This window comes from Impatiens glandulifera, chromosome 8, assembly GCF_907164915.1.
Source record: "Impatiens glandulifera chromosome 8, dImpGla2.1, whole genome shotgun sequence".
In the NCBI taxonomy this organism is placed as follows: domain Eukaryota; kingdom Viridiplantae; phylum Streptophyta; class Magnoliopsida; order Ericales; family Balsaminaceae; genus Impatiens; species Impatiens glandulifera.
The window spans coordinates 30616028-30688116 of NC_061869.1; the positions used below are offsets into that span (position 1 = coordinate 30616028).

Genomic DNA, 72089 nt, shown 5'->3' on the forward strand with positions numbered 1-72089 from the left:
TACAGTTCAGCTCGAACTCATAGGCCTTGAGGTCAGCAAATAGATCAAAGAGAGAGATTTTGTTAAGATCTTTGGATTCTCTCATCGCCATAGTCTTTATGTCCCATTCCCTTGGAAGAGCACGTATGACCTTGATAGCAAGCTCCCAGTTGTTATAGGTCTTGCCTAGGATGGACAGAGAGGAGACGATCTTGCTGAATCTGGCGTCGAAATCGTTCATTGTTTCACCAAGACGCATTTTGAAGCTGTCGAACTGTTGAGTGGCAACCAGTATATTGTTTTCCTTGGTTTGCTCGTTTCCCTCGCACAGTTGAGTGAGTCTGTCCCAGACCTCTTTGGTAGTGTCACATTCGATAATGTAGTTGAACATGATGTCATCGAGAGATCTGTACAAAACATCAAGAGCCATGTTGTTGAGGTTGTTCTGCATGTTTTCATCAGCGTTCCAGTTGAGCTTCTCCTTATCAATCTTGATAGGACCTTCTGTGACAACGCTCCACATGTCATCATGAAGAGAAGAGAGATGAGTATGAACTCTTTTCTTCCAAACAATGTAGTTTTCTCAAGAGAAAGTTGGAATGGCTGTAGCACTGGCATCTTTGGTTATGGTCGACATATTTCAGGAAAGGCTTGAGAATAGAAATAGGGCTCTGATACCAATTGATAGGATCGGCTTTATCGATAGAGACTAGGGTCTGGCTAAGGATGAAGGCTTGTGAAAAACGGTTTGAAAGAAATCTTGTTAGGGATTTAATTCTCTTTCTATTCTACGCAAACACTTGTAAACACTTGAAACGGATTCAAAGAGGAATTGTTTACTTGGTTTTGAAGCACTGAATGAAATATGAAAACATGACAGAAATGAAGAATACAGCAGTTTGTTTATGGATGTTCGGAGAAACTCTTCTACGTCACCTCTTCTTCCAACTACCGGAAGGATTCACTATGATATGATTCGAATCAAATACAGTTTATACACACACTTAGCTAACTATTGAACAAAACACTTTCTGTTCAATTACAAGATGAAGAATATCACTCAGCTAAAGGTGTTTTGATTCTTGCTCTTTCTTGATTCACACACAATACAATCAAAAAGCAGCTTCACAGTATGAATTTAGTAAGCAAGATGATATAGTAGTTTCTCTCTCTGAAAATTCATATTGCTTGTTCGTTGTATGATGCTTGTTCGTTAAGCAGATTGTCCGTTGTCCTTTGGATTTGTTAAATACTGAGAAGGAGCTAACGGTCGAATCTTTAAGAATGATACGTGGCACTCTTCTATTGGAAAGCCTCCATTGTACACAGCAGGTTCTGAGCACAAGGATCGTGGCCGTACTTAACTGGTAGTGCGCCGAATATTCCATCAGGGATGTATCTGCAAAACAAGTAATGTGAGGAAAATTCTCTTACGTGGCATTCCTTGGTTGGTTGTATATAGCTGTTGTACTAATCTTCACTAGAAAGTGGAGTAAGAGTAGGGTACAGCTATAGCACGTGGGTAGGTGAAATGTTAGCTTCAAGCATACTACTTAAACTGAGCATTAGACGTATTCCAGTTAGACGAATTGTGAAAATCAGTCTAATGAAATAAAACATCTCCTTTTAATAACCGAGTGTATTAGACCGACTGGTCTAATAGAATTAGACTACACGTCTAATTACAATAACCATTAGACTACACGTCTAACTCCGCTGAGTTAGACTGCACGTCTAATTCCGGTTCTACCTCAGACTTGTCTGAAGGAGTTAGACTCACGTCTAACTTTCACTAATTAGACTACGCGTCTAATTATCCAACAACCATTAGACTGCACGTCTAACTCCACTGAGTTAGATTGCACGTCTAATTCCGGTTCTACCTCATACTTGTCTGAAGGAGTTAGACTCATGTCTAACTTTCACTAATTAGACTATGCGTCTAATTATCCAACAACCATTAGACTGCACGTCTAACTCCACTGAGTTAGAATGCACGTCTAATTCTCGTTCTACCTCAGACTTGTCTGAAGGAGTTAGACTCACGTCTAACTTTCACTTTCTATTAGACTGCACGTCTAACTCCATTGAGTTAGACTACACGTCTAATTCCGCATATCTTAGACCATCCTTCTAATTGCAAATATATTAGACTACACGTCTAACTCCGATGAGTTAGACTGTACGTCTAATTCCGAATATCTATTAGACCATCCGTCTAATTACAAGTCTATTAGACTACACGTCTAACTCCGATGAGTTAGACTGTACGTCTAATTCCGAATACATTAGACTTACGTCTAATTTCGTGTACATTATACTACACGTCTAATTCCGATGAGTTAGACTGTACGTCTAATTCTATGCATTCATTAGACTACACGTCTAACTCCGATGAGTTAGACTGTACGTCTAATTCTATGCATTCATTAGACTACACGTCTAACTTCAATTCCCAAAATCGGTCTAATGATCCTCATTAGAGCCAAGTCTAATGAAATATTGTTTCAATACATCTACATCAAAACTCATAAGTTATTTCATCATCAAAATCTCAATGGTTAAATTATTTCAGCACACAGTCAAAATAATTTGACCCCACACTATATTTATAGGGCAAGCTCATGGGTTAGAGAATAACGTGAAAAAGAAGGATAGAAAGTAAATAGATTTTTCTTCAAAACACTTTATTTTTTGATGGGTTCAAATTTAATGCGAAAGAGAAGAGGATAGATAATTAATTAAGTTTTTGTTTAAAACAAACTATTTTGTAAATTATTTTGAAATCAACTACTTAATGTTTTTTTATTCGAATTTATGTTTTAGAATGGTTAGCCTGTGCCGCCAGTAATAATCATTTTTAAGTAGAATGACTAGCCTATGCCGCAAGTAATAATCATTTTGATTTTATTTTTAAGTAAAAATATTCTATTAAATTTATTTAAAATTAGATATTTTACTATGTTTGATAAGAAAAATTAAATTTTATTAAGAGTACAATATTTATTTGAATTTATTTTAAGAGCCAACAAAATAAATATTTTTGGTTGTTTTATAATTAATATATAGTAAAATTGAATTAATAGATCAAGTGATAATAATCTTTTTTAAAATAATGAAGTTTATGAGTTCAATTTTTATTAATAAAAATATATTTAGTTGAATTAGTTTTCAAGATTAAAAATATATATATTAAAAATACTAAATTTAACTTTGAAACATTTTATCAATTTTTTATTTGAATAATTTAATATATTAATTGAACAATTTAATTATTGTCACATATAACCATGTTATGTTGAAGACTACTACTTATTTCTTCAAAAAAAAATTTAATAAATTATTTATTAGCAAAGGATTTTATACTCAACTTCACATCTCTATATATACATAATGATGCTTAATTTCAAAATATCTGGATTGCTGGGTCGAGACTTGTAGTTAATTTAGATATATATGTGAGAGTAAATGGATATCCGAGTCGGATTGTGGGTAGACCTGCCCATAAACTTAAAATGATTAAAAATACTATAGGTATGTTTCAAACTTGAAACCTAACAAAAACAAGTACAACTCTTTAACCAACTAGGCTAATTAAATTTGATGATCGCGGGACATTCTTAACGATATAAGTTCAATTTTTTATCTAATTAATATATATATATATATATATATATTGATGCTTAATTTTAATGTCTAGATTGATGGGTCGAGTGTTGTAGTTAATTTAGATATATATGTTAGAGTAAATTTATACTTGGGTCAGATTGTGGTTGACCCACCCATAAATTTAAAACGGTTAAAAATAAAATGAAAAATAATATATATATGTTTCGAACTTGCAACATAACAAAAACAAGTATAACACTTTAACTAAGTGTAATTGAGATGTGATTTGTCGATGAATAATAGGCTTGTAACAATTCAAAGTGGTTAAAAAAATATAAACAAATATTTGATTAACCAAATTGTGAGATTATGATGCTAAATGTTAAAAAATATGAATCAAATATTCGATTAATCAAAGTAAAAGTGTATGGTAAATATATAAGAGGTAATTCATTGAGAAAAATAACATGTGAGAAGATAAGTTGTTTTATCGAAATGAATAAAATGTGAAATAAAAGTGTTTTATTTTTATGTATTATTTGTGATTTATTAAAAAAAATATATATATATATATTATTATAATTTTTTTTAAAAAATTTTTTAGTTTATGTTTTTGTCTATGTATCGCACGGAAATGTTCGTTGGAATAATTTGCAAAGTTTAAAAGTTTAAAATTAATATTATTCATAATTAATGGGTGAAGATGTTAATTTAAATTTAACATATAATTATAAATTTTATGCATGAAGAATATGGTTTATAATGTTTTGATGTTTCTTTTCCTATTATTTTTTTAACTTATACATATATATACACACACTTAAATAATATTATTTGTAACTTAAACTCTTAAATAATTTTAAATTTTCTTTTGCAAATAACCCTAAACCATCAATATTATTATGTTTTTTTTATGAGAATTGACAAAATGATTATTTAGAAAGAATATTTTTAATTAATTTATAGGTGCAATTGTGTGTAAGTATAATTATCGATTGATTTTGAGAAATAAATACATTTATATTTTATATAAATGTGGAGATACAACGATAAAAAAAATATATATTTTGTAGAAATATTTTTATTTAAATTTGATTATCTTTCATTTATGTTACTTTAAGAACTTTAAGTATACTTTTTTAATACAAGCAAATCTAACACAATTTTAAATTTATGAATAACATATCAAGAAAATACTTAAAGTAGATTTATAGTGATGAAATTTAAGAGATAAAATAGATATTTAACGAGATGAGAAAGATATGAATAAGATGTTACATTTTAGTAAAGAGATAAGACTTCAATTGTCTAATATTAATACATGTATATATGATTCAAATTTTATGCATATTTTAATTTAAGGAATGACTTATTTAACTCATAAATGAAATAATTTGTAGAATGGCATGACTATTTTCTATTTATGTTCCTTAATAAACATTTTTTTAAAACAAATCAACAAAATCATTAATTTATGAGCAGCATATCTTATGCAAAAAAACTATTTTATGAGTTATAAATTTGTTGGGATAAGTTTAAGAGACAATAATAAATTAACGAGATAAAAAATATATTTAAAATCATATTTTAAATTATCATATTTACAATATATATATATATATAATATAAATTTAATGCATATTTTAAATTTAAGAAATGACTTTTAAATACAGAAATAAATTAAATTATTTTTTGTTTGTATAACTATAAATTAATCATTTAAATCAAAGACCAAATTTTAATTCAAAATAATTATAGAGAATAAAATATAATAAGATGTGCAATATATTAACCTAAATAGTATCAGACTAAACGAAGAGATTCATCAAAATAACAAATTTAAAGAGGTTTGAGTTATTTAAATAACTAAATTTAAAAATATATCTTATCTCGTAATATCACTCAATTTATTAACTAAAATATTAAAATATATTTATTTTTTATTATTATTTTTTATTTTGATATTATATATTAAAACCATTTAAGTTTTATACTAAAACAAATCTTCAAGTATTCAAAATTACCCGACCCTTGTAACCTTTTAAATAAACATGTTTAAAAAAAAAATAAATAAATCTACAAACTTTGGATTTAACTCTTCCAAACCAAAATAATTAACCAAACAAACAGACAAGAGGATTTGGATTATATTTTTGTATTTTATTTATGGAATGTGAAACAAAATGTAACTAACGTTACATAAACATTTAATTAAGATCTTATAAATTGATCATCACATTGCTTGAAGACAATACATCATGATAATGTAATTAATTTTATTTATTTAATTTGATGGAGAGGTCTTTGTTGAAGAAGAAGAAGCTGGTGGGATTCCAGGGAAATGAGGAATTGGGATTAGTGGAGGGAGAGGGAGAGGGAGAGGGAGAGGGAGGGGGAGAGGGAGAGGAATCGGGAAAGCAAGAGGAGGAGGGGGTGACGGGGATGGGAGCAGACCCGGAATCAAGGGCGCCGGAAGTACTGGGATGGGAGGAAAGAGCGTCGACGGTGGTGAGGGTGGCTTAAAAGGGTTTGGAGGAAGGAGAGAAGGCGGCGATGGTGGGTTGAAGAAGGGGTTTGGAGGAAGCTGGAAAGAAGGCGGCAATGGAAGAACGGGAGGAATGAGAGAAGGCGGCGAGGGCAGAACGGGAGGAATGAGAGAAGGCGGCGAGGGCAGAACAGGAGGAATTAGAGACGGCGCAGGCAAGAAAGGGATGGGAGGTATAGGGTCAAAGAAACCATTTGGAACCGTTTCTTTCTTCTCAACAACACCAATGGTCCTCTTCCCTTCAACAACATTAACATTAAACACTGTCAATGCAAAAGAGTGAATTATTATTAGGGCTACCACCGCCACGAACCACCTAGACATCCTCCTGCAAAAACCACCAGACATTACTACTACTATTCTTTTCTTCATAACCTTATCGATCGGATATATATATATATATACACACACAAAAGTTCCTTTTATTTTTACTTTTATCACCATAGATTAAAATATTAATATATTTTTAATTTAACTCATTAAAATAAGAGAAATGATATTCTCAACGACAAGATAGCGAAAGCAAGTACGTGGCCTTGCCAGCTAGGAGAGAGAAAAAAAATTAAAAAAAATTAAAATTTTCTATTTCCCCCCAAAACCAAAAATCCTATTATTTCTATATTTCTATTTCCCCCCAAAACCAAAATCTTATTCTTTCTCTCTCTTTTGTTTCATTCTCTCTCTTTCTCTTTTGTTTCATTTTTCCTAAACCCACTGGCGATTCTCTTCTTTCATTTTCACCGACTTCTCTTCCGATCGATCGAAATGGTAAGACTTCTTCTGTTAATGAAACGTTTTATTTTTTCCCAAACCAAAACCCCCACGACAATCACCATAGATTAAAATATTAATATATTTTTAATTTAACTCATTAAAATAATTACTTTTCTTACATCACCATCTTTACTGACTCATTTTTAATTTGTTGCTGCTGTAAATTTCTACTTTTCTTGAGTTAAAAATAATAAAAGAATATATATTTATATTATATATATATATATATAATATAAATATATATATATTTATATTATATATATATTGTATATTTATATTATATATATAAATATATATTTGGATTGGGACAGCCCGGCTCCACCCGTCGATGAGTAGAGTACGTATAGACTTGGACATTTATTAATATCATAAAATCTATAGTAACAATATAACTTGCACAACAAAAAATAACAAAATCTTTTGATATACAAAAGTTATATAAAAAAATGATAAAATTATAAATAAATGCAAAGAATGTATTAAACAAATTAATATGGGACAAGGGAACATGTGAAACCAATACCTATTGGTGATCATAAATGCTCCATGTTTGAGCTAAATATAGATTTATTTATACATTCATAATTAAGTGAATATCCCACCATACATTATCATTTACTTATGTACAATTAAGAGTGAACATTTGATTTATTTGAATCGATCAATTATATAATTTTTGATAAAATCAATAATATTAAGATCATGTATAAAATCTATCCAAATAACCGAATCAATTCGATCCACACTAAAAATATAGTAATTAATGTTATGATTAACAAAGAAATTTAATAAATATAATAACTTAATTTTTATATCACGATTTTGATCGTTATTTCAAATGTTTTAATTTGAAATGAAGTCCTTGACTTATACAACCATACCATAAACCATACCATAACCATGACCATGACGGTAGAAAGTGATATTAATTTTCTAAATTCAAAAAAAATAATATAATATAATATAATATAATATAATATAATATAATATAATATAATATAATATAATATAATATAATATAATATACCTTCCATAAACAAAATATATATTATATTTGTGTTTAATAATTAATCTATCACAATTGGCTATATAATTCTTTTATATATATATATATATATATATTAAAAAATTAGCTACCGTTAGTTTTATAAATAGAGATAAAAATATTATTATATAAATTTGACTAAAGAACTTTCTAAGTTTTATATAAATTTGACTAAAGAACTTTCTAAGTTTTATATATAAAATAAATGCAAGATCTAATTCAAATAAACTGTTTTTAAATCAAGCTAGTCCTTCCATGTTGGTAAATAATTAATCTATCACAATTGATATACTTTTTTTTAATTATACTGGTGTAAATTTCTAAATCATGACAATGAAGACTTGAATTAGTGTGCACCCAAAATTTAACTGAGTATATAAAGTGAGATGATTAAATGATACTTAAATGAGTCTCTTTTTTACATAATATATTTAAATTTATTGTTTTAAAAATTAATATGATATTTTCTTTAGTTTAAACATTTTATGTGAACTCTTTTTTATATATTTAATATGTAATAACACTTATTAATACATAAAAAAAATGTTTGTGATATTTAAATAGTAGTAAGCCATTTATGATTGATGTCATTATTCATTATTGCTGGACACTTCAATATTTGTTTTCTTAATAAATCATTCATAATTTTATTTCGGTAATTGACTATACTAACTACTTATAAAATTATTATTTATTAATAAAATCAAATAATATAAAATAAATGTCTTGAATCAATGATGACTAGTCTCATGATCATAAGACTACCCACAGCAGGGTGTCAAATTTTTTCATTTAACACCCTGCCACGTCAGCTTAACACCTCTTTTAACACCCACTTTTTAACATGTCATACAGCAGCGTGTTATTCAAGGTATCAAAATTACTTTTTCACTTTCTCTCACTTCCACATCATTTAAACATATACATAATTTTATTTTTTTTAACCACAAACAATATTATTCATCACTTGATAAATCAAACATACAAATATTATTTAAAACGAAGAAGAAAACAAACACTCTAAACATTGGTAATTTTTTAAATAGTGTTTTTAAAACTCTAATCGAGAGTTGTTCCAAATTTATTCCAAATGTGCATGACAAGATCTTTCTTCAATTGAATATGTTGTGCTTTGTCACGTAGATCGGCCCTAGTATGAATATTTGATTCAGATCGGCCTTCAACATGCACTTGAAATTGAGGTAGCACTTCTCTTTGGACATTACCTGAGGAACTAGACCCGGAATTATTCGAAAGTTCGAAGTCGATATTTTCCCAATTTCGTGAATACGAATCTCGTTCATCCTCCACAATCATATTATGTAAAATTATGCATGCCCTCATTATTTTACCTAGGACATCAATATTCCATATCCTAGCTGGTTGGCGAATAATAGCAAACCGTGCTTGGAGTACCCCAAATGCACGTTCTACATCTTTCCTGCATGCTTCTTGTTGTTTTGCAAACAACTGCGCTTTGTCTCCTTGGGGCATTTGAATTGATTGGACAAAGACGGGCCATTTAGGATAGATTCCATCAGCAAGATAGTAGGCAAGATTGTATTGTCGACCATTCACAGTGAAGTTCACAGTAGGAGCTTCACCAGACTCAATGTCGTCAAAAATTGGTGACCTGTCTAATACATTAATATCGTTCAATGTTCCGGGCATGCCAAAAAAAGCATGCCATATCCACAAATCATAAGATGCCACTGCCTCGAGGATAATTGTTGCTGTGCCCTTGTGTCCATTAGTAAACTGTCCTTGCCAAGCCTTAGGACAATTCTTCCACTCCCAGTGCATGCAATCAATACTTCCAATCATTCCAGGAAAACCGCGCTCTTGTCCAACTTGGAGTAACCTCTGCAAGTCTTCCTCATTTGGTCGTCTTAAGTATTCATCTTGAAACAAGACAATTATTGTTTCGCAAAAAATACGAGTGCACTCAAGTGTAGTGGTTTCTCCAATTTTCACATATTCATCACAGGCATCCGCGGCTACTCCATATGCAAGCATGCGCATGGCAACTGTACACTTCTGGATCGGTGTCAATCCAAGCTTTCCTGCATTATTCCGCCTTTGGGTGAAGTAATGGTTGTAATTTGTTACGGCTTCTACAATTCGGAGAAACAATTGCCTTCTCATTCGAAATCTACGTCTAAATTGCATTTCAGTATAAGTGCATGGCTCATCGAAATAGTCGGCCATGAGCCTCTGATGGGCAGCTCCATGGTCCCTATTTATAGAATTTCTTTTACGTGATCGATTGTTTCGCCTTTGAAGCTCTTCGAGAAGTTCTTTTTGCCTTTTGAGTAAAGATTCCTCCAACTCCCATTGTTGTTGAATCTCTTCGAGATTAAAAGGGTCTGGGGGAATATCCATATAATGATATGAAGAAGAAGATTAAAGTTGAAAAGTTTGAAGTGAGAAAGCATACGATGTGCATACCATTTTTATATTGAAAATCTCTCAATATAGGTGTTGTCATTATTGAGTCAGAAGGTAGTGGGGGTGGGGACGTTCTTATCAATTTGGAATCTCTATGTATGGGTGTTGTCATTATTGAGTCAGAAGGTAGTGGGGGTGGGGACGTTCTTATCAATTTGGAATCTCTATGTATGGGTGTTGTCATTATTGAGTCAGAAGGTAGTGGGGGTGGGGACGTTCTTATCAATTTGGAATCTCTATGTATGGGTGTTGTCATTATTGAGTCAGAAGGTAGTGGGGGTGGGGACGTTCTTATCAATTTGGAATCTCTATGTATGGGTGTTGTCATTATTGAGTCAGAAGGTAGTGGGGGTGGGGACGTTCTTATCAATTTGGAATCTCTATGTATGGGTGTTGTCATTATTGAGTCAGAAGGTAGTGAGGGTGGGGACGTTCTTATCAATTTGGAATCTCTATGTATGGGTGTTGTCATTATTGAGTCAGAAGGTAGTGGGGGTGGGGACGTTCTTATCAATTTGGAATCTCTATGTATGGGTGTTGTCATTATTGAGTCAGAAGGTAGTGAGGGTGGGGACGTTCTTATCAATTTGGACATAATTTGAAGAACACACATTTGACACATAATTTGAAGAACACACATTTGACACATAATTTGAAGAACACACATTTGACACATAATTTGAAGAACACACATTTGACACATAATTTGAAGAACACACATTTGACACATAATTTGAAGAACACACATTTGACACATAATTTGAAGAACACACATTTGACACATAATTTGAAGAATACACATTTGACACATAATTTGAAGAACACACATTTGACACATAATTTGAAGAACATACATTTGACACATAATTTGAAGAACAAACATTTGACACATAATTTGAAAAACATACATTTGACACATAATTTGAAGAACACACACTTTGAAAGTACAGAACACTCAAATTAGTTTGGGAACAATTCCCTCAATAACATCTGATAAGTATTCTCGTCCACAACATCACGCTCTTCTTTATTCTTCAAGGACATCAACATCTCCAACTTCCTAACACGGGCATACTCCAACATAGCTGAAGCAGTACTAGCCCTCCTTTCTTCAAATTTTTCAAGAGTGGAGGATACATTAGATAACTCCTCATTAATTTCAGCCTTTGATTTTCTCGAAGTTGATGTTTTTCTGGCTTTCTTCTTTGTTGCGTCCCTACCTTCTGGACGTATGATGGATGGAGCTGAGGATTCAACTTCATCACCTCCACTTTTTCTCTTTGATCCACTACTTCCAGATTCATTTGCTCCTACCATATATCTTGGTTGGTCACGGACCATCTTCCACTCTTCCAACAAGGAAAACCTTTGCTTTTCATTATCGCGGTACAACTCTAAAGCCTTTTCCACGTAGTTATCATCGGACCAACCACTACACTTAGTTCTGCATGCTGAACTATAATAACCAATAAAACTTGCGATTTTTTTATTGATGGATCGAAAATGACTTTTGCATTGTATTACACTCCTTGGTTTCTCACCTTCAAACTTGTCATTTACAAATTCTGCAATTTTACCCCAAAAAGTGTCGCCCTTTTGGTTCCTCCCCAATTCACTATCATTACTAAAATGGAAATAACCATTTAGTAAAGCTTTGTTGTCCTCCGTGCTCCAAGGATCGTATGATTTTCGGGTTGATTGTTGGGTTGGAGCAAGAAAAGTGGTTTGGGTATTCCCATCAACATCCCCTGGAGATATTTGTGTAGAAAATTCGGGAATATCAGTTGAACCACTACTGAAACGTTGTGTGTTTAAATTATTTGGTTGTTCACTGTTTGGATAGTTGGTATGAGCGACATGAAAGTTATTTCCAGAGATAGGTGGATAGCCATAAGGCATATAATGATGGTTATACGGGTATTGCATGCCAAAGTTGGGTGGCATCATATATTGTTGTGGAATATTAGGATGGATTCCGGTATTCATGGGATCTTCCGGACGTTCAATGTTTTGGTTCGAAGGTTGTATATTTGGGTTTTGAGCTTGATTTGGGAAGTAATTTGGAAAGAAGTTGTGGTTTTGTGAAGGATCCATGAAAGAGTTTGAAGATTTCAAAAGAAAGGTGATACAAACAAGGATGATAATATGGTAGAAAATTTCTGAAATTTTTTGGTGTCCAAATGACACAAACCAAGTCTCTATTTATAGATCGTGAAAAATAAAAAATATTGATATAATTTTTTTTTTTTTTTTATTGATCAATTATTATTAAAATGTATTTTTAAAATAAGAAAATTAAAATCAAAAGTAAATATTAAACTGCCACATGGCAGCGTCTCATTGGCCAAACAAAATTTGACACCCGTATCAAATTTTGACACCCAAAATTTGATCCCCAGTTTTGCCCCCCTGCTGCCTCCCACCCTCCTCTTTTGACACCCCAATAACACCTAATTTACTCCCCTGCTGCGGCTAGTCTAAGACTAATAATTGTTTATTGTTTTTAGATGTGAACTAATTGTTTTTTAATGTTAACATCAATTATCTTATGTAAGGATCATACCTAAGAAGGGAATTACGATAGTATAAGTATATCAAAAATATTGTACCACAAGATCATATCAAAAGTATCAATTTTAAGATATACCGAAAAAATGTAATGTATGATACCAATACCAAAATTGTTTGTACGGTAAAGGTATGAGATTTTGAAATTTTTTGTATATCGATATACCGAAATAATATTTATTAATTAATATATATATATATATATATATATAATAGTTATGAAGAAATAAATTTAATATTAATTTAATTTAAGAAATACCATTTTTAAAAATTAAATTAAAATATAATTATACTGTATTATTATTCAATATATGTTATATATACCTTAACGATAAGATTGAATAAAGATTCAATCAAATTTTTAATCTTTTGGAGCGGTGAAAAGGAGTGAAACTAAGTACTCAATCCTTTCAATTATTGTCAAGGGTACTTTTGCAATTTCATCCTCCACGGTTGCTAGTGAGTTTTCTTTTAACTTATGTAAATGATATTTGATATTTTTAGGAGTAATTTTAGTCTTAAAATGGTGGAGGCATTGATTTGCACAAATGGGATAAAAGAGATGAATTCAACTTAGGAAAAGACTTTAAATACGATGAACTTGAATTGTTAAATGAAAACGAAAAAAAAAGTGAGAGATTTTTATTAATTAAGTCTAAATTAACTAATATTTATTATTATTATTATTATTATTATTATTATTATTATTATTATTATCTAACATGAATTGTATTATTAATTTATAAAACAAATTATAGATACAAATGTGCTTGAATACAATTCGGAATCTCTATCCACTTTAGCCTAATTTAAATACTGTACACTTATATTTATTCTTGATAATTTCAATTTTTATAATTAAATTTAATTTTAAACATTGTCTAGTTTTTAAAAATGTTAGATTTAAAAATGAATATTTTATTTTATATTAAATAACTTTAATTTTTTATTCAGTGTGACGTTTATTTAGTAACTATATTAAATTATTTTTTTAAAGTTATTATGTTTTTTTAGGTATGAAATGTATAGTATCGATATCGTATCGAAATTAAGGTATACCAAAATTCAGGTAAGATAAATATATGATTTTTTTTTATACTGAAACTTTCGATAAGATATAAGGTATGTATAATAAATGAAAGTATATCGTATCGACCTACCCTTAATCATACCATTTAATACTTTGAAACAAGTTATTTACATTTTGTAAGAAGGAATACATGTTGTGTTTAAGTAACTAATGTATGCATCATAAAGTTTGATTCAATCATATATTGTGATTATTAGGTTTTAAGTGGAATTTTATATCAAAATCTAACACCTAATATCGTGATATATATGTTAAATTGATAAGATCGTTAATGCGTATTGTTATTAGAAAATTCATGTTAATTTCTGAACTGGTTCAGTCCTATTGGTACCGAAGGAGATAAGAACCTCACGTGTTGTTCATTGGTTCACACAAGCTCGGTTAAACCTTCTTACCTTCGACTCCTTAAACGAATGAACAAGGGTAATATTCACTATTATTTAATTCAAAAGATGGTAATCTCATGTAACTTACAATCTTTTTTTAAGAAAAGTGATTATACATGTATATTTTACAACTACTTCAAGTAAGTAATTATGTCGAGTCCCTCGCAAGGTTTTTAATTATTTTGAGTTCCTCACAAGGTTTTGACTTATTAAATAGGTCATAAAATATTTAAAAAGAGAATATTAAAAATATTACAAATCTTCCTTAATTACCTTTTGATTATATTATATTATTTTATAAATAGTTAATATATTCTTTACAATTTTAACACAATAATTAAACTATTTAATTATATATTATTTATTTTATAAATAAATAATATTATTTTAAAATCTTAATGGTATAATTTAACCCTTTAAATTATTTATATTAATTTATTTCATAAATAAATAATATATTTATAATTAATTATATCTGATATATTTATTAATATCAATCATTATTTACTTTGATCTAATACTCAATTCTTAGTGTGTAACCTCAATAAACTCAATTCTATTAGTTGGAGGTTCTTACCTTATTGTATTTGGCTTCTAATAAAGCACTACAACTTTTAAAATAATTAAATTAAAATATTTTTAATAATTGTTTTATCTAAAATTAGTCATTACACATTAAATTAAAGGAGACAATTCCTTTCATCTCTCATTTGTCATTAAACAAATGTGCAAATACAACTATTTCTTAATATCTTATTTGATGATATGGTGACTATAAACATTATATAATAAAAAAATCAATTCATTTAATGAGGTTTCATTCCCCAGATCATTTAAAGTTATCCCATTGGTTAATAATGAATTATTTAGATATATTATTTAATATTCATTCAATAATAAATAAGGATGAAATATCATATCATAAAACCATCAAGTCAAATTTAAAATTAGTGTCTAACACTCATAAATAAAAAACAAACTCTAGGACATTCTCCAATGCATTTGAGATCCTTAGGTCTAGTGTGACTCTCACGTTAGGGCCTAAGCTTAAACTTTGTTAATAGATCTGTCATCCTTTCATCAATATATACATATTACATCTTAATTTCACTTATAGTGATGATGTGTCTTAAGCTGACAATTCTTCATAATATGTCAATATTTGGAGTTCGAAGTCGGTTCCTTTGTATAGGCTATGACATCATTGTTTTCAAAATATATAGATGTCAATAGATACTAAAGTTTTAGGAACATCACAATGTTCATCTAGGAACTTTCTCATCCGAACGGTCTCATTTATTGTTATACTAGTATGTACTAAGTGTCTGTTGTAGAATTTAATATTTACTACATGAGACTCTTTCAACTCATAGTTCCTCTATTAAGGATGAAGACATAACTCGATTGAGACTGTAAGTCTAAAATTTTGCATCAATATAGTCTTATACGATCAAATTTCCATATATTAAAATATCATTATCCGTTTTTCTCAAGTACTTCACGATAATCTTATATGTGATAAATGTTCGAAATATCTGCAACATCTAAACGTGTACATATAATGGTATACATGATAAATCATACAATATAAGCTATGAAATCTTGTTTATATTTTCAAGCTCAGCATGTGTTGTAGAACACTGTATCTTGTCGAGATATACGTCATGTTGAATAAAATTTTTTATAATCTTTCATCTTGAATCTATCAAGAATCTTATCTATATAGGTTCATTGACTTAAACTAAGAAGTGTTTTGGATTTATCACTATAGATCTTAATTCAAGTGTGTACTAGTTTTTTTTCCAAGTCTTTTATTGAAGAATATTTATTTTGTCATCCATTAATAAAATCTAACATCAGAATGTCATTTCAATAAGTAGTTTGTCATCCAGAATTGATTTAAAATCATGATTGAGGGGTCTTATGTTAATTCTATTTAATTCAAACAAAATATATATTGAACTTTTTAAAAAATTATATATATATAAATATATATATATATATATTAGTATATAATAGTTAGTCTTCTATCTTATTATTTATTATACTAATATATTTAATTTATATAATAATTTAATATATAATTATAAATTTAATAATAAACATTAATAATAAATTTGTAAACATTTATATGTAAATGTTTATATATATAAACTGCAATTAAAAGTTTTAAGCACTAAATGTGATTTATATAAAAGGTTGCTAATAGTAGGGTTTACTTTTAACGACGGTATTATAAATGTTTTAGCCATAATTGTGGTTTTATATAATGTCTTAAAATTGACGGTTAACTGTTATTAATAAATTTTTAATTACAAATTTATATATCACGGTATAATTGAATAGATTAATTGCGATTTTTATAAATCATTAATAGTGAGCTTTTTAATTCCAATTTTAAATATTGTCGCTAAATTTTAAAAATAATAACATTTTTTTATTGATAAAAGAAAAAACATTAATCAAACCAAATATAATTAGTCTCTTTCATCCATCTTATAATTTGCCAATATAATAATTGTAATTTGATTTAAGTTATTTCAGTTTTTTTTTACTATTCCATTCAATTATTATGGACTTAATTTACTAAATATTTTTTAAGTCTTCCATTAATATTCAAATAGTATATATGTTGGGTCAAATTATTTTGACTAAGTGTCAAAGTATTTTGACTATTGGAATTTTGATGATGAGTGTGTATAAAACTTAATTTAAGCCGGTTAATCGTTTTTGGTACAAGTGTATAGAAATCAGATTATATTAGACTAAGTCTTAATGAGGATCATTAGATTGATTGGTCATTAGATGCATTGAGTTAGACGTGCAGTCTAATAGACGTAGTTAGACGTGTAGTCTAACAGACGTAGTTAGACATGCAGTCTAAGAAATGTAGTTAGACGTGCAGACTAACAGATACGTAGTTAGACGTGTAGTCTAACAGATACGTAGTTAGACGTGTAGTCTAACAAACGTAGTTAGACGTGCAGTCTAACAGATATGTAGTTAGACGTGCAGTCTAACGGATATGTATTTAAACGTGCAGTTTAACGGATATGTTGTTAGACGTGTAGTCTAACGGATATATAGTTAGACGGCAGTCTAACAGACGTAGTTAGACGTGCAGTCTAACAGACGTAGTTAGACATGCAGTCTAACAAATGAGAGTTAGACGTGTAGTCTAACTCCTTCAGATTAGTCTGAAGGGATGCGTAGTTAGACGTGTAGTCTAACAGATGATAGTTATACGTGTAGTCTAACGGATGATAGTTAGACGTGCAGTCTAACGTATGAGAGTTAGACGTGCAGTCTAACGTATGAGAGTTAGACGTGCAGTCTAACTTATGAGAGTTTTACGTGCAATCTAACACCTTCAGATTAGTTTGAAGGGAACCGTAATTAGACGTGTTGTCTAATCCCATTAGACCATATGGTCTAATGGATCCTGCTATTAGACGTGGGCGTCTAATTTCATTAGACGAGGTCGTCTAAGTGAAATACATCTAATGCCATGCTTAAAGTAGGTGCTTGAAGCTAGCACACGTCTACCCACGATCAACTAGCTGTACGCTACTCCTACTCCACTTTCTAGTGAAAATCAGTGCAGCAGCCAGTTGCCAACAATTGATTAATGCCACGTAAGCAAATATTCTTCCCAAATATTATTTTTGCAGTAATATCCTAGAAGAATATTTGGCGCACTACCAGATTGGTACGACCACGATCATGGTGCTCAGAGTCTACTGTGTACTATGGAGGCATTCCATTGGAAGCTCGCCATGTGTCATTATGGAAGATTCGACCGTTGGTACCTGTTCCCAATTTAAAGATCTTCAAGGACAACGGAAGAACTGCCACAACTATTGCTGAAAAACTACTACTGAACACTGAGAAATACGCATACGAGAGATCTACTGTTTTTACGATCTTAAGAGCTTCTTTCTTGTTTTATTGTGTGTTATCAAGAGAGAATAAGAGGCAAAGCGTTATTTTAGCTGAGTGATATTCTTCATCATATTGTAAGTTGAATAGAGTGTGTTTTGTTCAACAGTGAGCTAATCGTGCGACTATATTTGATTCTAAGAATCTTATAGTGAATCCTTCCGGTGGTTGGAAGAAGGGGTGAGGTAGGAGAGTTTGCTCCGAACATTCATAAACAAATTGCTGTGTCATTTACATTCTGTTATCTTCTCATTGTTAGTTCTTATCTTCAAACTTGAGCAAACGTTTCCACGGTTGAATCGTTCAAGAGTTTTCAAGGGTTTGTGTAGAATAGAAAGTGATTTAAATCCTTAACAGGATTTCCATCAAACCATTTATATTAAGCCGTCATCAATAGCCAGACACCATTTCTATCGATTAAGCCGATCCTATCAATTGGTATCAGAGCTCTGTTTTCTATTCTCAAGCATCAAGAACGTGAATCATGTCTATCATAAACGAAATCCCTATTCTGTCAAGGGACAACTGTGAATATTGGATGATGAGAATGCAAGCTCACTTGGTTGCTCTTGATTGTGATATGTGCAGCGTCATTACCGATGACCCCATAAAGATTTCGAAGCCAAGATGTGGACTACTGAAGATAAGATGACCAACAATTTGGACAATGTGGCCAAAAATATTCTGTATCAATCAATCAACATGAACATATTCTACGAGATCAAGTCATGTTCCTCTGCTAAAGAAATATGGGAGAAGCTAACTCAAATCTATGGTCGAAATGTTAAAGCAAAGTAGAATTAGAAGGATCATAAAGTTTTCATGTGTGTTGAAAATAAATCTAAATGGGCCGACAACGATTCAGAGGATTCTCTTGCAGAAAAAGAGACTGAAACTGTAACATGCTTAATGACAGACGATCAATCCAAGGTAAATGATGTTTCTACACCAGAATTTACAAACAAAGAGTTAACTACTACACTCAATGAAATGGATATTGAGTAAAAGAAGTTATTAGATTCATTTTATGAAATGAAAGTAAAATATGAGGCCAACATTTCTTCTTCACATAAATTTTCTGAAACAAATTTTTTCTCAAGGGTATGGCCCATCAATAAATGTTAGACGTCCTTTTTCAAGGAGTCATCATTACAAATGAGGGTATATCAGTCATTTTCTCTAAACTTGAGAGACACATGTCTTCATGTTATTAAGAGATGACTGTTTGATATTTTGAGCGGGAAAAACAAATAGCTCTCAATCGTGGGACAGCTGTCATTGATTAGTCTAATCAGTACGTAGTTAGACGTTTCTCTTACTTCACAAATTCATATAACAAAACATCTATTAGACGGATGAGTCTATTAGACGCATACGTCTAATTCTGTGTTTTGAAAATCCGTTTAATGTCTATTTGACGTGTACGTCTATTCTGCATAAACACCATGTGTTAGACGTATGTTTGATTAGACGTGAGCATCCACTTGCTCATGACGTAAAAACGTCTAACGTCTATTAGACGTGTCCGTCTAATCGCGTAGGTATAACACCTCAGCATGTAGACTTAGATGAATAGATTTTGAGCAAAAATACGTCTAAGAACACACTGTTTCTTTTAGACATACTTGTCTAATTAGACCGATTAAGAATATTCGTCTATAGAGTATCTTTACTTCCAAAGTAATTTTCTCTCTCATTATGGACATAAAAATGTGATAGATAATTTTTGTGGTCCAAAGACCAAAAACATTTTTAACAAATAAAGACATTTATTCTTCTATAATGGAAAATGTCATTGTTGATCTTATGGGCTGTGTACTTAGAAGAGTACTCTTCTAGATTCCTTCCTACAATCCTCCTGCATCACCTACAAAAGAAACTATTTACACACTTTGGTACCCATACTCAATTGGGTCCTCGATCAATTAGTCCCTTAGGAATCCATATTTGAGTTATTCTGATGGACTTCCCATTTTGTGTTGTGATTAATGCATAGGATTTTGACTTAGCAAATGACTTCCTGCTAGCCACTTATCCTTTAACTTTTGAAGAAGATTTTCTTTTAAAACTCCTTGACTTAGAGTCGGGTTTTAGATTGCCAGACTTGTTAGCTGCTTCTAGCTTATTCTTAAGCCAGCTAACAGTCGGGGGAACATAAACTATTTCATTTTTGAAAACAACTTCTTCATGAATATGATTAGATTCAATGTCAGTCATACTTCCTTTGACAAAACTTATAGGCTTAAGTTTGTCATATGGTTTTGACTTTTTGCATGACAGGTTAGGGTCATTGCTATCAAATCCCAATCCGGATCTAGATCCAGCAGGTTTCAACATGCTGATCTGATATTTGACAACATCTCCAGACCTTGTCCATGCACAGACAACATAGTTTAACCTTTTGTTTTCAAATGAAAGGGTTTGAATCTGTTCCTTGAGCATCTCATTCTCAGATGAGATCTCTTCAATCTTCTTTTCAAAAAGATTTGACTTTTCAGCTTGAGACAAATTTGGTTTGTTTACATCTGATGAAGATTTAGTTTCATTTAGGGATTCTACTAGCTTTCTGTACTCGATGACCATGTCATCTAGTGCAGCTACCAGTTGTTCCCTTGAAAACCTTTCGGAAGAGAAGTCAAATACCTCAGTCTCCTGAGTTCCTTCTTCATCTTATCTTGCCATGAAGCACGCCACCTCTTCTTCATCACTTTCACTGGATGAAAAATAAGAGCCACGACTGCTTCATCTGTTCTTTCCGTCACCTGCAATAAGAGCTTTCAACTCTTTTCCATCATCCTTGGAATCTTCACGCTTTGGCTTCCAGCATTCCGATGCATAATGACCTTTAATACCACAGTGAAAACAAGTAACATTAGCTTTAGATTTCCTATTATCATTAGAATTTGAAGAGTTTGAGTTAGAGTGTCTCTTCTTCATGAATACGCCAAACTTCTTCACAAAGAGAGACATGGCATCGCTGCTCAGCTGTTGAACTGCCATCTTCACGTCCTGAGCGGTTGGTGGCTCTTCAGCAGTCACCAGCGCCTTGGCAATGATAACGGACGTGGGTTGATCTTCTTCCATCCTACAGTTCAGCTCGAACTCATAGGCCTTCAGGTCAGCAAATAGATCAAAGAGAGAGATCTTGTTAAGATCTTTGGATTCTCTTATCGCCATAGTCTTTATGTTCCATTCCCTTGGAAGAGCACGCATGACCTTGATAGCAAGATCCCGGTTGCTATAGGTCTTGCCTAGGATGGACAGAGAGGAGACGATCTTGCTGAATCTGGTGTCGAAATCGTTCATTGTTTTACCAAGATGCATTTTGAAGCTGTCGAACTGTTGAGTGGCAACCATGATCTTGTTTTCCTTGGTATGCTCGTTTCCCTCGCACAGTTGAGTGAGTCTGTCCCAGACCTCTTTGGTAGTGTCGCATTCGATAATGTAGTTGAACATGCTGTCATCGAGAGATCTGTACAGAACATTAAGAGCCATGTTGTTGAGGTTGTTCTGCCTCTTTTCATCAGCGTTCCAGTCAGACTTCTCCGTATCAATCTTCATAGGACCTTCTGTGACAACGCTCCACATGTCATCATGAAGAGAAGAGAGATGAGTACGAACTCTTTTCTTCCAAACAATGTAGTTTTCTCGAGAGAAAGTTGGAATGGCTGTAGCACTGGCATCTTTGGTTATGGTCGACATATTTCAGGAAAGGCTTGAGAATAGAAACAGGGCTCTGATACCAATTGATAGGATCGGCTTTATCGATAGAGACTAGGGTCTAGCTAAGGATGAAGGCTTATGAAAAACGGTTTGAAAGAAATCTTGTTAGGGATTTAATTCGCTTTCTATTCTACGCAAACACTTGTAAACACTTGAAACGGATTCAAGGCGGAATTGTTTACTTGGGTTTGAAGCACTGAATGAAATATGAAAAGATGACAGAAATGAAGAGCACAGCAGTTTATTTATGGATGTTCGGAGAAACTCTTCTACGTCACCTCTTCTTCCAACCACCGGAAGGATTCACTATGATATGATTCGAATCAAATACAGTTTACACACACACTTAGCTCACTATTGAACAAAACACTTTCTGTTCAATTACAAGATGAAGAATATCACTCAGCTAAAGGTGTTTTAATTCTAGCTCTCTCTTGATTCACACACAGTACAATCAGAAAGCAGCTTCACAGTATGAATTTAGTAAGCAAGATGATATAGTAGTTTCTCTCTCTGAAAATTCAGAATGCTTGTTCGTTGTATGATGCTTGTTCGTTAGGCAGATTGTTCGTTGTCCTTTAGATTTGTTAAATACTGAGCAAGAGCTAACGGTCGAATCTTTAAGAATGATACGTGGCACTCTTCTATTGGAAAGCCTCTATTGTACACCGCAGGTTCTGAGCACAAGGATCGTGGTCGTACATCACTGGTAGTGCACCGAATATTCCATCAAGGATGTATCTACAAAACAAGTAATGTGAGGAAAATTTTCTTACGTGGCATTCCTTGGTTGGTTGCATATAGTTGTTGTACTAATCTTCACTAGAAAGTGGAGCAGGAGTAGGGTACAGCTATAGCACGTTGGTAGGTGAAATGATAGCTTCAAGCATACTACTTAAACTGAGCATTAGACGTATTTTAATTAGACGAATTGTGAAAATCAGTCTAATGAAATAAAACATCTCCTTTTAATAACCGAGTCTATTAGACCGACTGGTCTAATAGAATTAGACTACACGTTTAATTACAATAACCATTAGACTGCACGTCTAACTCCATTGAGTTAGACTGCACGTCTAATTCCGGTTCTACCTCAGACTTGTCTGAAGAAGTTAGACTCATGTCTAACTTTCACTAATTAGACTACGCGTCTAATTATCCAACAACCATTAGATTGCACGTCTAACTCCACTGAGTTAGACTACACGTCTAATTCCGGTTCTACCTCAGACTTGTCTGAAGGAGTTAGACTCACGTCTAACTTTCACTAATTAGACAACATTATCCAACAACCATTAGACTGCACGTCTACCTCCACTGAGTTAGACTGCACGTCTAATTCCGGTTCTACCTCAGACTTGTCTGAAGGAGTCAGACTCACGTCTAACTTTCAATTTCTATTAGACTGCACGTCTAACTCCATTGAGTTAGACTACACGTCTAACTCCGATGAGTTAGACTGTACGTCTAATTCCGAATATCTATTAGACCATACGTCTAATTACAAGTCTATTAGACTACACGTCTAATTTCGAATACATTAGACTTACGTCTAATTCCGTGTACATTAGACTACACGTCTAACTCCGATGAGTTAGACTGTACGTTTAATTCTATGCATTCATTAGACTACACGTCTAACTCCGATGAGTTAGACTGTACGTCTAATTCTATGCATTCATTAGACTACACGTCTAACTCCGATGAGTTAAACTGTACGTCTAATTCTATGCATTCAATTCCCAAAATCGGTCTAATGATCCTCATTAGAGCCAAGTCTAATGAAATATTGTTTCAATAGACCTACATAAAAACTCATAAGTTATTTCATCATCAAAATCTCAATGGTTAAATTATTTCAGCACACAGTCAAAATAATTTGACCCAACACTATATTTATAGGGTAAGCTCATGGGTTAGAGAATAACGTGAAAAAGAAGGATAGCAAGTTGAGATTTTTCTTCAAAACACTTTATTTATTGATGGGTTCAAATTTAATGCGAAAGAGAAGAGGATAGATAATTAATTAAGATTTTGTTTAAAACAAACTATTTTGTAAATTATTTTGAAATCAACTACTTAAAGTTTTTTTATTCGAATTTATGTTTTAGAATGGTTAGCCCGTGCCGCCAGTAATAATCATTTTTAAGTAGAATGGCTAGCTTATGCCCCAAGTAATAATCATTTTGATTTTATTTTTAAGTTAAAAATATTCAAATAAATTTATTTAAAATTAGATATTTCACTATGTTTGATAAGAAAAATTAAATTTTATTAAGAGTACAATATTTATTTGAATTTATTTTAAGAGCCAACAAAATAAATATTTTTGATTGTTTTTTAATTAATATATAGTAAAATTGAATTAATGGATCAAGTGATAAGAATCTTTTTTAAAATAATGAAGTTTATGAGTTCAATTTTTATTAATAAAAATATATTTAGTTGAATTAGTTTTCAAGATTAAAAATATATATATTAAAAATACTAAATTTAACTTTGAAACATTTTATAAATTTTTATTTGAATAATTTAATATATTAATTGAACAATTTAATTATTGTCACATATAACCATGTTATGTTGAAGACTACTACTTATTTCTTCAAAAAAAAATTAATAAATTATTTATTAGTAAAGGATTTTATACTCAACTTCACATCTCTATATATACATAATGATGCTTAATTTCAAAATATCTGGATTGCTGGGTCGAGACTTGTAGTTAATTTAGATATATATGTGAGAGTAAATGGATATCCGAGTCGGATTGTGGGTAGACCTGCCCATAAACTTAAAATGATTAAAAATGCTATAGGTATGTTTCAAACTTGAAACCTAACAAAAACAAGTACAACTCTTTAACCAACTAAGCTAACTAAATTTGATGATCGCGGGACATTCTTAACGATATAAGTTCAATTTTTTATCTAATTAATATATATATATATATATTGATGCTTAATTTTATTGTCTGGATTGATGGGTCGAGTGTTGTAGTTAATTTAGATATATATGTGAGAGTAAATTTATACTTGGGTCAGATTGTGGTTGACCCACCCATAAATTTAAAACGGCTAAAAATAAAATGAAAAATGATATATGTATGTTTCGAACTTGCAACATAACAAAAACAAGTATAACACTTTAACTAAGTGTGATTGAGATGTGATTTGCCGATGAATAATAGGCTTGTAACAATTCAAAGTGGTTAAAAAAATATGAACAAATATTTGATTAACCAAATTATGAGATTATGATGCTAAATATTAAAAAATATGAATCAAATATTTGATTAATCAAAGTAAAAGTGTATGGTAAATAGATAAGAGGTTCATTGAGAAAAATAACATGTGAGAAGATAAGTTGTTTTATCGAAATGAATAAAATGTGAAATAAAAATGTTTTATTTTAATGTATTATTTGTGATTTATTAAAAAAATTAAATAATATATATTATTATAATTTTTTTATTAAATTTTTTTAGTTTATATTTTTGTTTATATGTATCGCACGGAAATGTTCGTTGGAATAATTTGCAAAGTTTAAAAGTTTAAAATTAATATTATTCATAATTAATGGGTGAAGATGTTAATTTAAATTTAACATATAATTATAAATTTTAAGCATGAAGAATATGGTTTATTATGTTTTGATGTTTCTTTTCCTATTTTTTTTTTTAACTTATACACACTTAAATAATATTATTTATAACTTAAACTCTTAAACAATTTTAAATTTTCTTTTGCAAATAACCCTAAACCATCAATATTATTATGTTCTTTTTATGAGGATTGACAAAATGATTATTTAGAAATAATATTTTTAATTAATTTATAGGTGCAATTGTGTGTAAGTATAATTATCGATTGATTTTGAGAAATAAATACATTTATATTTTATATAAATGTGGAGATACAACCATAAAAAAAATATATATTTTGTAGAAATATTTTTATTTAAATTTGATTATCTTTCATTTATTTTACTTTAAGAACTTTAAGTATACTTTTTTAATACAAGCAAATCTAACACAATTTTAAATTTATGAATAACATATCACACACAAGAAAATATTTAAAATAGATTTATAGTGATGAAATTTAAGAGATAAAATAGATATCTAACGAGATGTGAAAGATATTAATAAGATGTTACAATTTAGTGAAGAGATAAGACTTCAATTGTCTAATATTAATACATGTATATATGATTCAGACTTTATGCGTATTTTAATTTAAGGAATGACTTATTTAACTCATAGAAATGTGAAACTAATCAAGCTAAATACAAAAATGAAATATTTTGCAGAATGGTTTTAACATGACTATTTTCTATTTATGTTCCTTAATAAACATTTTTTTAAAACAAATCAACAAAATCATTGATTTATGAGCAGCATATCTTATGCAAAAAAACTATTTTATGAGTTATAAATTTGTTGGGATAAGTTTAAGAGACAACAATAAATTAACGAGATAAAAAATATATTTAAAATCATATTTTAAATTATCATATTTATAATATATATATATATATATATATATATATATATATATATATATAATATATTTAATGCATATTTTAAATTTAAGAAATGACTTTTAAATACAGAAATAAATTAAATTATTTTTTGTTTGTATAACTATAAATTAATCATTTAAATCAAAGACCAAATTTTAATTCAAAATAATTATAGAGAATAAAATATAATAAGATGTGCAATATATTAACCTAAATAGTATCAGACTAAACGAGGAGATTCATCAAAATAACAAATTTAAAGAGGTTTGAGTTATTTAAATAACTAAATTTAAAAATATATCTTATCTCGTAATATCACTCAATTTATTAACTAAAATATTAAAATATATTTATTTTTTATTATTATTTTTTATTTTGATATTATATATTAAAACCATTTAAGTTTTATACTAAAACAAATCTTCAAGTATTCAAAATTACCCGACCCTTGTAACCTTTTAAATAAACATGTTTAAAAAAAAAAAAAAAAATCTACAAACTTTGGATTTAACTCTTCCAAACCAAAATAATTAACCAAACAAACAGACAAGAGGATTTGGATTATATTTTTGTATTTTATTTATGGAATGTGAAACAAAATGTAACTAAGGTTACATAAACATTTAATTAAGATCTTATAAATTGATCATCACATTGCTTGAAGACAATACATCATGATAATGTAATTAATTTTATTTATTTAATTTGATGGAGAGGTCTTTGTTGAAGAAGAAGAAGCTGGTGGGATTCCAGGGAAATGAGGAATTGGGATTAGTGGAGGGAGAGGGAGAGGGAGAGGGAGAGGGAGAGGAATCGGGAAAGCAGGGGGTGACGGGGATGGGAGCAGACCCGGAATCAAGGGCGCCGGAAGTACTGGGATGGGAGGAAAGAGCGTCGACGGTGGTGAGGGTGGCTTAAAAGGGTTTGGAGGAAGGAGAGAAGGCGGCGATGGTGGGTTGAAGAAGGGGTTTGGAGGAAGCTGGAAAGAAGGCGGCAATGGAAGAACGGGAGGAATGAGAGAAGGCGGCGAGGGCAGAACAGGAGGAATTAGAGAAGGCGAAGGCAAGAAAGGGATGGGAGGTATAGGGTCAAAGAAACCATTTGGAACCGTTTCTTTCTTCTCAACAACACCAATGGTCCTCTTCCCTTCAACAACATTAACATTAAGCACTGTCAATGCAAAAGAGTGAATTATTATTAGGGCTACCACCGCCACGAACCACCTAGACATCCTCCTGCAAAAACCACCAGACATTACTACTACTATTCTTTTCTTCATAACCTTATCGATCGGATATATATATATATACACACAAAAGTTCCTTTTATTTTTACTTTTATCACCATAGATTAAAATATTAATATATTTTTAATTTAACTCATTAAAATAATTACTTTTCTTACATCACCATCTTTACTGACTCATTTTTAATTTGTTGCTGCTGTAAATTTCTACTTTTCTTGAGTTAAAAATAATAAAAGAATATATATTTATATTATATATATATATATAATATAAATATATATATATTTATATTATATATATATTTATATAATATATATAATATTATATATATATATATATAATATAAATATATATATATTTATATTATATATATATTGTATATTTATATTATATATATAAATATATATTTGGATTGGGACAGCCCGGCTCCACCCGTCGATGAGTAGAGTACGTATAGACTTGAACATTTATTAATATCTCAAAATCTATAGTAACAATATAACTTGCACAACAAAAAATAACAAAATCTTTTGATATACAAAAGTTATATATAAAAATGATAAAATTATAAATAAATGCAAAGAATGTATTAAACAAATTAATATGGGACAAGGGAACATGTGAAACCATTACCTATTGGTGATCATAAATGCTCCATGTTTGAGCTAAATATAGATTTATTTATACATTCATAATTAAATGAATATCCCACCATACATTATCATTTACTTATGTACAATTAAGAGTGAAGATTTGATTTATTTGAATCGGTCAATTATATAATTTTTTATAAAATCAATAATATTAAGATCATATATAAAATCTATAAAATCAATAATATTAAGATCATATATAAAATCTATCCAAATAACCGAATCAATTCGATCCACACTCAAAATATAGTAATTAATGTTATGATTAACAAAGAAATTTAATAAATATACCAACTTAATTTTTATATCACGATTTTGATTGTTATTTCAAATGCTTTAATTTGAAATGAAGTTCATGACTATAAAACCATACCATAACCATGACCATGACGGTAGATGACGGTAGAGAGTGATATTAATTTTCTAAATTTAAACAAAATAATATAATATAATATAATATACATTCCATAAACAAAATATATATTATATTTGTGTTTAATAATTAATCTATCACAATTGGTTATATATTATATATATATATATATATATATATATATATATATATATATATATATATATATATATATATATATATATATATATATATATATAAATAGAGATAAAAATATTATTATATAAATTTGACTAAAGAACTTTCTATGTTTTATATATATATATATATATAAAATAAATGCAAGATCTAATTCAACTTAAATCAAGCTAGTCCCTTCCATGTTGGTAAATAATTAATCAATCACAATTGGCTTCATTTAAAAAAAATGAAAAAAAAAAAATAGGAATGAGAGAGAAGTAGGATTACTAATTGACATTACTCTTAACATTGGTAACATTCCATATTGCATGGTCATGTTGTTGACTATTGAAATCTTGATGACAACCACTGTAAATATATATATATAAATAACTAAAATCGATATTCCATCTTTTTAAAATTAGAATCACGATAATATACCAAAAAATATTATTTATTTAGAAAAAACAATATAAATGCACAATTGTACACGAGACCTTATATCCTAGCTAATCCTTGACATAAACAATTAACATATCACATTGTTATGGGCTAAATGAAAAAAAAAAAAAAGGAAGAGAAAGAAATAGGGATTACCGATAGACATCTGGTCATTAACCTCGCGCCTATGCCGCCATTTATAGAATAGAGACGCCTTTACTCTCTGCATAAGTAACTTGATTCAGATCGCAATGTCTTCTTCTAAATTTTATTTATTTAGAGGAGTTATATATATTTATATATATGCACAAATTGAATGCAAGATATACTCTAAAGAAAATTCTGTCGTTTTAGCTCATACACGTGCCTTTTATTGTTTAAAAGAGAAGTCTTTCCATCATATTTTTATTTACGGCATACTACATTTATTTGAAATAACGTATTGCGGTTAAAAGGTAGAAAACGATTAATGTCACAAATATGCGCGTGTCAAAACCCACTTATGTTAGGGATACAATATTTATATGGGCTTATTTCGATGTAGCCCAAATAGTAACTATAAAAAATTAAAGAAACTTTGAGCCTAGTTTTAGACCTACAGTCATTTCACATGTATCACCACTCATTAAACCCTATCTAAAACTAGTGTTGATATACTTTTTTTTAATTATACTGGTGTAAATCTCTAACTCATGACAATGAATACTTGAATTAGTGTGCACCCAAAATTTAACTGAGTATATTAAGTGAGATGATTAAATGATACTTAAATGAGTCTCTTTTTTACATAATATATTTAAATTTATTGTTTTAAAAATTAATATGACATTTTCTTTAGTTTAAAAATTTTATGTGAACTCTTTTTTATATATTTAATATGTAATAACACTTATTAATACATAAAAAAAATGTTTGTGATATTTAAATAGTAGTAAGCCATTTATGATTGATGTCATAAAACAATTATTCATTATTGCTGGACGCTTCAATATTTGTTCTCTTAATAAATCCTTCATAATTTTATTTCGGTAATTGACTATACTAACTACTTATAAAATTATTATTTATTTAATAAAATCAAATAATATAAAATAAATGTCTAGAATCAATGTCTAGAATATTTTATTTTATAATAAATAACTTTAATTTTTAATTTTGTGTAACGTTTATTTAGTAACTATATTAAATTATTTTTTTAAAGTTATTATGTTTTTTTAGGTATGAAATGTATAGTATGGATATCGTACCGAAATTAAGGTATACCATAATTCAGGTGAGATAAATGTATGATTTTTTTTATACTGAAACTTTCGATAAAATATAAGGTATGTATAATAAATGAAAGTATATCGTACCGACCTACCCTTAATCATACCATTTAATACTTTGAAACAAGTTATTTACATTTTGTAAGAAGGAATACATGTTGTGTTTAAGTAACTAATGTATGCATTATAAAGTTTGATTCAATCATATATTGTGATTATTAGGTTTTAAGTGGAATTTCATATCAAAATCTAACACCTAATATGGTGATCTATATGTTAAATTGATAAGATCGTTAATGTGTATTGTTATTAGAAAATTCATGTTCATGTGTGAACTGGTTCAGTCCTATTGGTCTCGAAAGAGATAAGAACCTCACGTGTTGTTCATTGGTTCAAACAAGCTCGGTTAAACCTTCTTACCTTCGACTCCTTAAACGAATGAACAAGGGTAATACTAACTATTGTTTAATTCAAAAGATGGTAATCTCATGTAACTTACAATCTTTTTGAAGAAAATTGATTATACATGTATATTTTACAACTACTACAAGTAAGTAATTATGTTGAGTCCCTCACAAGGTTTTTAATTATTTTGAGTCCCTCACAAGGTTTTGACTTATTAAATAGGTCATAGAATATTTAAAAAGAGAATATTAAAAATATTACAATTCTTCCTTAATTACCTTTTGATTGTATTATATTATTTTATAAATAGTTAATATATTCTTTACAATTTTAACACAATAATTAAACTATTTAATTATATATTATTTATTTCATAAATAAATAATATTATTTTAAAATCTTAATGGTATAATTTAACCCTTTAAATTATATATATTAATTTATTTCATAAATAAATAATTTATTTATAATTAATTATATCTGATATATTTATTAATAATCAATCATTATTTACTTTGATCTAATACTCAATTCTTAGTGTGTAACCTCAATAACCTCAATTCTATTAGTTGGAGGTTCTTACCTTATTGTATTTGGCTTCTAATAAAGCACTGCAACTCTTAAAATAATTAAATTAAAATATTTTTAATAATTGTTTTATCCAAAATTAGTCATTACAAATTAAATTAAAGGAGACAATTCCTTCCATCTCTCATTTGTCATTAAACAAATGTGCAAATACAGCTATTTTTTAATATCTTATTTGATGATATGGTCACTATAAACATTATATAATAAAAAAAATCAATTCATTTAATGGGGTTTCATTCCCCAGATCATTTAAAGTTATCCCATTGGTTAATAATGAATTATTTAGATATATTATTTAATATCCATTAAATAATAAATAAGGATGAAATATCATATCATAAAACCATCAAGTCAAATTTAAAATTAGTGTCTAACACTCATAAATAAAAAACAAACTCTAGGACATTCTCTAATGCGTTTGAGATCCTTAGGTCTAGTGTGACTCTCACGTCAGGGCCTAAGCTTAAACTTTGTTAATAGATCTGTAATCCTATCATCAATATATACATATTACATCTTAATTTCACTTATAGTGATGATGTGTCTTAAGTTGACAATTCTTCATAATATGTCTATATTTGGAGTTCGAAATCAGTTCCTTTGTATAGGCTATAACATCATTGTTTTCAAAATATATAGATGTCAATAGATACTAAAATTTTAGGAACATCACAATGTTCATCTAGGAACTTTCTCATCCGAACGGTCTCATTTATTGCTATACTAGTATGTACTAAGTGTCTGTTGTAGAATTTAATATTTACTACATGAGACTCTTTCAGCTCATAGTTCCTCTATTAAGGATGAAGACATAACTCGATTGAGACTTTAAATCTAAAAGTTTGCATCAATATAGTCTTATACGATCAAATTTCCATATATTAAGATATCATTATTGGTTTTTCTCAAGTACTTCACGATAATTTTATATGTACTCCATTATGTTTCTACAAACATTGATTGTTATATGTGATAAATGTTCAAAATATCTGCAACATCTAAACGTGTACATATAATGGTATACATGATAAATCCTACAACATAAGCTATGAAATCTTGTTTATATTTTCAAGCTCAACATGTGTTGTAGAACACTGCATCTTGTCGAGATATACGTCATGTTGAATAAATTTTTTTATAATCTTTCATCTTGAATCTATCAAGAATCTTATCTATATAGGTTCATTGACTTCATCTAAGAAGTCTTTTAGATTTATCACTATAGATCTTAATTCAACGTGTACTAGTTTTTTTCCAAGTCTTTTATTGAAGAATATTTCTTTTGTCATCCCTTTACAAAATTTAACATCAGAATGTCATTTCAATAAGTAGTTTGTCATCCAGAATTGATTAAAAATCATGATTGAGGGGTGTTATGTTAATTCTATTTAATTCAAACAAAATATATATTTAACTTTTTAAAAAATTATATATATATATATATATATATATATATATTTTGGTATATAATAGTTAGTCTTCTATCTTATTATTTATTATACTAACATATTTAATTTATATAATAATTTAATATATAATTATAAATTTAATAATAAACATTAATAATAAATTTGTAAACATTTATATGTAAATGTTTATATATATAAACTGCAATTAAAAGTTTTGAGCACAAAATGTGATATATATAAAATGTTGCTAATAGTAGGGTTTACTTTTAACTGCGATATTATAAATGTTTTAGCCATAATTGCGGTTTTATATAATGTCATAAAATTGACGGTTAACTGTTATTAATAAATTTTTAATTACAAATTTATATATCACGGTATAATTGAATAGATTAATTGCGATTTTTATAAATCATTAATAGTGAGCTTTTTAATTCCAATTTTAAATATTGTCGCTAAATTTTAAAAATAATAACATTTTTTTTATTGATGAAAGAAAAAACATTAATCAAACCAAATATGATTAGTCTCTTTCATCCATCTTATAATTTGCCAATATAATAATTGTAATTTGATTTCAGTTTTTTTCAGTTTTTTTTTACTATTCCATTTAATTATGATGGACTTAATTTACTAAATATTTTTTTAAGTCTTCCATTAATATTCAAATAATACAGATGTTGGGTCAAATTATTTTGACTAAGTGTCAAAGTATTTTGACTATTGGAATTTTGATGATGAGTGTGTATAAAACTTAATTTAAGCCGTCTAATCGTTTTTGGTACAAGTGTATCGAAAACAGGTTATATTAGACTAAGTCTTAATGAGGATCATTAGATTCGTTAGTCATTAAATGCATTGAGTTAGACGTGCAGTCTAATAGACGTAGTTAGACGTGCAGTCTAATAGACATAGTTAGACATGCAGTCTAACAAATGTAGTTAGACGTGCAGACTAACGGATACGTAGTTAGATGTGTAGTCTAACAGATACGTAGTTAGACGTGCAGTCTAACAGACGTAGTTAGACGTGCAATCTAATAGATATGTAGTTAGACGTGCAGTCTAACGGATATGTAGTTAGACCACGTCTAACGAATATGTAGATAGACCACGTCTAACAGATATGTAGTTAGACGTGTAGTCTAACGGATATGTAGTTAGATGTGCAATCTACCAAACGTAGTTAGACGTGCGGTATAACGGATATGTAGTTAGACGCGCAGTCTAACAGACGTAGTTAGACGTGCAGTCTAACAAATGAGAGTTAGACGTGTAGTCTAACTCCTTCAGTTTAGTCTGTAGGGATACGTAGTTAGACGTGTAGTCTAACTGATGATAGTTAGACGTGTAGTCTAACGGATGAGATTTAGACGTGCAGTCTAACGTATGAGAGTTTTATGTGAAATCTAACTCCTTCAGATTAGTTTGAAGGGAACCGTAATTAGACGTGTCGTCTAATTCCATTAGATTAGGTGGTCTAATGGATCCTGCTATTAAACGTGGGCGTCTAATTTCATTAGACGAGGTCGTCTAAGTGAAATATGTCTAATGCCATGTTTAAAGTAGTTGCTTGAAGCTAGCACACGTCTACCCACAATCAACTAGTTGTACACTACTCCTACTCCACTTTCCAGTGAAGATCAGTACAACAGCCAGTTGCCACCAATTGATTAATGCCACGTAAGCAAATATTCTTCTCCCTACTTGTTTTTGCAGGAATATTCTAGAAGAATATTTGGCGCACTACCAGATTGCTACGGCCACGATCCTAGTGCGCAGAGTCTACTGTGTACTATGGAGGCGTTTCAATGGAAGCTCGCCATGTGTCATTATGGAAGATTCGACCGTTGGTACCTGTTCCCTATTTAAAAATCTTCAAGGACAACGAAAGAACTGCCACAACTATTGCCGAAAAACTACTGTTGAACACTGAGAAATACGCATACGAGAGATCTATTGTTTTTATGATCTTAAGAGCTTCTTTCTTGTTTTATTGTGTGTTATCAAGAGAGAATAAGAAGAAAAGCGATGTTTTAGTTGAGTGATATTCTTTATCATATTGTAAGTTGAATAGAGTGTGTTCTGTTCAACAGTGAGCTAATCGTGCGACTGTATTTGATTCTAAGAAACTTATAGTGAATCCTTCCGGTGGTTGGAAGAAGGGGTGAGGTAGGAGAGTTTTCTCCGAACATCCATAAACAAATTGCTTTGTCATTTACATTCTTTTATCTTCTCATTCTTAGTTCTTATCTTCAAACTTGAGCAAACGTTTCCACACTTGAATCGTTCAAGAGTTTGCAAGGGTTTGTGCAGAATAGAAAGTGATTTAAATCCTTAACGGGATTTCTATCAAACCGTTTTTATTAAGCCGTCATCAATAGCCAGACCCCGTTTCTATTAATTACGCCGATCCTATCAATTGGTATCAGAGCTCTGTTTTCTATTCTTAAGCATCAAGAACGTGAATCATGTCTATCATCAATGAGATCCCTATTCTTTCAAGGGACAACTGCAAATATTGGATGATGAGAATGCAATCTCACTTGTCTGCTCTTGATTGTGATATGTGGAGCGTCATTACCGATGGCCTCATAAAGATTTTGAAGCCAAGATGTGAGTGGACTACTGAAGATAAGATGACCAACAATTTGGACAATGTGACCAAAAATATTCTGTATCAATCAATCAATATGAACATATTCTACGAGATCAAGTCATGTTCCTCTACTAAAGAAATATGGGAGAAGCTAACTCAAATTTATGGTCGAAATGTTAAAGCAAAGAAGAATTAGAAGAATCAAAAAGTTTTCATGTGTGTTGAAAATAAATCCAAATGGGCCGACAACGATTTAGGGATTCTCTTGCAGAAAAAGAGACTGAAACTGTAACATGCTTAATGATAGACGATCAATCCAAGGTAAATGATGTTTCTACACCAGAATTTATAAACAAAGAGTTAACTACTACACTCAATGAAATGGACATTGAGTACAAGAAGTTATCAGATTCATTTTATGAAATGAAAGTAAAATATGAGGCCAACATTTCTTCTTCACATAAAACTTATGAAACAAATGTTTTTGAAAAGAAAGTAGTAGAGATCTCATCTGAGAATGAGATGCTCAAAGAACAGATTCAAACTCTTTCTGCTAAAAACAAACGGTTAAACTATATCGTAAGTGCTTGGACAAGGTCTGAAGAAGCTGTCAAACATATGATTAATATGTTTAAACCTGCTAGATTTAGACCAGTTTAGAATTTGATGGCAATGACCCAAACCTGTCATGCAAAGAGTCAAACTCAGCAAATGACAAGTTTAAGCCTATAAACTAACAGTGAATCTGATCCATCTCATGAAGAAGTTGCTTGGAAGATTGAAATAACTTATGTTCCGCCGACTATTAGCTGGCAGAAAAATAAGTTAGAAGCAGCTAGCAAGTTTGGCAATCTAAAACTTGACAAGAAGTCAAGAATTTTTAAAAGAAAATCATCTTCAAAGACTAAGAGATTAGTGTCTAGCAGGAAGACGTCTGCTATGTCGAAATTATACACATTATTTACAGCACAAAATGGAAAATCCATCAGAATAACTCAAATATGGATTCCTAAGGGACTGATTGACCGAGGACTCAATTGAATGTGGGTACCAAAAGATTGTAAATATTGTTTTGTGTAGGTACAAGTGAATGATGGTCTCGAGGAATCTGTGTGATATCTGGATAGCGGTTGTTCCAGGCATATGATAGGAAACAGACGGCTTCTCACTGATATAGCAGATTATTCTGGACCTAAGATCACTTTTGGTGAGAACAAGAAGGGTAAGACCATGGGTAAGGGTAAGATTATCCATAGTAATCTAACCATTAATGATGTGCTACTAATTGAAAATATGTGCTATAACTTGATTAGTATTAGTCAGTTATGTGATAATGGTGTATCCATTGACTTTCAAACTCATGCATTCCTAGTTAAGGATCAACATCGTAATATGTTATTAACTGGTAGTAGAGTAGGAAACTCATATAAATTGAATTGGAAAAAAGAATATTCTGATCCTATGTGCATGATTGCCAAGAACGACCAGAAATGGTTATGGCATAAAAGGTTAAACCATCTGAATTTTAAAACCATCAACAACATTTGTTCAAACAACTTAGTTATTGGTTTACCTAAGCTTCAGTTTTCTAAGGACAAGGTATGTTCTTCTTGCTAGTTAGGAAAATAGGGCATATCATCGTTCAAAAGTAAAGGGACATCTCAATCCAACCGTTGCTTAAAATTGTTACATATGGATCTGTTTGGTCCAATTCCTGTAAAGAGCCTAGGAGGACTGAGATTTACCCTAATTGTTATTAATGATTTTTTGCGATTTACATGGGTAGCATTTTTACTATCAAAGGATAAAACTTCTGAAAACTTGATTAGAATATTTTAAAGAATTCAAAATCAGAAATATTTGAATATTGCTTGTATTAGAAGTGACTAGGGAGGTGAGTTCACTAACAGATACCTCTCATCTTATCTCGAGGAGTTAGGGATTAGGCACGAGTTGTTTAGTGCCAGAACTCCATAGAAGAATGACATTGCTGAGATAAGAGTGAGGACTATAAAGGAAGCAGTGAGATCCATGCTAGCTGAATTAGACATACCTTAGAGGTTCTGGGCAGAAGCCATAAACACAGCTTGCTATACACAAAATCGGTCAATAATTAACAAACGTTTTGATAAAACTCCTTATGAACTGTATTACAGAAGAATTCCCACAGTTTCATACTTCGAAGTATTTGGGTGTAAATGTTTTATTCATAATAATGGAAAGGTTTATTTGACCACTTTTGATGCTAAAGAAGATACTGGATTCATGCTGGGATATTCCTCAGTAAGCAAGGCTTACAGAGTATACATCAATAGAACACAAACTGTTGAGGAATCCCTTCATATAGTGTTTGATGAGTCTGTTAAGAGCAAATTCATTGATCCCATTGACCAAACAGACTAGAAGCGACGAGTCTTGAGTCTGTAAGTGAGGAAGAAGCTCTAGATAAACGGATTTTGTTGACTGACCCCGTGGCTGATACGGTTGAAATTCAACCAGACGTACAAACTCCTGTTCAACAAACTGCTGAGAGTACGGACGTCGCAGAGTCACCTTTTCAGATGACCAATCCATTTGGATCCAACTTCAGATGGAACAAGAATCATCCACCAGAATTAATCATCGGAAATCCTTTCTCTCCTCGAAGGACAAGACGTCAATTGATGGATGAAATGGCGAATTCTTCCTTTATTTATCAAATTGAACCTAAGAAAATTGTTGAAGAAGTGGTTGATCCAGATTGGATCAATGCCATGTAGGAGGAGTTAAACCAATTTATGAGAAATAATGTGTGGCATCTAACTCCTAGACCAACTGACCAGTCATTCATAGGAAAAAGATGGGTCTTTAGAAACAAGCTTAGTGAAGATGGCTTAGTTATTTAAAACAAAGCTCGTTTAGTTGCTCAAGGATACATACAAGAGGAAGGTATCGACTTTGATGAATCTTTTGCACCTGTAGCAAGACTTGAGGCAATTATAATTTTCCTAGCGTATGTATCATTTAAGAATTTTAAAGTCTTTCAAATGGATGTGAAAAGTACATTTTTAAATGGTAAATTAAATGAAGATGTCTATGTTGAGCAACCCCCTGGTTTGTATATCATACTTTACCAAATCATGTTTATAAACTTGACAAAGCTTTGTATGGTCTGAAACAAGCTCCTAGAGCTTGGTATGACACTTTGACTGAATTTCTGTGTGATCATGACTTTGTTATTGGAACTGTAGATAAAAATGTTTGTATGTAAACAAGAGTCTGTTTACATTTATATAATGAATACGCTAATCTGTTACCTATGCAGGATTTAAATCTCATCATCAAAAAGGTGGAAATTGTTGGGTCAAATTATTTTGACTAAGTGTTGAAATAGTTTGGCTATTGTAATTTTGATGATGAATGGATTATCTATGCGTCTAATTGATTTTGATGCAGGTGTATCGAAATTAGTCTTTATTAGACTTGGTTCTAATAAGGTTCATTAGACTCATTTAGCTTTAGATGCACAGAGTTAGACGTGCAGTCTAACTCGTGGAGTTAGACGTGCAGTCTAACTAGCGAAGTTAGACGCGTAGTCTAACTAAGCGGTGTTAGACGTGCAGTCTAACTAAAGAACTTAGACGTGCAGTCTAACTCGTGGAGTTAGACGTGCAGTCTAATGGACTCGCAATTAGACGTGCAGTCTAACTCGTGGAGCTAGACGTACAATCTAATGGACTCGTAATTAGACGTACAGTCTAACTTGTGGAGTTAGACGTGCAGTCTAATGGACTCGTAATTAGACATGCAGTCTAACTCGTGGAGTTAGACGTGCAGTCTAAAAGAACTGTAATTAGACGTGTAGTCTAACTCGTGGAGTTAGATGTGTAGTCTAATGAATTATGAAAGTTAGACGTGTAATCTAACTCCTTCAGACTAGTCTGAAGTAGAACCGTAATTAGACGTGCAGTCTAACTCATGGAGTTAGACGTGCAGTCTAATGGAAAGAGAAAGTTAGACGTGTAGTCTAACTTGTGAAAGTTAGACATGCAGTCCAACTCCTTCAGATTAGTCTAAAGTGATTGTAATTAGACGTAAGTCTAATCCCATTAGACCAGGTGGTCTAATCCCATTAGACCAGGTGGTCTAATGGATTCTGTTATTAGATGGGGACGTTTGATTTCATTAGACGAGGTTATCTAATTGAAATACGTCTAATGCCTTGCTTAAGAAGTTGCTTGAAGCTAGCACCCTCCTACCCACGTGCTATAGCTGTACGCTACTCCTGTTCCACTTTCTAGCGAAGATCAGTACGACAACCAGACACAACCAATCAACTAATGACAAGTAAGAGAATATCCTTCTCACTACTTGTTTTGTAGGTAAATCTCTGAAGAATATTCGGCGCACTACCTGTTGTGTACGACCACGATCCTTGTATTCAGAGTCTGCTGTGTATTATGGAGGCGTTCCAATGGAAGAGTGTCACGTATCAGTATGAAGATTCGACCGTTGGTACCCTGTGCCTTATTTAAAGAATCTAAAGGACAACGGACAATCACTCGATCTTTTCGCTTTCACTCAAAGAAGAATCTCTAGATTACTGAAAAATCAAGCTCTTGAACATTCAAACTATTAGTTGCTTTCCTAATTGTACTGTGTGTTAATCAAGAGAGAGTTAGAATCAAAGCATCGTTTTAGCTGAGTGGTATTCATCATATTGTAAGTTGAACAAAGTCTGTTATGTTCAACAGTGAGCTATTCGTGCAAACTGTATTTGATTTAAAGCATATTATAGTGAATCTTTCTAGTGCTTGGAAGAAGGGGTGACGTAGGAGAGTTTGCTCTGAACATCCATAAACAAATTGCTGTGTTGTTCATTTCTGTCATCATCTCATTCTTGATCCTAAGCTTCAAATCTATGTAAATATTTCCGCACTTGATTCTGTTTCAAGTGTTTGCAAGAGTTTGCGTAGAATCAAGTGTTTGCAAGAGTTTGCGTAGAATAGAAAGTGAATTAAATCCCTAATAATATTTCTTTCAAACCGTTTTTCATAAGCCTTCATCAATCGCTAGACCCCCTTCTCTATTGATAAAGCCGGTCATATCAATTAGTATCAGAGCTCTGTTTCTATTCTCAAGCTCAAAGATCCTGAATCATGTCTATCATCAACGAGATTTCTATTTTGTCAAGAGATAACTGTGAATATTGGATGATGTATCGCACGGAAATGTTCGTTGGAATAATTTGCAAAGTTTAAAAGTTTAAAATGTAAAAGTTATTTATGATTAATTAATATTATTCATAATTAATGGGTGAAGATGCTAATTTAAATTTAACATATATTTATAAATTTTATGCATGAAGAATATGGTTTATTATGTTTTGATGTTTCTTTTCCTATTTTTTTTTAACTTGATATATACACACTTAAATAATATTATTTATAACTTAAACTCTTAAACAATTTTAAATTTTCTTTTGCAAATAATCCTAAACCATCAATATTATTATGTTCTTTTTTATGAGGATTGACAAAATGATTATTTAAAAATAATATTTTTAATTAATTTATAGGTGCAATTGCGTGTAAGTATAATTATCGATTGATTTTGAGAAATAAATACATTTATAGTTTATATAAATGTGGAGATACAACGATAAAAAAAAATATATATTTTGTAGAAATATTTTTATTTAAATTTGATTATCTTTCATTTATGTTACTTTAAGAACTTTAAGTATACTTTTTTTAATACAAGCAAATCTATCACAATTTTAAATTTATGAATAACATATCACACACAAGAAAATACTTAAAGTAGATTTATAGTGATGAAATTTAAGAGATAAAATAGATATCTAACGAGATGAGAAAGATATGAGATGAGAAAGATATGAATAAGATGTTACATTTTAGTAAAGAGATAAGACTTCAATTGTCTAATATTTATACATGTATATTTGATTTAGATTTTATGCATATTTTAATTTAAGGAATGACTTATTTAACTCATAAAAATGTGAAACTAATCAAGATAAACACAAAATTAAAATATTTTGCAGAATGGTTTTAACATGACTATTTTCTATTTATGTTCCTTAATAAACATTTTTTTAAAACAAATCAACAAAATCATTCATTTATGAGCAGCATATCTTACGCAAAAAAACTATTTTAGGAGTTATAAATTTGTTGAGATAAGTTTAAGAGACAACAATAAATTAACGAGATAAAAAATATATTTTAAATCATATTTTAAATTATCATATTTATAATATATATATATATATATATATATAATATAAATTTAATGCATATTTTAAATTTAAGAAATGAGTTTTAATTACAGTAATAAATTAAATTATTTTTTGTTTGTATAACTATAAATTAATCATTTAAATCAAAGACCATTTTAATTCAAAATAATTATAGAGAATAAAATATAATAAGATGTACAATATATTAACTTAAATAGTATAAAACTAAACTAGGAGATTCATTACAATAACAAATTAAAGAGGTTTGAGTTATTTAAATAATTAAATTTAAAAATATATCTTATCTCGTCAATTTATTAACTAAAATATTATAATATATTTATTTTTATTATTATTTTTTATTTTGTTATTATATATTAAAACTATTTAAGTTTTATACTAAAAACAAATCTCCAAGTCTTCAAAATTACCAAACTTATAACCTTTTAAATAAACATGTTTAAAAAACAAATCTAGAAACATTGGATTTAACTCTTCCAAACGAAAGTAATTAACCAAACAAACAAACAAGAGGATTTAGATTATATTTTTATATTTTATTTATGGAATGTGAAACAAAATGTAACTAAGGTTACATAAACATTTAATTAAGATCTTATAAATTGATCATCACATTGCTTGAAGAAATACATCATGATAATGTAATTAATTTTATTTATTTAATTTGATGGAGAGGTCTTTGTTGAAGAAGAAGAAGCTGGTGGGATTCCAGGGAAATGAGGAATTGGGATTAGTGGAGGGAGAGGGAGAGGGAGAGGGAGGGGGAGAGGGAGAGGAATCGGGAAAGCAGGGGGTGACGGGGATGGGAGCAGACCCGGAATCAAGGGCGCCGGAAGTACTGGGATGGGAGGAAAGAGCGTCGACGGTGGTGAGGGTGGCTTAAAAGGGTTTGGAGGAAGGAGAGAAGGCGGCGATGGTGGGTTGAAGAAGGGGTTTGGAGGAAGCTGGAAAGAAGGCGGCAATGGAAGAACGGGAGGAATGAGAGAAGGCGGCGAGGGCAGAACGGGAGGAATGAGAGAAGGCGGCGAGGGCAGAACAGGAGGAATTAGAGACGGCGCAGGCAAGAAAGGGATGGGAGGTATAGGGTCAAAGAAACCATTTGGAACCGTTTCTTTCTTCTCAACAACACCAATGGTCCTCTTCCCTTCAACAACATTAACATTAAGCACTGTCAATGCAAAAGAGTGAATTATTATTAGGGCTACCACCGCCACGAACCACCTAGACATCCTCCTGCAAAAACCACCAGACATTTCTACTACTATTCTTTTCTTCACAACCTTATCGATCGGATATATATATATATATATATATATATATATATATATATATATATATATATATATATATATATATATATATATATATATATATATATATATATATATATATAAGTTCCTTTTATTTTTACTTTTATCACCTAAGTTAATTCAATGCATAGCCATAGATTAAAATATTAATATATTTTTAATTTAACTCATTAAAATAATTACTTTTCTTACATCACCATCTTGACTGACTCTCATTTTTAATTTGTTGCTGTTGTCAATTTCTACTTTTCTTGAGTTAAAAATAATAAAAGAATATATATTTATATTATATATATTTATATAATATATATATATATTATATATATATATATATTATATAAATATATATATATTTATATTATATAAAGATATTGATGTTCTTTATATATTATATATATATATATATATATATTTATATTATATATATATACATTATATATGTATATATATAGGGAAATTTGATAATATAACCCTCAAAAGACTCTAATTTTGATATTTAACCTCCATAAAAAAACATTTTGATTTTTAATTTTTTTTTAAAATATTTTCTAATTTTACCCTTAATAACATTTTACTTCTTCTTTTTCTTTTTTCTTTTCTTTTTCTTCCTTTTCTTTTCTTTTCTTCTTCCCCGCTTTTCCTTTCCCCCCGACCGTTACACTTCTTCTTCCCCCGCTTTCTCCCCATCCGGTTTCTCTTCCGTCCAGCCCTAGACGCCAAGCCCGAACTCCGCCAACCACCATCCCCGACGTTCGTCAAGAAGCCCAACCCCTCGAGCCCCGACGAGATAGCCAAGACGCTTCCAGCCAGCCTCTTCGACGATCGCCAAGCCTCGGACGCTTCTAGCTCGACGATCTGAGGTTAGTTTATGTTTATTGTTTAGGTAATCTCTATGGATTGGGGGTAATGAATGATGAGAATGATACAGGATTTTAGTTTAGGTTTATTGTTTGATATAGTTTGAAATGCTAAGAATGTTTGTGAATGGTTTGTGAATATTTGGTATATGTTTTGCTTATTATGAATGCTGAGAATGGTATATTTGCATGTTGAGTAAGAGTAAGAAATGTTTTAGGGTTTTAGGGTTTTAGTTTAGGTTTAGGGCTTGGTCGTGTGGCGTGGGGGTTGGGCGTGGGGCGTGGAAGGTGGGCGTGGGAGTTGGGCGTGGGGCGTGGGGCTTAGGCGTGGGGCATGGAAGGTGGGCGTGGGGCGTAGGTCTTGTGCGTGGAGCGTGGGATTGGGCGTGGAGCATGGGCTTGGGCTTGGGCGTGGAGCGTGGGCTTGGGCGTACCACGCAATATGTAAAACTAATTTAATAAGATTATTAATAAGTGTGGATAGCTCAGTTGGGAGATAGTCAAGCTTAAGATATGAAGGTCATGTGTTCAATTCACCTTCATTGCAAAAGTTTTTTTTTTTTCTATTGGAAATTTTAAACAAAGTGATGATATATATAAGCATTGAAATAATTTTGATAAAGTTTTTTTTTATTGGAAATTTTAAACAGGGTGATGATATATATAAGCATTGAAATGATTTTGATATGTATGAATTATTCTTTCAAAAGGGTTGTGTGTGCAATTTTTCTTGGGCCAATACTCTAGAATTGTTTACGCTCATACTTATTTCGATAATATTGTGTCTCATGGTGGTTGTGATGATTGGGACCACATCAGTAACAAGAACAAGTATGCATCTTTAATATACAAATCTTAAAAATTCATGTACTTTTGATGCATACTATATTAATTGTTGAATTTTCTATATAGGACTGCCTTTTTCGAGGTGTACAAGTGTTATGGTTTTGGGGCGAAAGCGGTCCGTGGAGTGTCTTTGGCTAGAGAATTGGACTATGAATTGGCTCATCCATTTCTGGCCAAGAGCTTTGTCAATGGAAGGCACTTGATTGCACCATTAGATGCTTAATATAGCAAATAATTAATTCAATTTCATTATTTATTGTGTAGTCATTTATTTGTTTCATTGATTCTTTCATAGATGTTGAATTAGTATAAATAGAAATGAATGGTGTTTGTGTGACTTATAAAAATTACATTATAATCTTCTCAAAGTCATTCAAATAGAAAGTTATTAAACAATCCATTTAATAAATTTGATTCTTGATTTTAGCGTTTTTGGGATATTTTTTATTGGCAAAAGAGCTTTAGGGACAAGGTGAAATGTCTCTAGTTTTGAAGTTTTTAACATCAATATTGAGAGGATGAATAATTAGTTTCTAAGTTTCAAACATATTTCTTCTGTCTATGTTTTGGTTAATGATGAATTTTGTTTATGTTACGCACTTGTTGTTTTCCTTTGGGTAAAAAGACAACTTATTTGTTGCTTTGTGCTCTCAATAATTTCTAAGTAAACAATCTTTATATATATACAAAAAATACAAGATTTATAAGATATAAACGAAAGAATTGAGATTCCTTTACAAGAATAAGAATGTATGTATATGATTTGCACAATCCCATCAGTGGATTCAATTTACAAATTGTTGAGAGAAAAAGACAACTGAGAAAATAAGAACATGACTTACTTATAATCCCACCTTCCATTACACACTGGAGGCTTTTCTCAAGTGCAGCATATAGTACAACATATATATTACACAACAACTAGTAATTTGTTCAAATTTCTACTTCATAAAGCTCCGATTTATGCTGCAAGTACAACAACAAAGCTTCATAACTAACCCTCAATTGCACACTGTAATGCCTCTTTCTTTTTGCCAAAAACCAGAAGACTTTGTACATGTGCTGTTGTTACATAGATATGTATAATAAAAGCTGTTATAGTCGATTAATGCAAGCACAAAAACAAGAATATAGATTTAGCAAGGTTCATCCTAGATTAAAATTACCTTCTTAGCTCATATTAGAAACTTAAGTTCACATTGGAGATAATCAAAATGTTGGGTATTTTTCCCATTTTCAATTCTAATTTTGTAAGTTCTGATTGACTGTTTCATTAATTATAAAGTAAAAAGCAAAGAAAAAAAAACTTTTGCGGTGAAGGTGGATCAAACACCTGACCTTCAGATCTTCAGCCTGACAATCTCCAAACTGAGCTATCCACGCTTATTAATAAACTTATTAAATTAGTTTTACATATTGTGTGGTACGCCCAAGCCCACGCTCCACGCCCAAGCCCTACGCCCAACCCCCACGCCCCACGCCCAATGCCCAACCCCCAACCCCCACGCCCCACCCCCACTCCCAACGCCCAAGCCCCACGCCCACCTTCCACGCCCCATGCCCAAGCCCCACGCCCAAGCCCCACGCCCATCTTCCATGCCAAACGCCCAACCCCCACGCCACACGACCAAGCCCTAAACCTAAACTAAAACCCTAAAACATTTCTTACTCTTACTCAACATGCAAATATACCATTCTGAGCATTCATAATAAGCAAAACATATACCAAATATTCACAAACCATTCACAAACATTCTCAGCATTTCAAACTATATCAAACAATAAACCTAAACTAAAACCCTATATCATTCTCATCATTCATTACCCCCAATCCATAGAGATTACCTAAACAATAAACCTAAACTAACCTCAGATCGTCGGGCTAGACGCGTTTGAGGCTTGGCGATCGTCGAAGAGGCTGGCTGGAAGCGTCTAGGCTATCTCGTCGGGGCTCGAGGGGTTGGGCTTCTTGGCGAACGTCGGGGATGGTGGTTGGCGGAGTTCGGGCTTAGCATCTAGGGGGAAGAAGAAGTGTAACGGTCGGGAGGAAAGGGAAAGCGGGGAAGAAGAAAAAAAAAAGAAAAGGAAGAAAAAGAAAATAAAAAAGATAAGAAAAAAAGAAGTAAAAACGTTATTAAGGGTAAAATTGGAAAAAATTTAAAAAAAAAGTTAAAATTAAAATGTTTTTTATGGAAATTAAATATCAAAATTAAAGTGTTTTGAGGGTTATATTATCAAATTTTCCTATATATTTATATTATATATATATTATTTATGTAAATATATATTTATATTATATATATATATATATATATATATATATATATATTATATATGTATATATATTTGGATTGGGACAGCCCGACTCCACCCGTCGATGAGTAGAGTACGTATAGACTTGGACATTTATTAATATCATAAAATCTATAGTAACAATATAACTTGCACAACAAAAAAATAACAAAATCTTTTGATATACAAAAGTTATATATAAAAATGATAAAATTATAAATAAATGCAAAGAATGTATTAAACAAATTAATATGGGACAAGGGAACATGTGAAACCAATACCTATTGGTGATCATAAATGCTCCATGTTTGAGCTAAATATAGATTTATTTATACATTCATAATTAAGTGAATATCCCACCATACATTATCATTTACTTATGTACAATTAAGAGTCAAGATTTGATTTATTTGAATCGGTCAATTATATAATTTTTGACAAAATCAATAATATTAAGATCATATATAAAATCTATCCATATAACCGAATCAATTCGATCCACACTCAAAATATAGTAATTAATGTTATGATTAACAAAAAAAATTTAATAAATATACCAACTTAATTTTTATATCACGATTTTGATTGTTATTTCAAATGTTTTAATTTGAAATGAAGTCCATGACTATACTATGACCATACCATAACCATGACGGTAGAAAGTGATATCACGATTCCCTTCCGGTTAGCTAAACCTCTCCTGAGCAATTCACCTATCACAGTAGTACGAAACCTTAAAAAAGGTGATCTACTAGTTGATTCAAGGAGGATCCGTTGAAGAGTGTCTGTTATTAATTTTTTTAATTCAAACAAAATATATATTATATTTGTGTTTGGTTAATTATAATATAATATACATTCCATAAACAAAATATATATTATATTTGTGTTTAATAATTAATCTATCACAATTGGCTATATATATATATATATTAAAAAAAATAGCTACCATTTGTTTTATAAATAGAGATAAAAATATTATTATATAAATTTGACTAAAGAACTTTCTAAGTTTTATATATATATATATATATATATATATATATAAAATAAATGCAAGATCTATTTCAAATAAACTGTTTTTAAATCAAGTTAGTCCTTCCATGTTGGTAAATAATTAATCTATCACAATTGGCTTCAATTTTTGTTTTTAAATGAAAAAGAAAATGGGAATAAGAGAGAAGTAGGATTACTTATAGACATTACTCTCAACATTGGTAACATTCCATATTACATGGTCATGTTGTTGACTATTGAAATCTTGATACCAATATATTGCATGGTTATATTGGTAACATTAAATAACTAAAATCGATATTCCATCTTTTTAAAATTAGAATCATGATAATATAGCAAAAAAATATTATTTATTTAGAAAAAAATAATATAAACGCACAATTGTACGCGAGACCTTAGATCCTAGCTAATCCTTGACATAAACAATTAACCTATCACATTGCTCTGGGCTAAATGAAAATAAAAAAAGGAAGGGGAAGAAGTAGGGATTACCGATAGACATCTGGTCATTAACCTCGCACCGATGCCGCCATTTATAAAATAGAGACGCCTTTACTCTCTGCATAAGTAACTTGATTCATATCGCAACGTCTTCTTCTAAATTTTATTTATTTAGAGGAGTTATATATATTTATATGTGCACAAATTGAATGCAAGATATACTCTAAAGAAAATTATGTCGTTTTAGCTCATACACGTGCCTTTTATTATTTAAAAGAGAAGTCTTTCAATCATATTTTTATTTACGGCATACTACATTTATTTGAAATAGCGTATTGCGGTTAAAAGGTAGAAAACGACTAACTTAAATACTATACACTTTAGCCTAACTTAAATACTATACACTTATATTTATTCTTGATAATTTTAATTTTTATAATTAAATTTAATTTTAAATATTGTCTAGTTTTTAAAAATGAATATTTTATTTATAATAAATAACTTTAATTTTGAATTCTGTGTAACGTTTATTTAGTAACTATAATAAATTATTTTTTTAAAATTATAGTATCGATATCGTACCGAAATTAAGGTATACTAAAATTCAGGTAAGATAAATGTATGATTTTTTTTTATACTGAAACTTTCGATAAGATATAATCATATAAGGTATGTATAATAAATGAAAGTATATCGTACCAACCTACCCTTAGTCATACCATTTAATACTTTGAAACAAGTTATTTACATTTTGTAAGAAGGAATACATGTTGTGTTTAAGTAACTAATGTATGCATCATAAAGTTTGATTCAATCATATATTGTGATTATTAGGTTTTAAGTGGAATTTAATATCAAAATCTAACCCCTAATATCACTAATAAAATATCTGGCAATAGCGACTGAATTTAGCGAGGCTATAAGATTATAGTGGCTGTTGAAAAAAAAAATAATAAATAAATAAAAGGTATACAATAACTATTTATCCATATCAACGGTTATTTTGCCAAATTATATCCTTTTATAAAGATAAATTATTAATAGATATTTTAAATAAACCCTCTTACCATTTCATTCGTTAGCAGTCAAACACTTTTCTACCTCTTTTGATCTCCGATCTAAGATTCTAGTTCCAATCTCACGCCAATGGCGTCTTGATCAGGTGAGCAGCAATTTGTATATGTTTCTCCTAAACTATTAAACTTAATCTGTTACTTATTTTGAGACACAGAAGAAATGAAAGAATTGCGTGTTTCCTGTTTCTCATCATTTTAGATATACGATTGAAGTCTCCTCGAAGTGGCTTACTGGATCTCTAGGTTTTCTTCTTCATCACCTGTAGTTTGATTAGTTTTTCCAGTTTATTGGTCACCTGTTGATCTTAACCTGTTTTTAATTTATCATGCTTTATTAATGAAAGTTTTTCATTAGATGACTAGGTATTGCAATACTGAGTTATATATTTGTTGAAATAGAAGAAGAAAATGGATGAAGGAATAATTTGTTGCAAGCTCAAGTAAGTTTAAATATAGGTATACTGTCCTCTAAAAAATTTGTATGAAATTCTTGTTTGGAATACATCAACTACATAATTTTCCTCTGGTTTCATGAGTTCAAGGTTAAACACAATGTCAAATAAGATGGTTTGAAGAATTAGTAATATACGGGTTTTATAACGATGGTGAAAAGTGAGTCATTTCTCTTTCACATAGTCATTTTATGTGAAAATGTAATATCGGTTTTATAAGCTTTTTTAAATTGAAAATGTTATTTTATTTTATGTTTTCTAGACAGATCTATAAAGAGAATTGAAGAATTAGTAGCAGAGTATGAAAATAAGAATTTGCATATGGATGATTTGAATCCTGCAGTATCTAAAGCAATTAATACAATACTTCAGGGCCTTGGTTTGTTTCATTTGATTGAGACTCTCATTTCTTTTTTGTTTTGTTAGTCTATTTGAAGTCGCTTCAAGAGTGATCCCTATGCAAGGAAGCCATCAAAAAGAGTCTTTTAGCCTCGATTTTCTCTTCCTATGAAATTAAACATTTTTTTGTTATATGCAGAGCTACAAAGTATCAAGATGAGATAGAAAAAGAAATTGAGGGGATTTGTTTTCCATTTATATGAGAGTAAGTATTTGGTTCACATTTCATTGTTTTATGTTTATTTAATGGAATTATTAAAACTAGTATTTAGCCGTGCATTTGCACGAGTAATAATATAAAAAACCGTGAAAAAAAAATTCCGGATAACATTTTTAATTTTATTTTTAACCGTTTTAAGTATATGGATGGGTCAATCCATAATCCGACCCAAGTATCCATTTACTCAACATCATTATATATTAATTAGTTAAAAAATTGAATTTATATTAATGTTAAAACGTCCCGCGTTAATCAAATTTGGTGTTGAATTTAAAATATAAAGTCTTAGTAGCCTAGTTGGTAAAATGTTTTACTTATTTTTGTTAGGTTGCAAGTTCGAAACATAACTCTAACATTTTTAATTTTATTTTTAACCGTTTTAAATTTAAAAACGGGTCAACCCACAATCTGACCCAAGTATCCAAATTAACCACAGCTCTCGACTCGGCAATTCGGACACTTTAAAAATTAAGCATCATTATATATATATATATATATATAGATTAGTTAGTCAAAAAGTTGAATTTATATTAATATTAAAACGTCCCCCATTTATCAAATTTGGTGTTGAATTTAAAATATAAAGTCTTAGTAGCCTAGTTGGTTAAACAGTTGTACTTGTTTTGTTAGGTTGCAAGTTCGAAACATAACTCTACCATTTTTAATTTTAATTTTAATTGTTTTAAATTTAAAGGCGGGTTAACCCACAATCCGACCTAAGTATCCAAATTAACCACAGTTCTCGACCCGGCAATCCGGACACTTTATAAAAATTAAGTATCATTATATATATATATAGATTATATAATTACTTAGGCTTATTTGTGGGATGCCCATGGATAAATTCTTGATAGACTCTTGTATTAACTTCAATACTTAGTCATTACTTGTTAGTGTTCATCATTAGAGTTTGGATCATCTAGTGGACTAGAGAAGGTCTTGTTTAATAGCGGCAGGGCAACTTAATGATGTTGGCATACAATCAGGTAACAACAACTTTACTATGACAATATAAACTTAAATATGACTATATAAAATATATGATATTTTTTCCAAAAAAAAATATATATAATATTGTCCTTCAATTGTTCTTATATTTGAGGGTCTCTTAAGATATAATAGATAGTTGACAATGGAAAATTTGATTATGCACTCCTTCGGTTTGATAGGCTTTATAAGAAATTGAGATTTCTTTATAAATGAGTAGATGAGAATGGAAGTTTTAAAATATCATGCTGCGAAAATTTGTGAAATTAATTGTGAGGTAGCTGTGAAGCTTGATGAAGTAGTGGATGTCAACAATTATTAATTGGGAGTAATTAATTATGTCTTTCTTTTAAGTTTGTTGGGATTTGAGCTCCATTATTTCTCTGTCATATAAACAGAAAGAGAGCAAGTTATGATTCGTTTGGTTAGTCAAGACATGAGGAACACATACCTCAATAAGACCATCAATCCCATCCCTAGGCCTCGTTTGATTTTTGGGTTTTTGTGATAAAACTCAGGTTTTATCTCAAAACCCAACAATCTCATCATCAATCAAATCAACATTTTTATTAATTAAAATACTTATATTATCCTTACTTAAATATTTTATTTTATATTAATAAATATATATATATATATTATTTTATTACATTATAAAATTTATTTTCATATAAATTAAATTAATAAATTATTTTATTTTAAAAAATTATATTAAATATAAATAAATTTAAAATATAAATAAAATTATAACATTCTATATTATCTAATATACCATTTAAATTTTAAATAGTGTAAATAAATAATTATGTTAGAAAATAAAATGATATATATTTAAATAAAAATATTTATAACATTAATTTTATGTAAAAAAAATTATATTAATTATATTAAATAAAAATAAATACACAATATAAATAAAATTATAATCTATTATATTATTTTATGTAATATTTGAATTATAATAGTAGTTATTTATAAGTATTTATAAAAAAATTGTTTATATATTAATAAAAGTTAATATTAATATATATATATATAGTTTTTTAATATTTATTTTATTATATTTAAAATTTTATTTAATATAATATTATTTTATTATATATATATATAGGGAGAGAGGGAGAGAGAGGGAGAGAGGGAGAGAGGATATAATAAGAATAAAATTAAAAAAACTTAATTTTTTATTATTTTCATCACACAAGGGTTATTTGGAAAAAACCCAGGATTTATCCAAATAACCCATACATCAAACAAGACCCGTGAGCAAGATCTTAGAAGTTGTACTTTTACAGGTTAAGTAACTACCCATCAATTCTCAATAATTACAAGTTCTCCACAATTCTCTGAAAAGCAAAAAAATCTTTCTCATCCTGACTTTTGAAATTTGATTATATGCTTATATCATATTGCTTATTAGTGTCAAAGTTTAGAAGAGTTGTTGTATAACTATTTATACTTTTATTGTTTAATTAACAAGGCCTTGTTATTTACTTACTAATATTCTTGAGATTTTTTGTTTTCATCAAATTTCAAACGGACTTCACTTCTCACAGTTCATTTTAAGAACTTAATCTTATTTTCTTGGTGATGATCAAATCGTTCGAGATTATATACTTTCATATATGCATTTTCATGTCATCAGAATTTGATATTCTTAAATAATATTTTTATTATTTTGCAGAAAATAATATTAGTAGTGGTAATTCAATATAATAATTGACTAGTAACACCTTGACAACAATATAAGGAAATGTCATTATAAGGTAAGTTTTACTTCAAGTAGCTAATTCAATATTGATCATGACGTACATTTGAACATACATAATAACATAGTAAATATTTCTTTAATTTACTTTCAACCTACCATTTAGTATATTAGTGTATGGAAATTTTAAAATTGCAGGTAATGAATGATAATGGAATTCTCCAATTTTTTTTTTTATGTAATCCTGAACTAAATGAAGGGTATGAGTTATGACATAGATTATGCATGTATATCTTATAGATGTGTTCAGCTTTAATGAAAATTATTTATTTTTTACAGGTTTTAAGATCTTAATTGTTCTGAACTAAGTTTAGTTCATCTATATTCTCTAGTCAAGCAAACAGAGAACAAAAAATGGAATCCCCTGTTTTTAGATCTTGTTATAACTATGAGAGGTATGAAATAGTTGTTTGTTTCTTTATTGAATTTGTTTTCATAGTTATCAACTAAATGCAATATATAGATTTAAAAACATTATTCTTTGATTGAATTTGCATTTAAAATGTTTGCGAATTTACTTTGGTAATCTTTGTGAATATTTTAGATTAGCTTAACTTTTCTCGGATGATGATCGTATTAATTTTATTGATTTTTGGCAGGGATTACATTATTGATGATGATGAATTACAATAGTAAAAAGAGATTTTGAGAACTGGATTGAATGCAACATGTTATAAGAATTCAAATTTAGATTTTAAACAAAATTTGTATTATAGATATATTATTATGTTTGTTTGGGTAATATAAATATTTAATTTTAGTATTAGAAAATTTTATTTCAAGATAGTTTTAACATTTATTTTTGCTCATTATAGATAGAGTAGACATTTGACAGCGGTTTTAAATTTTTGTATTTAACATTTTAGCGACATTAATTTGTTCCAGTTGTCATCCTATAGTGACAGTAATTTACTACCATAGCCACTCTTTAGCAACAGTAGTTATTCCTGTAGCCATATTTTTAGCTACAGAACCAATAGCGTCGGTTGGCGACAGGGTCATTCACTGTGGCTATTGACCTTTAGCGACGGTAAAGTGTCCAATAACAACAGTGTTTCCTGTTGCTATTGCCTTCCTTTTCACTAGTGTATCGTGATCTATATGTTAAATTGATAAGATCATTAATGCGTATTGTTATTAGAAAATTCATGTTAATGTCTGAACTAGTTCAGTCCTATTGGTACCGAAGGAGATAAGAACCTCACGTGTTGTTCATTGGTTCACACAAGCTCGGTTAAACCTTCTTACCTTCGACTCCTTAAACGAATGAACAAGGGTAATACTCACTATTGTTTAATTCAAAAGATGGTAATCTCATGTAACTTACAATCTTTTTTAAGAAAAGTGATTATACATATATATTTTACAACTCTTGAAGTAATTATGTTGAGTCCCTCGCAAGGTTTTTAATTATTTTGAGTCCCTCACAAGGTTTTGACTTATTAAATAGGTCATAGAATATTTAAAAAGAGAATATTAAAAATATTACAAATCTTCCTTAATTACCTTTTGATTATATTATATTATTTTATAAATAGTTAATATATTCTTTACAATTTTAACACATTAATTAAACTATTTAATTATATATTATTTATTTCATAAATAAATAATATTATTTTAAAATCTTAATGGTATAATTTAACCCTGTAAATTATATATATTAATTTATTTCATAAATAAATAATATATTTATAATTAATTATATATGATATATTTATTAATAATCAATCATTATTTACTTTGATATAATACTCAATTCTTAGTGTGTAACCTCAATAAACTCAATTCTATTAGTTGGAGGTTCTTACCTTACTGTATTTGGCTTCTAATAAAGCACTACAACTCTTAAAATAATTAAATTAAAATATTTTTAATAATTGTTTTATCCAAAATTAGTCATTACACATTAAAACACATTAAATTAAAGAAGACAATTCCTTCCATCTCTCATTTGTCATTAAACAAATGTGCAAATACAACTATTTCTTAATATCTTATTTAATGTGCAAATGATAGGGTGACTATAAACATTATATAATAAAAAAATTAATTCATTTAATGGGATTTCATTCCCCAGATCATTTAAAGTTATCCCATTGGTTAATAATGAATTATTTAGATATATTATTTAATATCCATTCAATAATAAATAAGGATGAAATATCATATCATAAAACCATCAAGTCAAATTTAAAATTAGTGTCTAACACTCATAAATAAAAAACAAACTCTAGGACATTCTCCAATGCATTTGAGATCCTTAGGTCTAGTGTGACTCTCACGTCAGGGCCTAAGCTTAAACTTTGTTAATAGATCTGTAATCCTATCATCAATATATACATATTACATCTTAATTTCACTTATAGTGATGATGTGTCTTAAGCTGACAATTCTTCATAATATGTCTATATTTGGAGTTCGAAGTCGGTTCCTTTGTATAGGCTATGACATCATTGTTTTCAAAATATATAGATGTCAATAGATAATAAAATTTTAGGAACATCACAATGTTCATCTAGGAACTTTCTCATCCGAACGGTCTCATTTATATCTATACTAGTATGTACTAAGTGTCTGTTGTAGAATTTAATATTTACTACATGAGACTCTTTCAACTCATAGTTCATCTATTAAGGATGAAGACATAACTCAATTGAGACTTTAAGTCTAAAAGTTTGCATCACTATAGTCTTATACGATCAAATTTCCATATATTAAGATATCATTATTGGTTTTTCTCAAGTACTTCACGATAATCTTATATGTACTCCACTATGTTTCTACAAACATTGATTGTTATATGTGATAAATGTTCAAAATAACTGCAACATCTAAACGTGTACATATAATGGTATACATGATAAATCCTACAACATAATCTATGAAATCTTGTTTATATTTTCAAGCTCAGCTTGTGTTGTAGAACACTGCATCTTGTCGAGATATACGTCGTGTTGAATAATTTTTTTATAATCTTTCATCTTGAATCTATCAAGAATCTTATCTATATAGGTTCATTGACTTAATCTAAGAAGTATTTTGGATTTATCACTATAGATCTTAATTCAAGTGTGTACTACTTTTTTTCCAAGTCTTTTATTGAAGAATATTTCTTTTGTCATCCATTTACAAAATCTAACATCAGAATGTCATTTCAATAAGTAGTTTGTCATCCAGAATTGATTTAAAATCATGATTGGGGTGTTATGTTAATTCTATATAATTCAAACAAAATATATATTGAACTTTTAAAAAAATTATATATATATATATATATATTTATTAGTATATAATAGTTAGTCTTCTATCTTATTATTTATTATACTAATATATTTAATTTATATAATAATTTAATATATAATTATAATTTTAATAATAAATGTTAATAATAAATTTGTAAACATTTATATGTAAATGTTTATATATATAAACTGCAATTAAAAGTTTTGAGCATTAAATGTGATTTATATAAAATGTTGCTAATAGTAGGGTTTACTTTTAACGGCGGTATAATAAATGTTTTAGCCATAATTGCGGTTTTATATGTCATAAAATTGACGGTTAACTGTTATTAATAAATTTTTAATTACAAATTTATATATCACGGTATAATTGAATAGATTAATTGCGATTTTTATAAATCATTAATAGTGAGCTTTTTAATTTCAATTTTAAATATTGTAGCTAAATTTTAAAAATAATAACATTTTTTTATTGATGAAAGAAAAAACATTAATCAAACCAAATATGATTAGTCTCTTTCATCCATCTTATAATTTGCCAATATAATAATTGTAATTTGATTTCAGTTTTTTTCAGTTTTTTTTACTATTCCATTCAATTATGATGTACTTAATTTACTAAATATTTTTTAAGTCTTCCATTAATATTCAAATAATTTATATGTTGGGTTAAATTATTTTGACTAAGTATCAAAGTATTTTGACTATTGGAATTTTGATGATGAGTGTGTATAAAACTTAATTTAAGCCGGTTAATCGATTTTGGTGCAGGTGTATCGAAAACATGTTATATTAGACTAAGTCTTAATGAGGATCATTAGATTAATTAGTCATTAGATGCATTGAGTTAGACGTGCAGTCTAATAGACGTAGTTAGACGTGTAGTCTAACAGACATAGTTAGACATCCAGTCTAATAAATGTAGTTAGACGTACAGATTAACAGATACGTAGTTAGACGTGTAGTCTAACAGATACGTAGTTAGACGTGCAGTCTAACAGATGTAGTTAGACGTGCAGTCTAACAGATATATAGTTAGACGTGTAGTCTAACGGATATGTAGTTAGACGTGCAGTTTAACGGATATGTAGTTAGACGTGTAGTCTAACGAATATATAGTTAGACGTGTAGTCTAACAGATGTAGTTAGACGTGCAGTCTAACAGACGTAGTTAGACGTGCAGTCTAACAAACATAGTTAGACGTGCAGTCTAACAGACGTAGTTAGACGTGCAGTCTAACAAATGAGAGTTAAACGTGTAGTCTAACTCCTTTAGATTAGTCTGAAGGGATGCGTAGTTAGACGTGTAGTGTAACGGATGATAGTTAGACGTGCAGTCTAACAGATGATAGTTAGACGTGCACTCTAACGGAAGAGAGTTAGACGTGTAGTCTAACGGATGAGAGTTAGACGTGTAGTCTAACGTATGAAAGTTAGACGTGCAGTCTAACGTATGAGAGTTTTACGTGCAATCTAACTCCTTCAGATTAGTTTGAAGAGAACCGTAATTAGACGTGTTGTCTAATCCCATTAGACCATGTGGTCTAATGGATCCTGCTATTAGACGTGGGCGTCTAATTTCATTAGACGAGGTCGTCTAAGTGAAATACGTCTAATGCCATGCTTAAAGTAGTTGCTTGAAGCTAGCACACGTCTACCCACGATCAACTAGCTGTACGCTACTCCTACTCAACTTTCCAGTGAAGATCAGTACAGCAGCCAGTTCCCAATTGATTAATGCCACATAAGCAAATATTCTTCCCACTACTTGTTTTTGCAGGAATATCCTAGAAGAATATTTGGCGCACTACCAGATTGGTACGGCCACAATCCTGGTGATCAGAGTCTACTGTGTACTATGGAGGCATTCCAATGGAAGCTCGCCATGTGTCATTATGGAAGATTCGACCGTTGGTACATGTTCCCAATTTAAAGATCTCAAGGACAATAGAAGAACTTCCATAACTATTGCCGAAAAAACTATTGCCGAACACTGAGAAATACGCATACGAGAGATCTACTGTTTTTACGATCTTAAGAGCTTCTTTCTTGTTTTATTGTGTGTTATCAAGAGAGAATAAGAGGCAAAGCGTTGTTTTAGCTGAGTGATATTCTTCATCATATTGTAAGTTGAATAGAGTGTTTTCTGTTCAACATTGAGCTAATCGTGCGACTATATTTGATTCTAAGAAACTTATAGTGAATCCTTCCAGTGGTTGGAAGAAGGGGTGAGGTAGGAGAGTTTGCTCCGAACATCCATAAACAAATTGTTGTGTCATTTACATTCTGTTATCTTCTCATTGTTAGTTCTTATCTTCAAACCTGAGCAAACGTTTCCACACTTGAATCGTTCAAGAGTTTGCAAGGGTTTGTGCAGAATAGAAAGTGATTTAAATCCTTAACAGGATTTCTATCAAACCGTTTTTATTAAGCCACCATCAATATCCAGACCCCGTTTCTATCGATTAAGCCGATCCTATCAATTAGTATCAGAGCTCTGTTTTCTATTCTCAAGCATCAAGAACGTGAATCATGTGTATCATCAACGAGATCCCTATTCTGTCAAGGGACAACTGCGAATATTGGATGATGAGAATGCAAGCTCACTTGGCTGCTCTTGATTATGATATGTGGAGCGTCATTACCGATGGCCCCATAAAGATTTCGAAGCCAAGATGTGAGTGGACTACTGAAGATAAGATGACCAACAATTTGGACAATGTGGCCAAAAATATTCTGTATCAATCAATCAACATGAACATATTCTACGAGATCAAGTCATGTTCCTTTGCTAAAGAAATATGGGAGAAGCTAACTCAAATCTATGGTCGAAATGTTAAAGCAAAGAAGAATTAGAAGGATCAGAAAGTTTTCATGTGTGTTGAAAATAAATCCAAATGGGCCGACAACGATTTAGAGGATTCTCTTGCAGAAAAAGAGACTGAAACTGTAACATGCTTAATGACATACGATCAATCCAAGGTAAATGATGTTTCTACACCATAATTTACAAACAAAGAGTTAACTACTACACTCAATGAAATGGACATTGAGTACAAGAAGTTATCAGATTCATTTTATGAAATGAAAGTAAAATATGAGGCCAACAATTCTTCTTCACATGAAAGGATTTGATGGCAATGACCCAAACCAGTAATGCAAAGAGTCAAACTCAGCAAATGACAAGTTTAAGCCTATAAACTTTGTGAAAGGAGTTTAACTGACAGTGAATCTGATCCAGCTCATGAAGAAGTTGCTTTGAAGATTGAAATAACTTATGTTCCGCCGATTGTTAGCTGGCTGAAAAATAAGTTAGAAGCCGCTAGTAAGTCTGGCAATCCAAAACTTGTCAAATATGGATTCCTAAGGGACTGATTGACCGAGGACCCAATTGAATGTGGGTACCAAAAGATTCTAAATATTGTTTTGTGTAGGTATAAGTGAATGATTCTCTCGAGGAATCTGTGTGGTATCTGAATAGCGGTTGTTCCAGGCATATTATAGGAAACAGACGACTTCTCACTGATATAGCAGATTGTTCTGGACCTAAGATCACTTTTGGTGAGAACAAGAAGGTTAAGACCATAGGTAAGGGTAAGATTATCCATGGTAATCTAACCATTAATGATGTGCTACTTATTGACAATCTGTGCTATAACTTGGTTAGTATTAGTCAGTTATGTGATAATGGTGTATCCGTTGACTTTCAAACTCATGCATGCCTAGTTAAGGATCAACATGGTAATACGTTATTAACTGGTAGTAGAGTAGGAAACTCATAAAAAATGAATTGGCAAAAAGAATCTTCTGATCCTATGTGCATGATTTCCAAGAACGACCAGAAATGGTTATGGCATAAAAGGTTAAACCATCTGAATTTTAAAACCATCAACAACATTTGTTCAAACAACTTAGTTATTGGTTTACCTAAACTTCAGTTTTCTAAGGACAAGGTATGTTATGCTTGCTAGTTAGGAAAATAGGGTAGATCATCGTTCAAAAGTAAAGGGAAATCTCAATCCAGTCGTTGCTTAAAATTGTTACATATGGATCTGTTTGGTCCAATTCCTGTAAAGAGCCTAGGAGGACTGAGATTTGCCCTAATTGTTATTGATGATTTTTCGCGATTTATATGGGTAGCATTTTTACTATCAAAGGATAAAACTGCTGAAAACTTGATTAGAATATTTAAAAGAATTCAGAATCAGAAATATTTGAATATTGCTTGTATTAGAAGTAACTAGGGAACTGAGTTCACTAACAGATACCTCTTATCTTATCTCGAGGAGTTAGGGATTAGACACGAGTTGTTTAGTTCCAGAACTCCATAGCAGAATGACATTGCTGAGAGAAGAGTGAGGATTCTAAAGGAAGCAGCGAGATCCATGCTAGCTGATTCAGACATACCTCAGAGGTTCTGGGCAGAAGCCATAAACACAGCTTGCTATACACAAAATCGGTCAATAATTAACAAATGTTTTGATAAAACTCCTTATGAATTGTATTATGGAAGAATTCCCACAATTTCATACTTCAAAGTATTTGGGTTTAAATGTTTTATTCATAACAATGGAAAGGTTTATTTGACCACTTTTGATGCTAAAGAAGATACTAGATTCATGCTGGGATATTCCTCAATAAGCAAGGCTTACAGAGTATACAATAACAGAACACAAACTGTTGAGGAATTCCTTCATGTAGTGTTTGATGAGTCTTTTAAGAGCAAATTCATTGATCCCATTGACCATGCTAACAGACTAGAAGCGACGAGTCTTGAGTCTGTAAGTGAGGAAGAAGTTCTGGATAAACGGATTTCGTTGACTGACCCCGTGGCTGATACGATTGAAATTCAACCAGACGTACAAACTTCTATTCAACAAACTGTTGAGAGTACGGACGTCGCGGAGTCACCTGTTCAGATGACCAATCCCTTTGGATCGAACTTCAGATGGAACAAGAATCATCCACCATAATTGATCATCGGAAATCCTTTCTCTCCTCGAAGGACAAGACATCAATTGATGGATGAAATGGCCAATTCTGCCTTTATTTATCAAATTGAACCTAAGAAAATTGGTGAAGCCGTGGTTGATCTAGATTGGATCAATGCCATGCAGGAGGGGTTAAACCAATTTATGAGAAATAAAGTGTGGCATCTAACTCCTAGACCGACCAACCAGTTATTCATAGGAACAAGATGGGTCTTTAGAAAAAAGCTTAGTGAAGATGGATTATTTATTAGAAATTAAGCTCGTTTAGTTGCTCAAGGATACAGACAAGAGGAAGATATCGACTTTGATGAGTCTTATGCACCTGTAACAAGACTTGAGGCAATTAGAATCTTCCAGGCATATATATCATTTAAGAACTTTAAAGTCTTTCAAATGGATGTGAAAAGTGCATTTTTAAATGGTAAATTAAATGAAGATGTCTATGTTGAGCAACCCCCTGATTTGTATATCATACTTTACCAAATCATGTTTATAAACATGACAAAGCTTTGTATGGTCTGAAACAAGCTCCTACAGCTTGGTATGACACTTTGAATGAATTTCTGTGTGATCATGACTTTGTTATTGGAACTGTGGATAAAACATTGTTTAGATTCACTAATGACTCTCACATTCTGCTTGTTCAAATATATGTTGATGATATTATATTTGGATCAACTAACCCCAAGTTGTGTGAGAAATTTGACAAGCTGATGCATGACAGATTTGAAATGAGCATGATGAGAGAATTAACTTTCTTTCTCGGTCTTCAAGATCGTCAGCTGGAGAAAGGAACCTTCATCAATTAGGCCAAGTATACCAAAGAGTTACTAAAAAAGTTTGGGATGGAAAACTTCTCAACTGCAGCCACTCCAATGAGCTCCTCTAGTAAATTGGACATAGATGAAGGTGACCAAAGTATAGATGTCACAGCCTATAGAGGTCTAATCGGGTCATTGCTCTATGTTACTACTAGTAGACTAGATATTCAATTTGTTGTTGGTGCCTGTGGAAGATTTCAGGCTAATCCTAAACTCTCTCATTTTACTACTGCTAAACGCATTCTGAAGTATTTAAAGGGAACTCAAAATGATGGACTGTGGTATTTGAAGGATTCCAGTTTCAATTTAACTAGTTTATCAGATACAGATTATGCAGGATGCAAAATTGATAGAGAGAGCACGAGTAGAACTTGTCAGTTTTTTGGAGATCGTCTTATCTCATGGTTTATCAAGAAGAGTACCTTGCTGCTGGCAGTTGTTGGTCACAAGTTTTGTGGGTCCAACAACAATTTAGCGACTATGGGATTGAGGCTGCAGAATCTCCAATTTTCTACGACAATACAAGTGCTATCATAATCACCTACAATCCAGTTCTGCATTCTCGGACAAAGTATATCGAAATCAGGCATCACTTTATCTGAGAGCATGTCAATCAGAAGAAGATTCGTCTTGAATACATCCCAACAGATCAATAAACTGCAGACATTTTTATGAAGCCTCTACACGAAGCTAAGTTTTCTCACTTTAGAAACATTTTAGGACTTGTTGATCTTGATTGATGTTGTTATATGCATAAATTAAGGGGGACCATGTTGTTCAAACGTAACTGGACAAACAAGATGACAGAGGTCTTAATACTTCCAATGGACTAAAAGTTTAAGAAGTATAATTACATAGACGTACGTATACTCAAGCAACTTTATCTTCTTTTGGGAACTCTTGTCTTGATTATTTAACCTGCGCGGTTAGACGTATACGTTTAATAGACGTTAGACGTTTTTATGACAAGAGTAGTGGATGCTCACGTCTAACCAAACACACGTGCAACACGTGGTGTTTATGCGTAGTTAGACGTCTGCGTTTAATAGACGTTTAGACATCTATAAGACAAACTTGATTATACGACAAGGTCTAATAGACGGTTTTAGAATGTGAAAAGTAGAATAAACGTCTAACTACTTGTGTACTTAGACTGATAGGATCGACTTTATCGATAGAGACGGGGGTCTGGCTAAGGATGAAGGCTTATGAAAAACGGTTTGAAAGAAATCTTGTTAGGGATTTAATTTGCTTTCTATTCTACGCAAACACTTGTAAACACTTGAAACAGATTCAAGGTGGAAGTGTTTACTTGGTTTGAAGCACAAGATAAATATGAAAAGATGACAGAAATTAAAGAACACAGCAGTTTGCTTATGAATGTTCGGAGAAACTCTCCTACGTCACCCCTTCTTCCAACCATCGAAAAGATTCACTATAATATGATTCGAATCAAATACAGTTTACACACACTTAGCTCACTATTGAACAGAACACTTTCTGTTCAATTACAAGATGAAGAATATCACTCAGCTAAAGGTGTTTTGATTCTAGCTCTCTCTTGATTCACACACAGTACAATCAGAAAGCAGATTCATAATATGAATTCAGTAAGCAAGATGATTGAGTAGTTTCTCTCTGTAAAATCAGATTGCTTGTTCGTTCTCTAAGACAATATTCGTGAGGCAGATTGTCCGTTGTCCTTTAGATTTGTTAAATACTAAGCGGGAGCTAACGGTCGAATCTTTTAGAATGATACGTGGCACTCTTCTATTGGAAAGCCTCCATTGTACACAGCAGGTTCTGAGCAAAAGGATCGTGGAGGTACATCACTGGTAGTGCGCCGAATATTCATCAGGGATGTACCTGCAAAACAAGTAATATGAGGAAAATTCTCTTACGTGGCATTCCTTGGTTGGTTGCATATAGATGTTTTACTAATCTTCACTAGAAAGTGGAGCAGGAGTAGGTTACAGCTATAACACGTGGTTAGGTAAAATGCTAGCTTCAATCATACTGCTTAAATTGAGCATTAGACGTATTTCAGTTAGACGGATTGTAAAATCAGTCTAATGAAATCACACATATCCTTTTAATAATAACGTCTATTAGACCGCCTAGTCTAATAGAATTAGACTTACGTCTAATTACAATAACCATTAAACTGCACGTCTAACTCCAATGAGTTAGACTGCATGTCTAATTCTGGTTCTACCTCAGACTTGTCTGAAGGAGTTAGACGCACGTCTAACTTTCATTAATTAGACTACACGTCTAATTATCCAATAACCATTAGACTGCACGTCTAACTCCACTGAGTTAGACTATACGTCTAACTCCACTGAGTTAGAGTGTACGTCTAATTCCAAATTTCTATTAGACCATCCGTCTAATTACAAGTCTATTAGACTACACGTGTAACTCCGATGAGTTAGACTGTACGTCTAATTCTATGCGTTAGACTCACGTCTAATTCCGTGTATTCATTAGACTTTCGTCTAATTCTTTACATTCATTAGACTACACGTCTAACTCCGGTGAGTTAGACTGTACGTCTAATTCTATGCATTGAATGCCAAAATCGGTCTAATGACCCTCATTAGAGCCAAGTCTTATGAAATATTGTTTCAATACACCTGCATCAAAACTCATAAGTCATTTCATCATCAAAATCTCAGTGGTTAAATTATTTTAACACTTAGTCAAAATAATTTGACCCAATAATTTCCCCCTTTTTGATGAAGAAATTGCAAACCAGCATACATATACCAAAATATGCATTCATCATATAAATAAACAAAACCCTTGTTCACTTACATCATACATTCAAAACCAGTATTCGAAAAACCATCAAAGAAATATTGTTTGATAAAGTTAAATAAAGTAGAAGAAAAGAGATCATTGTTCTTCCCTTTTAACTCAAGGATCGGTTGGACTCATTTCTTGACCGGGAAACATGTTGAGATAAGGAGGATAGCCGCGACCACCACGATTGCCTCCACTTGATCTTCCACCGTGTTCACCACCACTAGCACGTCCACCTTGATCAACATTGGATAGCCTACTCCGGCCACCACCACTTCGACCTCCACCCTCACCACCGCTTCGACCTCCACCTCTCTTGGTTGGCCTGGGATTGTCATCGTTGCTTGAGGCTCGCCTGGATCTAGTGCAGGTTGACACACCATCATTTCTTCTACTTGACTCGCCTTGAGCGGGTCGAGATTGGGCACCTTCAGCATTGGCCTTTGCGTCCTCCTTTACTTGAAACTTCCTTGCAATGGAGTCAGCAAATTCTTGTCGTTCATTGTCATTTCTACTCAAACAACCCTGAATTTCCACAATCTGATTTTTCACTAGACAGAATTCTTCTAAGGTGTCCTTGTGACGTTCATCATTGAATTGCCTTTCAATGTCCAGTAATTCAGTTTGACGGCTAAAGAGTTGCTTTTCAAACTTTGAGAAGTTTAGATTTGCGACATGAGTCTCATAATTGTTCTTCTTCGAAGTGTTGTCCTATTCAGTAAGAACCTTGATAATCTTGCTAAAGCCCTCTCTTTCTTCTTCCTTCGAGTTCATGGCCTGTGTCATGGTCTTCTGAATAGATGAGAGCATAGACCTCATAGATCTTAACACCTTATTTCCTCCGGCAGAGGACTCTTCATGAGATGAGATCTCTTCAGACTCTGCTGCCATGCTCTGAATTGGCTCAAAGTTTGTGTGAATCTGCAAGGATTGATCCGGTTGATTCATTTCGGCTTTCCTAGTAGCTTCATCTCGCTCTTCTTCTTCTATATCTTCTTCAGCTCTCTGAAATCTCTCAAACAGATTTCCAGAGTAGTGAATGAGAATATTGATGTTTTCGTGAACATTTCCCACAATGGTGTCGGGAATAGACGGGGCTTCTTATATGTAGCATTTTTATTCTGCTCCTCCTCAGATGAGGAACTCCCTTCTTCAACATTCTTCTATTTGGAGGGTTCCCCCTCAGATCTGACAGTTTCTGGCTGAGTAACCTCGGCCACTTTCTCTTGAACAACCTCTGTTCTCGCAACATGGGTTATCATCTCATCTTCTTCAATAGGAGCTTGAACAGACTCCTCAATCACATATTCTATAAGAACTTCTTCTTCATTTATCTCAAGAGCTTGTTCAGGCTCTTAGACAATCACTTCTTCTTCATTCGGAATCTATTGAATAGGTTGATCTAGAATGCGTCTCTCTTCGGCAGAAAGATTCCCGAATTCGATCAAGAGAGAAGCATCTAGCTCATCAGCATCATTCTCAGCATCTGGAGTATCCATAGCTTCATCATCATTGAGAGGTTCTGCTCCAGAGCAATCAGCGCCATGAATGTGTCGAGAAGCTACACAGACGTAACTGTCCAGGATATCGTTTAGCTTCTTTAAAACCTTCTTTCTACTTCAGATCATTTCTCAACAGGATTGAAATTAGTTTTCCTGGCTTCGAAGATTGGGAAAAGAGATTTTCCATATAGACAAGCTTCCACTAAATCTTTTCTCTTAAGACCCTCAACAACCTCTGAAGTTCTTGCCCATTTCTAAACTTTCTTTTTGTTTGCCACCCGCTTCTTCCATTCTTTCGTTATAGCAGAGTTTGACAAAGATTCATTATACTTAGATGACAGTCTCTCCATGGACCAAGATTCATAAATCTCCAGTTTCTCAACCGTAATAACTTTAACTTGCTCAAAAATGAGGTCAACAATCCATGTTGCCTCCGATACCTTTTCATGAACTGGAGAATCAATATCTTTACCTTTTCCAACAACCTCTACGGGTTTTGGAGCAGGTCTGGGTTCACCGATCACGATTCCACCTGTTTGTCTTCTGTAACGCATCAGTTTGAATGCTAATTGAGGTTTCTTACAGAGCTCAGTAGGAAGCTCCATATGAACAACTTTCCCAGCTACCAATGAATCTTTAGGAGCAGGAACAGAAACTTCTCGTTGAACAGATTGACCAGCAACAAGGGTAAGAACAATACCTTGTTCTGGTTGAGATGACTCTGTAGCACCGGCGGCTACAAGATTAGTTTGAACAACAGGAGACTCAATCCTGTCAACAGTTTCATCATTTGGACCGGCTGACTCAACAGCAGGCCATTCAGCACATTTCCTTAAGGGAGAGAATACAGATTCAGCTTGTTCCACTACGGGAACATTAAACTTGGGCATAACGGCAAAAAATTTGGAAGACTTTAGCTTTACAGATTTAGACGCGCGGGGCGCCTTTGTTTTCTTCTCCTTTGAGACACAGGATCTCGAAGGTTTCCTCAAAATGGTTGAGGGAGTGGATAATGAGGACATTGGAGTTGCAACAAGTACTCCTGGACCTTGCCTCAACTTTGAATCGACAGATTCAGAATCCTTCTTGTTTGGACTCTTCAGACTGGTGTAATTGGCCTCCGATTCATTCACCGTTTTCGTTCTCTTTGCCCCTGTTGACATAACAGAAGCAGAAGGCTTGGATCGGGTAGAAGGCTTTCCACCAGTTTGGTAACTAGAAGCACCAGATGCAGATTCAAGGTTGTTCTTCAATCTCATCAGTGTGTTAGCCACTGTAAGAGCAGTAAATACTCTTGGAGAGTTGATCTACACCGGTTCACCAACAGGAACCCCCAAATGTTTCAAAAGATGACTCAGCTGAGCCGCATATTTTATACTTTCCTTGTTCGTCTTACATATAGAAAAGCACTAGTTCTGGAAAAAGGGTATGAGCCCAGTTTACCTAGATTCCCTTTGAGATAGCACACATATAGTCAAAACGGTCTTGACTATAGAGATGGAAAGAGCCAGATTTCCCTTGTAGTGCTTTTGCTACCACGTCGTTTAGTAGAATGAAATGCGGTTTGAATGCCTTCTTGAGTCCATTTACATGGATTATCGAACCATCGGTAGAAAATGTTCTCTTCATCTTCTTCATGATTTCTGAAGATAGGATCAAGTCGAATAAATGTCCCTCCGTCGGAAGTTCAAAGAACTCCGCATAAACTACTTCATCGAATGAGAACTCCATTCCGTTGACGGTTGCTACGATGGAATCACCCACCATTTACAGTTATGAATTCAGTAAGCAAGATGATTGAGTAGTTTCTCTCTCTGCAAAATCAGATTGCTTGTTTGTTCTCTAAGGCAAAATTCGTGAGGCAGATTGTCCGTTGTCCTTTAAATTTGTTAAATACTGAGCGGGAGCTAACAGTGGAATCTTTTAGAATGATACGTGATACTCTTCTATTGGAAAGCCTCCATTGTACACAGCAGGTTCTGAGCACAAGGATCGTGGCCGTACATCACTGGTAGTGTGCCGAATATTCCATCAGGGATGTACCTTCAAAACAAGTAATGTGAGGAAAATTCTCTTACGTGGCATTCCTTTGTTGGTTGCATATAGTTGTTGTACAAATCTTCACTAGAAAGTGGAGCAGGGGTAGGGTACAACTATAGCACGCGGGTAGGTGAAATGCTAGCTTCAAGCATACTGCTTAAACTGAGCATTAGACGTATTTCAGTTAGACGGATTGTAAAATCAGTCTAATGAAATCACACATCTCCTTTTAATAATAACATCTATTAGACCTCCTGGTCTAATAGAATTAGACCTACGTCTAATTACAATAACCATTAGACTGCACGTCTAACTCCACTGAGTTAGACTGCACGTCTAATTCCGGTTCTACCTCAGACTTGTCTGAAGGAGTTAGACGCACGTCTAACTTTTATTAATTAGATTACACGTCTAATTATCCAATAACCATTAGATTGTACGTCTAACTCCACTGAGTTAGACTATACGTCTAATTTCGAATTTCTATTAGACCATCCGTCTAATTACAAGTCTATTAGACTACACTATTTCGTGTATTCATTAGACTTACGTCTAATTCTTTACTTTCATTAGACTACACGTCTAACTCCGGTGAGTTAGACTGTACGTCTAATTCTACGCATTAGACTTACGTCTAATTCTGTGTATTCATTAGACTTACGTCTAATTCTTTACATTCATTAGACTACACGTCTAACTCCGGTGAGTTAGACTGTACGTCTAATTCTATGCATTGAATGCCAAAATCAGTCTAATGACCCTCATTAGAGCCAAGTCTTATGAAATATTGTTTCAATACACCTACATCAAAACTCATAAGTCATTTCATCATCAAAATATCAGTGGTTAATTTTTTTAACACTTAGTCAATATAATTTCACCCAACATAGACTTTTCATCTTATGGCTATCTGGACAACTGTCATATGCATATGAATCTATTCATGTACCTTTTACCCGCTAAAAGTAAACCAGTCACTTCTCAAATAAATTGAAGACACGTGTCTCTCAATTTGTCAAAAGTGACTGATATTTCTGATTATTTCTTCTATATGTCTAATATTAGTTGTGCAGTTTCATGATTAACTTAATTGATAGTTGTGTCCCTTGGGAGAATAGGTTTCTGAGAGTTTTGACGGTTGAAATGATCATTAAATATTTATTGCTATTCGTTAGCTTCGCAATATTTAATGAATGGCGTTACTCAGATGGATGAGTACTCCTAAATCTCCGTCTCTCTCTCTCTTTAGAATTCGAATCGTCAAACTTTTTTGCTCATTCGTTCATCTTGCAAAAATGTCTTTCTTCCCCACAAAATCCCAAGTAGATTTCAAATCGATCTCTACTCTGACGAATCCTGGAATGGTTCAAATGTTTGAATCATTGAAAGCCTCTAGGTCGAAGAGATTCCTTCGCCCTCACTACATTTATCACGAACAAGTTGTTCGTGAGTTTTTCGAAACCGCCAGCTTCTATAACAGAAAATACATCTGTGCGACTATTCTTGGAAGATTAATCTGCTTCGAAAGAATCCATGAGTTTCCTTCTTCCTCCAACGAGATCATGTCTAAAATGATGAATGTCTTTTCAGATGAAAATGTCGAAGGAGAAACCCTCCATTTTGAGTATCACGGGAAGAGTAACTGCCTGAAAGTTGAGTATGCCCTACTCAACGAAATTATCTCGAAATCCCTCCTAGCAAAAGTCTCTTTCCACATCTATTGTACGAAGGTTTTTGAAATAATGGTGGCCATCACAAGGGGTGTATCCATCAACTGCTTAAAATTCCTCTTCAACAACCTAGTAAGAATGATTTCCGCCCGGAAGAAGATCTTCGGGTATGACAGCCTCTTTGCCCTTTCCTTTGTCTTAATCTTGATGAACCTGGTCACGGGTTCCATTCCTCTTCCAAAATCTTGAACAGTGAGACCGTTCTCTCTTATGTTCTTAGGGTGAACAGGCACAGATCGAAGAAGAGAAACAGGGACAAGCTTAACTCGGTTTTATCCTTAGCCCTACAGTCCTCTGTTGATTCTCTTCCTAGATGATGTTAAAAAGGGGGAAGAGAGAAAGGAGGATATAATTTTTTTTTGGGTTGTCTTGTGTTGTTCTGAACTTATTTCGTCTTGTTGTTTTTTAATGGTGTTTTTGTACTTTTAAACATTCTTGATTTTTCATTTATCTGATTATGGTATTTATTGCATTACTTATATGATGAATTTTTATTTTGTTACCTATTCAAAGTTTTAACATCATCATCAAAAAGGGAAAAATTGTTTGGTCAAATTATTTTGACTAAGTGTCAAAGTATTTTCACTATTGGAATTTTGATGATGAGTGTGTATAAAACTTAATTTAAGTCGTCTAATCGTTTTTGGTGCAGGTGTTTTGAAAACATGTTATATTAGACTAAGTCTTAATGTGGATCATTAGATTGATTGATCATTAGATACATTGAGTTAGACGTGTAGTCTAACAGACGTAGTTAGACGTGCAGTCTAACGGATACGTAGTTAGACGTGCAGTTTAACAGATACGTAGTTAGACGTGCAGTCTAAAAGATACATAGTTAGACGTGTAGTCTAACAAATATAGTTAGACGTGCAGTCTAATGAACGTAGTTAGACGTGTAGTCTAACAGACGTAGTTAAACGTACAGTCTAACGGACGTAGTTAGACGTGCAGTCTAACGAATACATAGTTAGACGGACAGTCTAATAGAAGTAGTTAGACGTGCAGTTTAACAGACGTAGTTAGTCGTGTAGTCTAACAGACGTAGTTATACGTGCAGTCTAACAGACGTAGTTATACGTGCAGTCTAACAAATGAGAGTTAGACGTGTAGTCTAACTCCTTCAGATTAGTCTGAAGGGATGCGTAGTTAGACGTGTAGTCTAACGGATGAGAGTTAGATGTGTAGTCTAATGGATGAGAGTTAGACATGTAGTCTAACGTATGAGAGTTAGACGTGCAGTCTAACGTATGAGAGT

At 31.4% G+C, this 72089-nt stretch overlaps 3 protein-coding genes across 3 annotated transcripts; 1 reads left to right on the forward strand and 2 right to left on the reverse strand.

Moving 5' to 3' along the window:
• Positions 1 to 9011: 9011 nt before the first annotated feature.
• Positions 9012 to 10334, reverse strand: LOC124913254. The gene has a single exon (XM_047453849.1). The coding sequence runs from the start codon at positions 10332 to 10334 to the stop codon at positions 9012 to 9014; it is 1323 nt and encodes a 440-aa protein (XP_047309805.1).
• A 1026-nt stretch (positions 10335 to 11360) lies between these two features.
• Positions 11361 to 12494, reverse strand: LOC124913255. Its single transcript, XM_047453850.1, has one exon. The coding sequence runs from the start codon at positions 12492 to 12494 to the stop codon at positions 11361 to 11363; it is 1134 nt and encodes a 377-aa protein (XP_047309806.1).
• A 30384-nt stretch (positions 12495 to 42878) lies between these two features.
• LOC124913256 (probable pectinesterase 68) lies at positions 42879 to 45271 on the forward strand. Its single transcript, XM_047453851.1, has 3 exons — positions 42879 to 43113; positions 44913 to 45033; positions 45115 to 45271. Exons 1-3 carry the CDS (start codon positions 42879 to 42881, stop codon positions 45269 to 45271), a joined length of 513 nt encoding a protein of 170 aa, XP_047309807.1.
• Positions 45272 to 72089: the final 26818 nt, after the last annotated feature.

Bases quoted from the DNA above. Each gene is read 5' to 3' on its own strand.
- LOC124913255 (XM_047453850.1), bottom strand. From the start codon at position 12,494: ATGGATCCTTCACAAAACCACAACTTCTTTCCAAATTACTTCCCAAAT.
- LOC124913254 (XM_047453849.1), bottom strand. From the start codon at position 10,334: ATGGATATTCCCCCAGACCCTTTTAATCTCGAAGAGATTCAACAACAA.
- LOC124913256 (XM_047453851.1), top strand. From the start codon at position 42,879: ATGGGAGGAAAGAGCGTCGACGGTGGTGAGGGTGGCTTAAAAGGGTTT. The intron at 43,114-44,912 runs GTATAGGGTCAA...TTCTTTCAAAAG, and splicing joins AGGCAAGAAAGGGATGGGAG to GGTTGTGTGTGCAATTTTTC. The intron at 45,034-45,114 runs GTATGCATCTTT...TTTTCTATATAG, and splicing joins CACATCAGTAACAAGAACAA to GACTGCCTTTTTCGAGGTGT.